The sequence below is a fragment of the Nelumbo nucifera genome, chromosome 6 (assembly GCF_055504915.1).
Source record: "Nelumbo nucifera cultivar China Antique chromosome 6, China Antique-T2T, whole genome shotgun sequence".
Classification (NCBI taxonomy): domain Eukaryota; kingdom Viridiplantae; phylum Streptophyta; class Magnoliopsida; order Proteales; family Nelumbonaceae; genus Nelumbo; species Nelumbo nucifera.
The window spans coordinates 12327953-12388900 of record NC_142654.1 but is presented as its reverse complement, the minus strand read 5'-3'; the positions used below and the strand labels follow the sequence as shown (position 1 = coordinate 12388900).

Genomic DNA, 60948 nt, shown 5'->3' with positions numbered 1-60948 from the left:
TGCTGCAAGCTGATTCAGCCGTGAGACTTGTCAACCAGACCTTGTCACTTTGGGAATCAGCTTCCTTTAGGGCAAAGCCCATTCAAGCAGCTTTTACTGTCTTATATTGAGAATATTTCTGTACTTATATGCTTTATTTTATAAGAAGATATTCCTAATGCAAGGTATCAAAAGACTATAAGAATGGTGTGGGCATAGGTTTGCCCTCATGGAAGCCAATCTCATCACTTCGAACTGCTTCATCATCGTCATTCCTATGCCAACTCTACAATGCATGAGTAGAGTTTACCACCTGTACCCAAATTCATAGAGAATAGAAAAAAGAATCTCACATTTTTATTGTTGCCCTCCTCGAGAATCTATATATATCTATATATAATAAAATTGGATGGTTCATGTGAACATGTCTCTCATTTGAGAGAAACTATTTATTTATTTTCTCAATTTTTTGTATTTTTTCTTATTTTCTTTTGTTTTAAAAATATAAAACAGTAATCATTGCTTATAAAGACATTTAAGAGAGAGAGAGAGATAGGCCTTTGGGTTTTCCAAGACCTCTTATTTTAGTGCATGCTATTATTACATTTAAGAGAGAGAGAGAGAGTAATAATAATATAAATCAAATAATATAAATAGGTTGAGGTTAAACATTCAAAAATTATTAATTTAAAAATCCACTAAACTTTTACTAAAAATAAATATTAATAAAACTTAGTAAATATTAAAAATGTGTTTCAATTCCACTTAAAAATCAAACTTAATAAATACTAATAAAAATAAGAGATTTAAATATAAAAATATTAATTGATAGTTTTAATAATATTATTAGATAACTTATGAGTTGAGACCTTTATTGTGCATAATGAACTCATTACAAATGATAAAAATTAATGAAAATTTAAAATGCAGAACCTAATTTATTAACAATATTTTATTGCAAAAATTACTCATATGCAAAAATTATTGAATAATAGTGAAAAAACACCAACAATTTATTAAAAATCTAGAAAATTCTGAAACACCTAAACATAATTAAAATACTAAAAATAATTAAAAAATATTAAAAATTAACAACATTTTATATTAATAAGGGTATTTAATGAAAACAATTAAAAAGTACAATTAATAGTATTTTATTATTAAAAATACCAAAAATTATTAAAAAATACCCAAGCCAAAAATTATTGAAAATTAGTTGTATTTTTTATTAACTGTGGTATTTATTTAGCTATTTAAAGCTCAAAGCCCGATCTATACACAAAATGTCTTATTTTCAATATACTTTTATAAACTAATATTATATTAATTTAGTAATAATTTAATAAATTAATAAACTAATTTATATTTCCTAATCTTAAATTGATATTTATTAATAATTTAAGAAGTATATATATATATATATATATATATATATATATATATATTATAACATAAGTACTTTTTTTTTATATATGTAATAGTATTGGGCCGAGCTTATTTGAGAAAGCTCGAGCTCGAGTCCATGGGCCTGAAATTTTGTTAAAGCCTGAAAAATAACATGTTAGATCGGGCTAGGCTGTCGGGCTACCCGGTCTATGAATATGCCTAATTGTATATATAAACAATTGTATACATAAAAAATCATATGAAATAAAAATTTAAACATCTTTTTCATTTTTTTTTTAAATTGACCTCTCATAGCTTGGCTTGGCCCGTAGACCAGCCCAACCCATGAAACGACACGGGCCCGTGCGGGCTTGGGCTGTGGGCCATGCCGAACCAACCCCCCAAATTATCCCAGGGCAGGGAGGCATGGCCTAACGCCTGGTGGACCAGCACGGCATGACCCACACTTTGCGTAGGCTGCATGCAGGTCATGTCGTGTCAGCCTAGCACGACCCGATTTACACCTCTACTTGAACCCGCCCAATATTGAGGACGAGACGAGGAAATTCGAGGATTTCCCATCCTTAATGAGGAGTGGGATACCTTGCCCCTGAACTCACCCGACATTGAAGAGTAATTGCCTTACCCAGAATCCACCTAACACCCGTAAGGCCTGAAAGGAAATTCACATCTATGCCCTACATCACATTCCAACCATGTATTGAAAACAACTCTCAATAACAAATACGGAATATGTTCACAATACACACTGAGATGTGATGTGTATGTAGAACTCAGATGTGAACTCCAACGAAAGCTGCAATTTGGAAGGCTAAGTTGGGCTTAGGGCGAACCTTGAAGACCTAGGGTTTAGGGTTGGGCTAAATGCATAACATACATTAAAAAATATTTGTATTATACATACAAATACGAAATTAAGTTGGGCTTGGTATGGTTGGCCAATGCCTCAATCCTAACCCAACCCAAATTATTGAGTTCATACTTTTCAGCCGTAACCTTAACTCGAATTCAACCCAATCTAATCCAAATCGAATTGGGTCCAGGCTAACTCGGTCCAAGTTGCAGTTCTAGTGAGCCTGGGCCAGGCTGCACGTGAAATACACTTGGGCTCGCTTAGGCCGTCGACTGATGGTTAGGCCGGTTCGTCCTACAGTCCTACTGCAAGTTGGGTATGTCCGTATGTGCTCTCAGACTCAGCATTCCCATCTAAACCCTAGGCCTCAAACGATAAGAAAAACCATTCGATAGCCAACTCCTTTCTTCTCGCGTTCGACGTCTAGAATCAAAGGTTCGTCTTCCCCCAGACTGTAAATTCGCTTTTCTATTTTCTTGAATATCTCTTTTGAATCGATGGAGAAATGTTTTGAAATTCCAGTTGATTCTTTCGAGCTAAAACAAATCCTCGTTGTTCGATGTTTTTTCTTTGCCTTTTCAGTTAGTCGAAAGCCTCAATTCATTGCTGCTGATCTGGTTGGATCCAGTAAACGATAAAGAGCTGGGCCTCGCTTCTTTCCTTTGATTTGTTAGTATATAAAGTGATTCTATTAATTTCTATTTTCTTCTTTTCCCTTTTTCTTTTTAGTATTTGCTGTAGTGATTTTGTTGCTGTATTGAAGAAGCTGTGAATTTCCGGGCCCTGATTCTTTTGGAAACATTCCACAAAAATCTATCTTGTACCTGTTTATCTCACTTTTTGGATTTTAAATGTTTGGTAACCCATGGTTTTTATTTACTGGATGGAATTTCTGCCTATGTTTTTGGGTTGGCAAACGTTTTGTCTACTGTTAAATATTTGCGCTTTGAATTGTTGAGTTATTTACGCTTTGTACCGTGATGTTATTCATTTAATTGGTTGTTGTGAAATTTGAATATAATTCTTTAGTTCTTCCCGCTTTTGTGCATGTTGGATATGGAATCTACACTTAAAAAAATGGTCAATCATAAACGTAGTGCAAGCTTAGGTAATGCTATAGTATATTGGCCAGTCTGGATTGCAATAAGATTTAGGTCCACAAATCTCTTTGATGGAAACTCATATTGAGCTAAGTAATTCACCATCAATTCCAACCATGCTCCATCTCCTCATGGTATTATGAAGATTAACTCAACACAAAGGGTTTCTCTCCAATTAATTGTTTGGTCTAGTTGGGCGACCTGAGTATGGTTTGAGCATATATTTTAAATGCCATCATTGAGACAATAACCATTTGCTTTCTCCTATCATAACAAAAGAGTGTTCAAGACTAATGAAAGATGGGAAGTTCTGCAACAAGGGTCACCACATCATGGTGGCAATGAGATGGTCTGTGGTAGCTATTTCCAGGAATCTCATTTATAGGGGATTTGGACCAGCCAAAAATGGGGGCCTGGTGACTGCTGGCCACCTTCCTATGTATTCTCTTTTTTTATTTTTTTAATAAAACTTTATTTTGTTATAATAAATAAATAAATAAATAGGGACCAATTGATTATATACACCACAAACAACATGACAGAATAATCTTAGCGCACTTACATTATATGCTTGCCTGCTTGGTCATCCTTTTCAAAAGAAGTCAGGAAGGCAATCACCCTGCCTGCCCCACCCCCAATTCTACCAGAAAATGGAAGACATCGTAGTATTTTTTTACTTCCAAGATCCATGATTGAAACACTATCTTGTACCTTTATCCTTTTTTTTTTTTGATAAGTAATAAGATTTTTGTTAGAGAATGGAGCAAAAATGTTACAAGTGATCAGGGAGAGGCACGAGCTGCAACCTCTCCTAACAGACAAAAAAGAAACAAATTACAATTGTGCCCAATACAATTGTTTCCTATTTGCTCCTTGCTTGGCTAAGCTATCAGCCGTAGCATTAGCTGATCTCCCCACCCATTGTATCCTTACACTCATATTCCTTGTCAGCCACTTGATTTTTTTTTTTTTCAGTTATTTTTTGTAGCACCAGACCACATTCTCTGGGTTCTGCAGCCACCCCACCACCACCTTGGAGTCACCCTCTATTAGTAGCTGTTGCACTCCTAGCTGTATTGCTAACTGTACCCCTTTGAGGGTAGTTAGTAATTCTGCCCTAGAGGAGTCCCCCACACCTAGAGGACTGGAGTACAAGAGAGCCACATTACCACTTTCATTCTTTATAACCCCTCCCATCCCAGAGAGACCTGGGTTACCTTGACTACTGCAGTACTGCCATCAAAATTTAATTTCATAAATCCTTTAGGAGGGGGTGCTGAACTCATATACACCTTATTCTTCTATGAGGAGCTACTTGCCACTTCTGCCCAATGCCTCCAAAGATCATTAAAAGAGAATTGGTGAAATAATTCCAAGGATTTCAGCCACAAGATAGCCTTATGTAAGATGCACTCCTTAATTCTTGTATGTTTCTTTCTTTCTCCTGAAAAATTTTGGCATTCCTTTCTTCCCACACTGTCCAAAGCAAAGCTTCTCTTGCACACCTCCACATTAACCTTCCTCTTCGATGGCGCCAAGGAAAGGTAGACAGATCAAAAAGCAAACTTACATATGCTAGCCTATTCCACCTGAAACCAAAGACCAAGGAGAGGCAATCCCATAAATCTGCATTAACCTTACAGGAAATTAGTAAATGGTAATAGTCCTCACCATGAGACCTACAAAGAGTACACCAGTTAGATGAAAGACAAGATAAGGTCTTCTCTTTTGTAGATTATCTAGGGTGTTTAGCTTCCCATAGAATACTTCCCAATAGAAAGCCAAGACCTTAGGGGGAATAGGCCTGCACTAAACCTCCTTATAAGGGAATACTTATTGGACTTCAGAGCAGCAAATGGCCTTGAAGAAGGAAGCACAAGAGAACTGGCCCAAGAGCCCAAATTCTTTTGTCTGGTTTAGAGGGGCACAAACAAATTTTTTCAAGAAGGCTCAAAAGGCCAGTTAGACTCTCAATCTCTTCATCCCTTGGACCTCTACAAAACCCAAAGTTCCAAACTAGTGCCAAAGGAGATGATTCCAAGGAGGAAAAGAATTTTGACACAGGCTCTTTTTTATATTGAGGTAAATTGAATAATGATTGGAAGAGGTCTTGGATTTCTACTGGGAAGTGTTCTATGGGAAGGTAAACACCCTAGATAATCTACAAACCTCTCTAACCCATGTATCTTCCCAAAAAAAAAATTGAATTACCAGAGCACACATCATACCTGATCAAATTGTGAAGTTGGGGGAGAATACTGTGAATTGCCTTCCAAGATGTTGCCAAAGTTGTCTACTGAGATACCCCAACATCCCACCCGTTCTCTGAATGACCATGGATACCTCCTACTCCTCATGCCATAATCTCTCTCTCTCTCTCTCTCTAAAGTCCACCTTCACAACCACTTCCCCAAAATTGCCATCTTCTTTTTCTTAATATTCCCTGTTCCCAAACCTCCCTCCTCTTTACTTTTGCACACCACCTCCCACTTTAATAGATGATCCTTTCTTCCTTCCCCTGGTTCCCAAATGAAATTCCTCATTAACTTCTCTAGTTTATTAGCTTCCCTAGTTGGAATCCTAAAGACAGACAAAAAATAGGTTGGAAGGTTAGCAAGGGTGGCTCTAATCAATGTGATTCTACCTCCCAAAGAAATATAATTCTTCTTCCATGAGGCCAATCTTGTTTCAAACTTTTCTACAATCGGGCACCAAAAGCTACTCTCCCTAGGGTTTTCCCCTAAAGGGAGTCCCAATTAGGTCAAAGGCCAATTAGAGATAGAGCATTCTAAACAACTGACAATAGCTTCAATCTCTCTATTTTCCAGGTTCACCCCTGCTACAATACTCTTTTTCAAGGTTGACTCTTAAATTGGAGGCCCTTTCAATTATTTTCACCAACAGCTTCAGATTCCTCACCTCCTTAATATCTCCCCCTTCACAAAAAAAATAGAAGTATCATATGCAAATTGAAGATGAGTAGCTGACTTTCCATCCTTGCCTATTTTCCACCCATTTATGATCTCTCTATCGGCCTTTGAGATCATTTGACTGAGGACATCTGCTAATAAGGTAAAAAGGAAAGGTGATAGAGGATCCCCTTGCCTTACACCTCTACAAGCTGGAAAGAAATCCTTTACCACCCCATTAACCAATGTAGAAAAGTGACTTGAACTGACACAACCATGAATCCACTTACACCACCTTTCTTTGAAGTCACATTTTGCTCAAAACTTGTGACAGGAATTGCCAATCAACCAAATCATAGCTTTTTCCAAATCTAGCTTACAAATGAAACCTTTCTTCTTATATCTTCTCATGTTCTCTAGGCACTCATTAGCTGCCAGAACTGATATGTGATTTGTCTCCCTTTCACTAAGGCCCCCTTAGGATTTGCTGATTAAGGAAGGGAAACTTCTCTGATCCTCAAAGGCAATACTTTAGCTAGAATCTCGTAGATACTAGTCACCAAACTGATTGGTCTATAGTCCTTAGGGAGAACTTCTTTATACTTGTCCCTTGTCTTTGAATGAATAGGCAAAACCGCAAAAACTTAGTATCTTCTTTTGTTCCTTATTTTTGGCATTTATTGACAATATTTTTCACCTTGAAATCGATTTTATTTATTTTTTTGATAATATCAACATTTCATCAATTAAAAAATAAGCTACCCCAGATGAAGTAGCAAGTCAGTAAGTACAGAGCCAGGAAAAGGCACAAAATTTCTTTTTATTGGTTGTAAACAAAGATGCTTCTATAATTTAAAGAAAACTTAACCTTTTAAGTTACTCTAATCATGCTAATTGCAAATGGAATTTATATAGGATGATATGATGCCACAGAGAAAAGTTACAAAATGATTTTTTATAGCATTTGCTTATAATTAATTATATATAATAACTAATAAAATTTATTTATTTTTGATGAATATAACTAATAAAATTCATTTCTACCATGATTTTTTGTTATTAAAGGACTAGCCATATGAATAAAAGTGAAGTGATTATCTTCTGAGCACTTATTTAATGGAAATAGTATCGTGAATCACACTATGCAACTGAAGCTAGAAAACTGCCCTTAAATGAAATGATGTGATTTTAGTTGGCAATTTTAAATTTTATGTTGAAAGGGTCATGTTTGGTGTGCTTGAATTCTTGTTTAAAGTAAATTTTTCTTTCTTTCTTTCTTTTTTTTGTTTTTTGTTTTCAGGATTGCAGAGGCCCCCAGCAACTGTCAAAATGTCTCGGAAAGGGTTGATGGAACAAGATTTGAGCAAGCTTGATGTGACTAAGCTACATCCACTCTCTCCTGAAGTAATTTCTCGTCAAGCTACAATAAATATTGGTAATCTCATCCATTGCAAAGCTTCAATTCAACTTTTCATTTCAATATAAGGTTCATGCCTTTTGATTTTATCTTCTTGCAACTTTATGGGTATATGTGAAGATGATTTCTTGAGCAAGATCCCTCATTCTAGGATTGGAATTGATGCATCTGCTTTAAATGTATTTTCTCAGGCACCATTGGCCATGTGGCCCATGGAAAGTCAACAGTTGTAAAAGCAATATCTGGTGTCCAGGTGAGTCTTTTGTTTATTTATTTCCTTCTTTTTGTATGCTTTTGTACTTATGTGTTTTGTTTTTTTAATACTGAATGATTGCCTTATTAAGTGGGGAAGATAAGGTATGGAAATGTATAATGAAATCGTCTGCATAGTCTCATCAAGAGACCAAATGCAAATTGAAGTGCATAAGGGTTCTATATTTTTTTATGGGCAATGATTCATTACCAAAAAATAAATGTGGAAGAAATGCTTATGCTGAGATGGATGAGTGGGAAAGACTCTTTGAGGCTGCAACTCGCGCCTCTGTGGTTGTAGTGTCCATCTTGTACCTTTCTTTTTCTTCTCTTTAATTTCAATAAAATCCTTATCAAAAAAGAAAAGAAAAGATGGATGAGTGGGAAAAAGTAGAAAGGATTGGGTTAGAAATGAAGCTGTTCAAAGGAACCTGGGAGTAACTCCAATAGGTGATAAAATGATAGAAAGTAGACTAAGATGGCTTGGTCACATGCATAGAAGACCATTGAGACATTGAAAGCATCCTAAGAAGAAATCTTTTGCAAGTTGAAGGGGCTTGAAGGGTTAGGGGTAAGACTAAAAAGGCCATTGGTAGTAGTAGTAAGAAGTGATTTAAGCGCTCACATGTTAACAATGATATTACATTAAACAAAACAAGAATGACGAAACAGGAATTCATGTAGCACACCCCATGTAGTTAGAACAAGGCTTGGATGATGGTGATGGACAATGATTCATTAAATACTAAAGACGCTCCTATCCATTTTAGACTTTTTTATGTAGTCTTAAATTTTGGTTAGAAACTATGTCCTATACTTAATCTTAGAAAAGAATGGTTTATGGAAAGTGAAGGATTCTTCTAGAAACATGATTGTCAATGCCTCGCTAGCATCCTTTTGAGGAAAAACCATGGTTTTATTTCTCAAAGCTACTTTTTCTAGTTTTGAGAAGAAAAAAAGGTATTTCTTTTTCTTGAAAAAAGGTTGCCTAATGCCTATATGTGTGGATATATAAACGAAATTATGAGTTAGTTAACAACTTTATCTTTTTTCTCTTCTGAAAACTGCATGAAAAGAAATCAAACTCATCGTTCCGAGGTTCAGAATAAATAGAACAGAGTTTTTGGCTGATTCAAATGGGAGATAAATTTCTCACTTCGAGCTGGTTAATATGGAAAGACCATCTATTGTATTATAAAAGTCTAATATTCACCTATTTAAGCTGGGACGGATCTGTGCAAGAGAAAAACCAGAAATAAATAGTTGGTGAAAGACAATAATACCCCTTTTTACTCGCCACATACCATTTATGCACAAAATAAGTAAATATGGGCACTTGTTTGGTTGGAAAGCTTGTTTCTCAAATTGGTGAATCTGGTAATCTAAGGTTTAACAAATAAAAATCATCAATGCAGGTTATGCCACAATGGCAGTATTTGACAAATCCCAGAGAGGAAAAGAGTACCCCCTTTTACTAGCCACTTAACACTCATGTACCAAGTACCCCTTATACAGTAGATATGGACACTTTTTGGTTTGAATATTTGTCAAATTTGCGAGTCTAGTAATCCAAGGTTTATCAAAGTATCGGGTGTATCACATTTTTTTTGAAGAATCAATAAGAAATTTCATTAAAAGAGAAAAAGGGTTACATCCTAACACCATTGGTTGTCTTGATGACACACCAGATACATTCTCAAAACTTCAAATTGAAAAAGATTCTTCTTTACAAGGCTGTAAGGCAAAGGTATTCCAAAAGTTTTCCAGAAAATTGGCTTCCGAGACTTGATCAAAATCTGGGAGTCTGAGGACCCATTCTGATATCAGATTGCTTACTGCAGCTACCATATATTCTATACTTTTTGACCTGTTCTCAAAAACTCTTCTGTTTCTCTCCCTCCAAATAGACCGACATACTGCAAATGGGACACAACAACATGTAATCCTGGCTTTCTTACTGCCTCTGAGCTTTGGCCACAAAGTATCGGGTGTATCACATTTGTATCATGCATCCAGATACACATCAATACCTGATTTACACATGTTTTTTAAATGTTTTAAAACTTTGGGATAATAGATCTCATCCCTCTAATACTTATAAAATAAAACAAGTAAAAAAATAAAAAAAATATGGAGTTATGGTCATATCGATACACACTGATAAGTGATACCCAACTTTGGGTATCAGGCATATCGCTATTTTGATCCTTATCCAATACAATGGAAGATATGAATTGGACAAATTTTTTTTTTGATCAGCATGAATTGGACAATCTGTTTGATAATTGTAGAGCAATAGAGTTAAATGGGTTTTGCTTGCGTTGATAACTTGGATGCTAATGGATTGGATTTCCCTTCTACTTAAATTAATTTTCTCTTTTTGCTAAAAGGATTGAAGGATGAGATATCTTACAGCATGTATCATAAATGTAGGGAACTTTAATCAATTTAATGTGATAATGTTTAGTAGGGAAAATTAGATCTTGTATTCAGTTATAGACACTATAATATATTGTACAATTAAGAAAAAAAGAGGAAATAACAATTTTGCAAAGTTTGGTGAATTGGAGTTTAACTGGTACTGAGATGGTCTTCTACTGAACCTCGTTGATTCTCTAGCAAGGGCAGGGGTAGCAAGAACATACCTGGTTTTTGGGGGCCCCAGGCCTGGGGAAGAAATGTAACAAAGGAAAATGTAAGCATCTAATTATTCAAGATCTGGCCAGCTGTGGGCTGTGTTGTACTTCTCTGGAAACCTATTTTGGATTGAGGTGCTTCATATTTTCAATAAAATTTCAAACATTGCTACCAATCCAAAAAAAAAAAACTTGCTAGTTACCATTTCCCCTTAACCCTTGTCATCCCAAACTCGTCACCAGGTAGACTTCAGAGTTCATATAAGACAAAACATGGTGGTGACTAGCAGACTAGGGTTTTCTATTTTCAGGCAAATGCTTCTCAAGAAATGATATGCCATTGGGGTTTATATGTTAACATGATATTTGCACTTGCTTACAGTATTATGATATTAAGTTTCTGTTTTCTAGGAAAATTACTTTTCTAGTCCTCAGTTTTATTGATGACCTTTTCTTTTGTGTGAAATTGATGACTATTTTTTTGATAGATTTTATTGATGAATATTTTATTAGAAGGGTATTTAAATTTCTTATAATATAACATATGTATGTATTATTTAGAAAGATAACTAGACTTGTGGATAGATAGAGGTATGTCCATATTCAAACTGCATATTAAATGAATCAAACTTCTTTGGTCAAGTATGCATATGGATCATCTGGTCCAATGTAATTGGACCAAACCTTGAACCAGATCCCAACCATTTGCATTGTGCAACTGCATGATGATTTAAGGGAGTGCTGTTTAAGTAATACATCTTCTGTTGCAGTAACTGTATTTATAAAAGAGCATTTATATGGCTTAATTGCTTGTTTGCTACTTTGCTTGGTCATAGAAAGATATAGGAACCTAGAATTCAATCCTGATGACATTACAATCATTTTTCTTTAAAAAGTTATATATGTAAATCTGAATACAAGCTTTTATGGTTTATTTTTCTTGCAGACTGTCCGTTTTAAAAATGAGTTGGAGCGTAACATTACAATCAAGCTTGGATATGCTAATGCTAAGATATATAAGTGCGAAGATGAAAGATGCCCTCGACCTATGTGCTACAAGTATGTTATCCAAGAAAGTTTCTCTGTACTTTGGTACTAGACAGGACCTTTCATGATTTCTATGCAAAATACTTCTGCAGGGCCTATGGAAGTGGAAAAGAAGATAACCCTCTGTGTGATGTACCAGGCTTTGAAAATGCACGGATGAAATTATTGAGACATGTTTCATTTGTAGACTGCCCGGTAAGGATAGTCATTTAGGTGTCTTATATGTGTGGTATTATTTTTTAGGAGAATAATTTTGTGAACTCTGTGTTTGTATATTTAGTTATCTTTTGCGGAAGGGTTCAACCATAATACCAGAAAGATTTCCCTTTGAGGAAATGACTCTTTTTACTTCATTAATGTGGATTTCCTAGCTTTAATTAAGTTGTCTCCTTGATAAACTATAGTATATTGTAAACCTTCTTTTAGTGGGCATGCTGGATTATTTTAGAACAGAATGTGAAACATGAATCATGTAGCCCACCCCACATAGTTGGGATAAGGTATGGGTGATGGTGATGATTATGATTTCATCAAAAAATCTACTGTTGGTAGGTATAGACCCTTTGGGGCCCAAAGCTGTAAGGTTAGGTAATTAGTACAAAGATTTTTCCTTTGATAATATAAAAAAAATCAGAATTTAAATTTTTGAAGGTTGGAAGAACGGAAAGGCTCCCCTCTTTCTGACATTTGCTAGGGAAGGGTAGGTATGTTAGATCTTGTATGGGAGGTTACTGCTCAGGGAATATTGTATTAGTATAGCTTTTTCTGTTTATTGTTCATTAGTTGTTTCTTAACTTTTTGTGTTGTCAGTTGGCTATAATTTTATCACCCTTTTTCTATCATTTAGAGGGATGAGGCTTATATAGTCCTTGATAAAATTCACTGATCTTACATCAGTTACTATTGAGTTTATTAAAGGCATTTTACCGATTTGATGGCATTTTGATGGATTCTGTTATGATTATGTTGATCTTATGTGTTATATTATTTTCTTTAGTTTTGATCTATGTTAAATTTGTGATTCTCCTATAGGGTCATGATATTCTTATGGCTACAATGCTTAATGGAGCAGCAATTATGGATGGGGCATTACTTTTGATAGCTGCCAATGAAAGCTGTCCCCAACCTCAGACTTCTGAGCATTTGGCTGCTGTTGAAATTATGCGCCTCCAACATATAATTATTCTTCAAAATAAAGTTGATCTCATCCAAGAAAATGTAGCCATCAATCAACATGAAGCCATCCAGAAGTTTATTCAGGTCTATTTGCTGGTTACCTGGATCATTTTCTAATGGAAGGATATTTATTGGTTTACCATCATTTTCTGTTTAAACTGAATTGCTTTTTTTTTTTTTTTCAGAAAACAGTTGCTGATGGTGCACCAGTCATTCCAATTTCTGCTCAGTTAAAATACAACATTGACGTTGTTTGTGAGTACATTGTGAAAAAGATTCCCATCCCAGAAAGGAACTTTATTTCGCCACCAAACATGATAGTAATTCGATCATTCGATGTCAATAAGCCTGGATCTGAGGTTGATGAGATTAAGGGTGGAGTTGCTGGTGGAAGCATTCTCCGGGTGCGTTTCTTTCTTTTTTTCCTAGAGTGAAAAAAAGTCGATTTAGACTTTCTGGAAAGCCTACCTGTTGCATTCTTGTATATATTGTGCATATGCAAGCACTTCCATGGTAGTAGCTTTGCCATACCAACAAATTTACCTATTGGTTCAACATTTCAGAAAAACAGAGAACCTATTGCTTTTACTTGAGTCTTGTCAACATTTTACATGAGGGCTTCAACTACTAATTCTATCTAGAAAAAAAGTGTAATGAATTATTGTGCCCGGTTTTTTGTGGTATGGGATCTGTTTGAAACCCTCAAAACATGAATCTGACTTGCTTGTGTATGCTGTGCTCAGTTATCAGGTTCTACTACAGGGTTGACCACATTTGAGCAAATCTACTTCTGAAAGATAATGTTTTTCAGGGATCTTAATGTTGATTGAAGGCCAAAATTGAGCAAATTTTACATGTGCAGGGTGTTCTAAAGGTGAACCAATTCATTGAGGTCCGGCCTGGAATTGTTGTAAAAGACGAGAATGGAAACATAAAGTGCACTCCGATATATTCAAGAATAGTTTCATTATATGCTGAACAAAATGAGTTGCAGTTTGCGGTGCCCGGAGGACTTATTGGGGTTGGTACCACGATGGACCCTACTTTGACACGTGCTGATAGGCTGGTGGGTCAGGTTCTTGGGGAGGTTGGGTCACTCCCAGAAGTTTTTGTTGAACTTGAGGTAAGTCCTACCTGTAAGGTGTCTTGTGCTATATAATTCAAATGGCGTCCAGCCTTTTTATCATTCTTGTGCAAGTACACTGTTGTTAACAATGAACACAGAGAGCATTAAAGCATTTTATTGCTTATCGTTAGTTAGTGCCCTGTCAAATTTGTATTACTGAATGATTTTTTTGTCCTGAACTTTTCAGGTAAACTTTTTCCTGCTTCGCCGTCTTCTAGGTGTTAGAACGAAGGGAACGGAAAGACAGGGAAAAGTGTCAAAGCTGGCAAAGGGAGAGATTCTGATGTTGAATATAGGGTCCATGTCAACAGGAGCCCGTGTAATTGCTGTGAAGAATGACTTGGCTAAGCTACAACTCACCTCTCCAGTGTGCACCAGCAAAGGGGAGAAGGTGGCACTCAGCCGCCGAGTAGAGAAACACTGGCGGCTCATTGGGTGGGGCCAAATTCAAGCGGGAACCACCCTTGATGTTCCACCATCTCCCATCTGAGTTAACCTTGTTAACACAAAGTAGAGGAACAACCAAGAAGCAAATCAAAACTCGGGAAGATGTGGGAGGGGAGAGAGCTGCTAGGAACAGTTTTTGTTAGATGGAGAAGGAAACGGTACTGGTTCTTATTTATTTTCATTTGTTGCTGTCATTTTTCTAACCCTTAATTTCGTTGACAAAAACAAGCAAAGTTTTATAGTGGTTTGCTCCAAGATATGAAAATTCATTTTACTTATTGTGCAAAATATATGGTTATGGAAGCATTCAACCAGTACCGGTTTGGAAACATTATTGATTCTTAGTAAGGCAAACAGGCATGTTGGAAGAAAAGAAATAAAGGGTGCTTGAATTGAGTGCACTAGTTTCCAAATGTAATCAGGGACGAATTGAGTGCACTCAGGAAAGATCATTGAACGGTTGGATAAATCATAACTACTGGGAGCCTGAAGTCATTTTCAAATCAGGCCATCTTAACTGTTCAAGATTCGGAAATAATAATATACGTGCTTTGCGTCATTGGTTATGTTTCTTTAAATTTAATTGCATCTAACATGAGAGTTACTAGTCCTAACTGTCCTAGATAGGTATATCAATCGGTTGGGGTTAAATGGTAAATTCGGCTTGACCTGGCCTAATGGGGTCTGATCTATTCAATTCAGGCATAGGGTTGGGTTAGGATTTTGATTCTTTAATCAAGTCTGTTTGGTCAAGTTTGCGTTTTGGATGATACACTCCATTGTTTTACGATACCCTCTCTCTCTCTATATATATAATTTTTGTAATTTGTCGACTACTTACTCCATATCTTAAGGGTTAGGATTCCTATTCATGTTTTTTTTCTTTTCTTTTTTTTTTTTTTTCATTCGCTAATGGACAAAGTGATACCTGAATACTTGTAAACCAAATCTAATTTAAATAAATGGCTTTTAGACCTTTAAAATGGGTTAGGGATTGGGCAAACCCAACTTATTCACATCCCTCCTAGACCAGCATTTTGGGGTTTGTTCTGTTTTGTGGTTGGAAAATGTGTGGTTCATAAGGTTTTTAAAACCAGACCAGACAGGGAACCGTTTTGGAGTCTGGTTCCCGGGTCGAATGCTCCAAACGGATGATCCACTTTGACAAAAATAAAAAACAAAAAAAGACAAAAAAGCCATTGTTTGGGTTGATGGTTCAACCTCCCGAGTCAATGATTCGTTGACCCAATCAACAGTTTTTGGCCAAAAACCAGTTTTGGGGTGAAACAGAACCCGGTCAGGTGACCAGTTTCTAATTTTTCCAATCTTCAGTCTGGTCCGATTTTGAAAACACTGGTGGCTTATCTTTGAACACACCATATGTGTCCTAGAACCATAGTTCTAGAACACACCATGTGTCCTCTATGGTGTAGTGTGGTGTGTTTTAGGATGAGACAGAACAAATGATTTGTTTTGCATTGTGGTGTACTTTTAATAGAATATGTTAATGTGTGACACACGCACAACATAAACTTATACCAATATCATTGATATGTTATCAATAGATAAATTTTCAACAATATGTTATACATGAGTCACATTTTACAAGTAATTAAAAGAAATTTTAAAATTAAATTATACAAATAATGCATCATAAAATAAATAAACATAATGAAAAATAATATAAATAAAAGTAATAAAAAGACTGATTAAAAATTATTAAAGACAATAAAAAATGATTTAAGTAAATCTAATAAAAATCAACTGAACATAATACAATATAACTTAATAATTAATTAAATATAATAAAGGTAATGAATAATTATTAAAAATAAAAGATCAGAGCTAAAAGAATTATAGATCTAAAAAAACAGAGAGAGAGAGAGAGAGATGAGAGAGAAAAGGTAAAACGATCAACTGGGTGTGGTTCATTTCAAAACATGAGAAATTGGCGTGTCTAAAACCAGCCATAACTTGCTTTGGAATATGCATGCCATAGGCTTAAACGAAGATTATTTTATGTTCTATTCTAGGACGGGCTAGGATGAGCATCTACCACAATTACGATTCCAGATCTCCTCTCCACGAGAATTCTGCCAACGCCTACCCACAATACACTACCCCTGTAAATTGGGAACATCTCCCCTTACATAATATTATACAGAGGATGAGATGTTCTCCCTGTATGACTGAGATAAACATGGACAGAATTCTCGTGGGCAGGAGATCCGGATTCCCACGTTACCCCGCCTTGGTCTTCCAATTCTCGCGTTTAGGTTTGACATGGATTGGAGGAGTGAATACAAGGACAATTCAAGGGATCCAAAGTTTGATTGATGGTCTGGATAATTGCCGAGATCAACCTTTATCCAACTCAAAGCGACTGCACTACGTACCTCCTCCTTCAATTTATAATAAATGCAAATGGATTTGTGGATGACAATGTCAGGTGGATCCGTGGATATTAGAAGGATGCCGGTTCATTATTGAATTTGATCTACGTACTACCCGTTTGGCAGTACATCGAGAGCCCACTTTAATTCAATCTTCTAAGAAAATCATTGGTTCTATTATTTGCGACGGTGTTTGGTTTTATTGCTGTTTATAAAAAAGAAATAGTGTTAGTTTTACACCAAATAGGTGTTTCCCTTGTAGATTTTGAAATTTTGTTTGATAAGCTGTTTATCAATAAAACACATTTCTCGAGTTATGTGAAAGTCACTGTGAGAGGGGATGTCAATGAGGTTTTCTCAAATGGTAATTGTTTTTTGGGAGAATGACAGTTCAGCCCAGGATAAGAATTTTTAGGCTTAAAGTACAGTTGGGGTAGGTGCTAGTTCGAAATTGATGTTAATTTACGGGCAGGCAGTGGTGCATAGAGTGGAGATATTTGACATTTTGAATGTTTGTAAGTCTGCCGTAGGATTCAGAAATCTGCACTGGACCTAACTGTACTCTGATTTTTATTATTTTTTTTCTGTACTTTTTATCTTATGTAAGGCCTAATGGCATTAGTGGTGCCTAGCTTTCATAAAGTAAAAAAAAAAAGGCTTTTTGTCCAAAATTTCGAAGGAAAATTCACACAACATTTTTTATGAAAAACGACAAGGACTAAACAGCCCCAATGTGGCCTATAAAATCAACATTGACAAGGAATTTGTGTTGTGGTGGTAGAAGCTTGGTCATTTGTGTCTCCGCTAGGATTGGTTACAGTTTTGAAGCTTGATAAAGATTTGCTTTGCCATCCTAATTGCTGTTAATGGACAGCGATTGATAATGTGATCAGGTTATTAGAATTTGCAATCTGATTCGACTCCCAATCCAATCAATATCAACTCGCTTTGACTCCGAAGCCAATTATTTTAGATTTAGATATTAGCACTTGCATCTGATCGAACAAATGCGAATTTATCTCATTTAATTCAAATAAAATCCAAGTTTTATGAAAAAATATTTATTTTACATATGTTTGTTATATAATTATGTATATATGCAAATATTATATACAATCATATAAAACTTATAACTAATAAATTTAATATTTTATATTTATACATTTCATATATATGTATAGGTTAAAACATTTTTTTTTTAATTTTTGCATCATTTTAAACACAATAAGATGGATGAGAATTAAATCCAAATCTGATCCTGATGTGTTGAATTGGGAACCAAAGTTTGATAGGCATAGTTTAAAAGAAATATAAATATAAATATGTACAATACAAATATATATGAAATAATACAAAATACAAGATTTTACACTACACACATTTAGATTTGTACTCCTTCTAAACTGAGCCATAAATGTTGATGTGGGTATAGCTGGATCGGATCTGATTTCAATTTCCGTAGGGCTGCAAGGCTGGAGTAAGCGCTAATTAGAGAGTAATTCACATGACAGCTTTTGGATTTGTGAAGTGAATCTGACTCAAAACAGCCCATCATAAGCAATATTTGTTGAAAACATGAAAGTCCAATAAATTAACTGTTTCAGCCATTAGAAAAAGGTGAACTTCCCATGAAACTTTTAACACATAAGAATCACCAGACACCACATAAAACAGCAGAACTGGAAATGCCACCTCCCCCAAAAACCCCCAGGCACATAACTCTATGCAAAGGGTGGTACAAAGCTTTGAAGTTCGAATATGTCCAATCAAACATGATTTTGATAGGATAGTCAAAATGTCTACATGAAAATAATAGTTAAACCATGGTTCCAAACACCGCCTGCCTCACAAATGAAAAACCATCGGTTTGCTTTCAAGTTAAGCATTCATGATAAGCTGTAAGATAGTTGCTGTCTGCCCTGATTGGTCCCTGGAAAGCAGCTTGGAAGACAAAGTGCTGAGGTCGGCAAACTGAATCTGTGAAACAATAAGTGATCAAAGTTTCTGAGGTGGTTGATTCGGGTTGGATATTCTGATGATTAAGTTAATGGAGCTGAGTGAGGGAGAAAGTTGATGGAGGGAGAAAGTTAATGGAGCTGAATTTTTCGTCAGACCCACCACCATGAATGAAAACATAGAAGTAAAGATATTTCCAATGTATGCCTGCAACATGCTGTGAGGAGGAAATCTGAACTTGTTAGTTATGTATTTGATTTCTTGGTTCCTCTTATCTTTCTACAATTTAAAGCCTTCACTTTTATTGGAAAAGGACGATTAGGATATAAAAAAAAAAAGTAAAAGATCCAATTGATCAGGTAGTCAAAATCATTCATTGGACTGATCTTCAACCCACCATTCTTTCATTAGACTATTAGAGCCATATTTGATATTTCATTGGTAATTTGCTTTGAAAAAAGAAATAGCATTATCCCCATAATCAAACTTCTTATCCAATTCATGACTCTATTAGCCCAGCTTCACCATGTTTTAAAGGTCTGTTAATGTTGATTCACACGCTTAAAGGGTTGAGGGTTCAACATAAGAGATCGGTTTCGGTATAAGACCCGTTCGAATAGCTTTTACAGCCTTGTATTGAAAATATTTCCCTACTTCTATGTTTTATTTAATTGGGAGATATTTCCTGCAAGACTATAAAGATTGCTGAAATGGACCTTGCACCGACTGAATCCGGTTTTTCAACATAAGATCTTCAAACTTTACCTTCACAATAGATCATATAACTGTCATGGTCATTGGTGGATTGTGATGTAAGTTGCAGCATGAGACGTCTCGACCATGAATAGGGCTTGGCAATAGTATTGTACATTAATTCCTAAGGTAGATTAATTCTAAATAATACAATCTTCCACAGTTTTGATTTGTGAATTGTGACTCACCACCTAAACTAGCATCTATAACTTAAATTCAGGGCCCCACTCATCAGACTATCCATTGCCACGTCATCTTGTCTTCCTCCTACTCCTACTGTCCTACATGAGTCGGCTTCAACATGTCTGCCTCGGAGAAAGCCGGGAGCCGGTAATCTCTGGCTTTTTTTGTCCATTAGTCCATTGCCTTTTCTTGCAAGGGACAAATTGGCCACCCTTCTATTCTATCATGGTTATGTTTGGTTAAAAACTTGAAATACACCATTCTTTGAAGCTTTATCTGAATATTTTTTTAAGGATTTTTGGACTGCAATCCCCTTCGAAAATCTGAATTACAGTCTCTTCCTAGTCCATCACTAGCCCCTCCCCCTCCTATAAATCGTATCCTGTTTATAGATTTGGCATTAATTCACAGTCAGGATTCAATCCACCCTAAGAGTGGAGCGATCTCAGGCTCAAACCTTAAATCCAATTCTTAAAGTTGGACTTGGGTTAAGCTAAAACCCCGCTTAACCCGCCCAACTTTCACCACAAAACACTTGGACCCATAACAAAAGTAAACCCTTAGGTAAACTTTTGGCACCTGGCAAGAATGTGGGTCCCAATTAGATAAGAGGACCCCTACATCTCTACGACTCTACCCTCTAAAAATAAGAAACGTGTACGCAGTAACGCAGGTAGCCTTATCAATTATCATCTCTCCACGTTTAATAGCGAGTTAATGACAATAGCATGTATTATAACTTGCATCCAAACAAGCCAGGTACCTGCTTCGATATATACAGATATTAGATTGATTGGTTGCATAATGGACCATTGAGGAGGAATAGAGTCCCCAGCCACGGGAGGTTATCTTAGCCCGGCCAGACATACAGCTTGGCTCTGGCGGCCGCAGGAATGAGTGAGATCAGCTTCAGTCAGTGCAACGTCCGTTCGAACAACTTTTACAGTCTTGCATCGGGAACATCTTCTTGCCTTACCTGGTTCCGCACTGATTGAATCCGGTTTCGGAGTGAGGAGTCACAATACATCCACACTTACGACATGCGCGAGCGTGTGCCAACGGAGGATTCGTCACGTGGGAGTTCGGATGGCATGAGAACTGGCGCCTTCATTTACGGTTATATAATAAGCAAGTACTCAGCCATCAACGCTTCCAATACAATGTTTTTGTCGTCATCGTTGTTAACGGGAATTTTATCTCTTTCTTGTTCCTCTCTGTACCCGTTATCGAATTGACTCAGAGCATTTGGGAGAAGCCAAAATGAACTGGCGGGGTTTCAGGGAACTGAGGCCTCTGTTTCACCTCCTCGTGCCTCTGTGCGTCCATTGGATCGCTGAAGAGATGACGGTCTCGGTTCTCGTCGACGTCACCACCGGTGCTTTGTGTCCTGGTCAGATGACCTGCCCTGAAGCAATCTATCTCACTGGCCTCCAGCAAACGGTGATGCACCATCCCAACTTTGCTTCTCTTATTCTTCTTTTGGGTCAATATGAACCGGGTTGCAACATTGAAGCTTCACAATTTAGATTTCTCAAGGATATTTCTAAGTTTGATTCTCCTACTCTTCATTTTTCTTGTCAAATTGGTGGAAATGAGGGTTTGGTGATAACTCTAGTCTACCAACTAATTATAATAATAACGATAATGTTAGTCTGGTCAAGAGGGTCATTTTCTTTTATTTTTAACTTTTTTTTTTTGTATTTAAGTTTGATTGGTCTTGGTTTCTTCTTCGTAATTTTAAACTCTGAGTCTTATGTGCAAGTTCTTAATGAAAAATTGTTCTGAGTCGAGTCATACCGATTGCAAATTTCGTTCATTTGATGATTGTTTCAACTTTTTGAGGGGTGTGAACCTCCTATAACTTTCGGGTTCATTTGGCAAAGTTGAACTTCTTCATGACTGTATTAGCTGCGGTATTAAACTTAACAGTCATTGGTATTTGCCGAAGATTCCTGTAATTGAAAAGTTGGGATCAAACTCAGCTCACTGGAGTTTAGAATTGTGGGTTCTGTGTTACGATCCATCTGTCCTATGTTGGTAGTGTGGGATGCTAATGTGAGGTATCCACATCAGTAGTATGGGATGCTATTGTGGGGTATATATATGTTTGGGTTCCCTCCCTCTAACAGCTAGCTTTTAGGGGTGAGTTCTCTAAGGCACATAACATTCTGCGAATAAACTGGACGATTTAAATGGAAGTATGTTACTCTCCAGTTCATAGTGAATTTGGAATTCTTCGTGCATACATGTATTGGAACTTCGTATCTAGGACATTCAAACTCCTGGTGGAAAGTGCAAGGAATTAATAGCAATTGCTCATATCGTTCAATTTCCACCTTTTGTTTAGATGTCAACTTGTCAAGCATTGACCAGTAGTGCCACTTCTAGGATTAGTTTCTCAAGTCTTAGCATCAGTTGTTCTATCTAGATGAAAAGTAAGTTGCAGTAAGGTATAAGACACATGAAAGAGCATTCATGTATCATTTATACCCAACTGAAGCCAAATATAATGCATGGTCTCTCCCGTTAGTTTCCTAAAAATGTTTTTCAATTTACAGATGTTGCACCACAAGTGATATTTAATCATCTTTTACTCTATATGCATTTTGGATCTCATTCTGCCATAACCTTTTTATTTCACTGCTTCCAATTTTCTTACCATTTTTAAGATTTATAAGTCATTCTCCACTCGTAGTTAAGAATAATCTCTTTTTATCTATTTCTTTTTACACTGAGTCTTAAGCATATTGGGACTTGTAGGTTGTGGGAATTTTCAAGATGTTTGTGCTTCCTCTCTTGGGTCAGCTTGCAGATGATTATGGGCGTAAACCAGTGCTGCTTCTTACTATTTCTACAACTATAATCCCTTTTGGTATGATTCTTACTTTGCAAAAGCTTTCTGTAACCAATTTTTACAAACACTCTAGATATTTTTTTTAATGAATTTTACCTAGGAGGCCCATGAGCATATGTAAAACACAATATTGAATCTTCTTGAAGAACTGATAAATATGCTAAGACGCATGCCAATTATACATGTGAGATCACCCAAAGGAAAACTATACATGTGAGATTAAGACAGTTTTGTTCCAATGTCCCTGCTATGAAACCTCCACTAAGCATCTTCTAGATGAGTGGTGCTGGAAGTGGGAGGCTAGAAGCTTATTCTCAGTCAGCTCCTTCACCAGGAACCTGAGAACCCCGGGAGAGTCATGTTTCCCTAGTAGATTGGTATGGAAATCTCTTATCCCATCAAAATCTTGTTTTCATCTGTGGCTGGAATCCCTAGGTAAATGCTTAACCAGGGGCAGTTTGATAAGAAGAGATATGAAAGTCCAAGATCAGAGCTGTGTTTTCTGTAGGGAGAAGTTGGAAACCATTGAACATTTGTTCCTTCACTGCACAACAGCCAAGGTAATGTGGATGAAGTTTCTGAAATCAGCAAATTTGAGTTGGGTCATGCCTCCATCTCTTAAAGAGTTGTTGTGGGTGTGGTCCCTTCCTAGAAAAATCCTATTTTGGGCGTATCGTATCCATATCAGTGCACCCAAATACACATAGATACACTGATACAAGCATATTTTTAAACTTTTAAAACCTTGGGATGATAGAAGGCTTTCCTCTAATCGTTATAAAATAAAATTAAAAAATAATAAAAAATATAATAGGTCATATTGATATGCACCAATACCCAACTTTGAGTGTCCAGTTTATTAATATTTTGATCCTTGCCTGGACTTAGCAAAAGAGGTGAGGCTGTTTGGGAGTTGATCCCAGCTGCAATTGTTTGGATAATTGGAAATTGGAATGAAAGGAATAAGATCTTTTAGCAGCAAGTTTAAAGAGGAAGAGATTTTGCAGCAGGTGGTGGGGAGAATTGGTTCTTGGGTTTCAGCTATGAAAGAGTTCCAGTTGGCTTCTGCTGCAGTCTAAGAGTGTTGGGAGATTTGATTGTATGTGTGATGTAGGGTGGCCTGGCTGTGGGGCCCTTTGGTAGGTTGTGTTGTGTTGTATTGTATTGTGCTGTATCTTCTTCTGAGCTTTAATAAAATTTACTTATCCTTTTCTAAAAAAAAGGTTAGCATCTTCTAGATGGTGCTCTATTTAGAATAGAAGTGATGCAATTTTATTTAATGCTTGTAATATACTATTCAATGTTTTAAAAGGTGCACCTAGGCACACAGATGAGGCGCATTTCAAGGCATGCACCTCGCCTGAATCCGAGCGCAACCCCTCTGAAAAGGTGCATGCCCAGTGCGCCTCAGCTCAATCACATTTACTCTAACAAAACCCCACCTTTTGCCAGTGTTGTTTCTCATCCTTCTTAATGTGGGACATTCATCTTCAAATAATATATGATTCCTAATCTTAAAATAACATGAACCACAGATAAAATCACAAAACCAGTCCCTTTATATGTTTGGGTGAATATTTTAGGTTTTTGTTTATATTGAATGGGATGCTGCGCCCAGCACTGATATAAACTGTCCTGACCCATACCCAGCCCTGGGCGAATATTTTAGGTTGTGGGCATAACCTAACATTGAATTGTTTGGCCTTGCCTCAAGGGACCCTGACAGAGGTGGGTGGACAATCTCCTAGAATTTATAATGGAAAATACTTAACATCACACTAATTACTTGAAATTATGCAACTAGGAGACAGATAAATAGATTGGAAGTTTCACATGCTTGAATTGTTGAGTAATCGAAGCACTTTAATACAATCCACATATGTTTGCTTTTATTTCTACGATTTCACTTTGAACATGTTTTATATGTCATGTTTATGTATTTTAATTTGAACCAATAGGCTTTTTTTTAAATTTATTTCTTTTAAAATTCAAGTTTGCATTTTTCTATATTTTTATTTTTATTATTTTTTGAATTTTTCAAAAATTTGCCCCTTGCTCTCACTAGAAGGCCCTTGCGATTTTCTTGCAACATGCATTTTTAAAACATTGATACTATCCATAAGCTCTAGCATGTGACTATTGACCCTAGAAGCATTTATTAATCATTTGTAGGTGAGTGATCCAAGTCTTCCCACTGACGTGCAATGCTTAATTTGTTTATTATGGTTGACATTTAAATTGCATTGGAAACCAGAACTTGTCAAAAACATCATAAATGTCAAATTCATCTTCAAAATCATGGCAGCATAGGGAGAATTATGAAGTTTGTCAAAGTATTTGATGACATATGAAGAAAATATAAACAAAGAAAATAGTTTAGTTATATTACTTATTGTATAAATAACTATATAATGTTAGCATAATAGGATATATGGCAAAAAATGCTTGTTGTTGGGCTGAGGAACAGATCATTGTCATGCATATTTGTATAAATGCATAACCAATTGTATATTTACAACTATTACCTCACTATGCATCATCATAGATAACACAGAGGATGTTAGAACCCAGATTCAGTCATCTCAGATTCAGGGTGTATAACGCAGAGGATGTTAGAACCCAGATTCAGCCATCTCAGATTCAGGGTGTTCAGCCAAGTAGCCTACTGAAAATATCTCGTGTAAGACCCTCTATTACCAGAATTCTCTCCTTCTTTGTCTTCTATCTTTGGAGGAAGAGCTCCCTTGAAGAAGCTCAGTTTTGCATTGCAGTCTATCAGAGGAAGTCCAAGTACAAATATCAACAACTACAAAATTAGACAGGATATCTTCTGGATTGTCTTCTTTACATTTATATGTTTACAGTTGTCAAATAATCTACTCAACTTCATATTCAATGTCACACCCTAGGATTTCAAGTTCTGACAAATCAGTTTCTTTATATTATTTTAGGAGTTCGTTGAGTATATAGTTTCTTCCCTTGTATATTGTAGAAGCAAAAACTTCAGAGAATAAAGATATCTTAGGTCAAAATAATTGATAAGTTTGCTTGCTTATCCTCAACCAAAGCAAACCATTTCATGGCCTAATATATTCTACAGTAGAGGATTAGGAAAGAAGTTATCTGTAGGAACCTAGGAGTATCTCCAATAGGTGATAAAATGACAGAGAGTAGACTAAGATGGTTTGGGCATGTATAGAAGACCACCAACTGTGCCAGTTAGAAGAAGTGATTTGTTACACATTGAAGGGACTAGAAGAGCTTGGGGTAGATGAAAAAGGACATGGATAGAAGTAGTAAGAAATGGTTTAATAGTGGATATGGCTTTAAATAGAACAGATTGGTGAAACAGGATTCATATAGCCGACCCCATATAGTTGGGATAAGGCATGGATGATGATGATGATAACCAAAGCTCCAAAAGCTTGAACTAGGGTGGAAGCACTGTTTAATTCACCCAAAAAACTATACCCTAATTAATTTAAATAGTATTTATAGGTCTTAATATCAAATATTCTGTCCTAATAACTTTATTATAAATATATTTTAGTCTTATATACTTCTAATTGAGATTTAATTAGAATAATCATATGATAAATATTTTTCTTGGAAACAGCCTCTCTGTATGTGCATGGGTAAGTCTGTGCACATCTATTCCTCCCCAGACCCCACATTGGCGGGAGCCTTGTTCACTGGACTGCCCTTTTATATAATAAATATTTCTAACGAAAGCATGTTGAGCCCATCACATGCCTATAGCTTGCAAATTAATAATTCTTATGTTTTTACTGTTTTTATTTAAATTTGAAAAGAAATATTCAAAACAAATTGTAACAAAATTATAGATAATCCACTTTTGTTACAATTCTATTAAAATTGGATATTCCTTTCAATACATCACACATAAATATGTGATCTGATCCATGACAGAGGTTGAATTCTATGTAACCCACATGTTATTCAGTTGAATATTTTGCTCTTGCTCATATGCATGATTTGCCTACATGCTTTACCTTAATGATGAGACTTGATTAAAGACCTTATTCTAGTAGGACCAATAAAATTACAAATCTATCCCAAAAAGAAAGGTGAGATTCCTCTGTTTTCCTTCTAAATATCTTCAGCTTTCTACTTTATAGTAATAAACTGTAGTTCTTCTCTTTTAGCTGCAAAAAAAGTATTGTTCTTTCATTTCTCTAAGTTCCTAATTGTATGATTTCTTGTTTTTGTTTTATTGTATTGAAACCTTTCTTGGAATATGTCTTATCAAAAGCATGGTCTTGATCAATGGGTCATCTCAGTTGATTGTGGACAAAAGTATTAACACAAATGTTCTCAATATTAGTTTATGGGTTTGTATTTTATGCATTTATATGTTCCTTTTTCTTCTAGTTTTCATGCTATGTTTTCATTTCAGCTTTGCTTGCTTGGAATGAGTCAAAGGAATTTGTGTATGCTTACTATGTACTTCGAACAATCTCATATATCATTAGCCAAGGGAGTATTTTCTGTATTTCTGTTGCATATGCGGTAAGAATATTTTCTTGATTCTGCTCATTGAAGAAGTTATCGATGTAATATAGATAATACTTCCATTTCTTTAGTAGGCAGATTTTGTGGAAGGCAGTAAGAGGGTAGCAGCATTTGGATGGATTACAGGTCTCTTCTCTTTTTCACATGTCCTGGGAAATGTGCTAGCTCGTTTTGTTCCTGAAGACTACATTTTTGAGGCATGTTGTCCTAAAATCCTGTTTATGTTAGAAAACAGAAAATAATTGCCTCTATCATTTTGTGCATTGTTTATCATATTGATGAAACTGTAATTTCAGGTGTCAATACTTCTGTTGATATTTTGTCCAGTTTATATGCAACTGTTTCTTGTTGAGACAGTCAAAAGAATTCCAAGGAATGAGCAACATTCATCTTGTTCAACTGTGATATCCAATGTCTTCCGAGAACGATTCAAATCCATGAGAAATTCTGTAAATGTTGTTTTGAGAAGGTACTTTTGTAAGCTATGACATGGCTATTCAATTATGTTCGTGCCTTGGTAACACTACTCTTTCTTTGACTGCATTTGCATATGACATGTGCACACACTTCTGCATGCAAACTGACACTCATGACTCAACCTGTGCCAACTAAGGTAGTTGGCAACTTTTTTATTTGGAAAAGTTTATATAAGCTGATAAGCATATCATGCATATGGCTGAAGTGCTGCATTTTACTCCTGTAGTGAAACGCTCAAAGGAATTGCTCTTGTTTCCTTCTTCTATGAGCTGGGAATGTCTGGAATCAGCAGTGTCTTACTGGTACATTCCTTTTCAGTTAGACAACAATCTATTCCAGTAAACCTTATCTGTGTTACTTAGATGGTGTCAATCAAACTTGATCATATTTAGAGATCATTACCATAGAGATGACTAAATAGTAATGCCACCTGAAATCCAAAATAGTTATAGAATGTTACCTTTGCAGTGCTATAATTTGATGTTTAGATAACTTCCTTTGCAGTACTATCTGAAGTCAGTTTTTGGTTTCAGTAAGAACCAGTTTTCAGAAATCCTGATGATGGTTGGAATAGGTTCCATTGTTTCACAGGTAATATTCTGAGACATACCAAGTTGCATATTTTTTCTTTAATTGATAATTTGACTCCTAAAATTGTGTAGCATTTCTCTTTTCAGTCCATTCTGATCAGTATCTTGTTGTCTTCCCTTTCCAAGTCCTTTAATCTCCAAGATCCAATTCATTCTTAGAAAGATAGGATAGTTATCCATGTACATCTTTTTTTTTTCAATTCACTATATTTTGTCAATATGCTATTATTTTTAAGGTTTTTGAAGTTGAATTAATTTCCGATTTGTATTCAGTTTAATTGTGCAAGGGTTTTGGTACAATGGTAAAATTCTGAGCTGACAAGTGTTTCCATGGACTTGTCTCCGAGTCCATGTTTTCTCATCTTGTTCATGTCCATGCAACATTTAACACCTATTTTTCTTTTTCTTATTTTGAAATGTTTGTTGTACCAATTGGTGCTTTACATGATCTAGCTTTTCCATATTTGATGCTTTCATCTTCAACTTCAGTATTTTAACCTTCCTTTTGTCAGTTTCAGTACAGCTAGACTGTCTTAAAATGGAATAATAAGCCTTTGCGTATGAGATTGACATCTTCAAATACCTTGAATGATGGCACTGAAAATTTGTAGTTGGCCTCCAGATTTTTGTGCTTCCACTTGCCAATCCTGTGCTGGGAGAGAGAAAGATATTGTGCATTGCCTTACTTGCATCAATCGCTTATGTAAGTTGCTCTGAAATTTTGTTTTAAATATTTTTTATGCATATCTTCAGTTCAAATGTTTAAACGGATTTTTCATAGATGTATATATTTTCCTCTGCAGGCATTGCTCTATGGTTTGGCATGGGCACCTTGGGTATGTTCTATCTGCTTGCTAAGCACATGATTCTATTGCTTCCCATTTCTTTTGTGAGTTAAAGCCAGCCTTCTTAGGAGTCAAAGAAGTATATTTACCACCAAAATCCCAAACCCTTGTTGAGGGTATCATGTCCAGGCTGTTCAATCTCATATACAGGGTGTAATTGTACAGTATTTACCAAGAATAACTTATGTACTGCTGGAAACCATTTGGCCAGTACAGTAATGACCCATCTCCACAAAGCTGACCAGATCAGGGGGTGAGACTGAGACTCCTAACCTTGTTTTCTACCCTAGTGGCAGTTCTGTCCATTATTGGCTGACCTCAAGCAATAGAACAGTTAAAATGCCTGGTGCTAGAGGCTAAACGAACAGGTGACTGTTCAATGGGTGTGCTTATTATTTAAAACACATTATGACATTAATTAATTTTATATATAAATTACTGATATTAGGGCCACCTAGGAAGTCATTTATCTAATCCTAATGTAATGCCTAGGAAAAAAAATTAAAAAACTGCCAATGGTGGTATATGCTTATGTATCAGTCACCTAGGAAAACATCCTTGACATCTGCCTTTATCAGTCACCTTGAAGGATACCTTATGTTTGGTTTGAAGGAAAAAGTAGGGAAAGGTAGGGAAACCTTTACAAACCTTGTATAGGTTTCCCTACCTTTCCCTACTTTTTTCCTTCAAACCAAACATAGCCTAAGGGTAGCCTTTTTTGTTCATTTGTTGAATCATAGAAGTCATCCCAATGCTTTCATGTGTTGACAAAGATTTACCCCTATCATGTTATCTAATCGTTAAATACATTGGTAAAAGTTTGAAACAGAAGCCAGTGTTCAACAACCATCATTTTGTTTTATCATACTAATGTGGTCCTTACAAGTTACAACCCCAACGTTCTAACCACAGGTACCGTACCTCAGTGCCTCATTTGGAGTCATTTATGTCCTTGTGAAACCTTCTGTAAGTATCTCTTATCTTGGAAACTCATTTGCCTCTTTTCCATAACTGCATTGAATAATATGCAACTATGGTTATCTCTTGTTTTAATTTTTGGATTTAATATCCACTATTGAATCTGTTTAATGTATTTTTTTACTTGACAGACTTATGCTGTTATCTCAAAAGCAACAAGCTCAGTTGATCAGGTTTGATTAATCCGTCTATCTAATAACCATCCAGTAGTCTCTGTTTGATAAGTCCCATAATAGGCAAAGATAACATCCTAATTTTCATACTTCTCATTTTTTGTCATTTAGACTAATTGATGGCTCTGTAGGAATATTTGTCTGTAGTTTTGGCAAGAAATAGATGTCCAGAAGTTTCATGCAGTTGATTTTGTTTTGAAAAACAGAATAATACGTATTGGTGAACACCCCCCCCCCCCCCCCCCCCCCCCCCCCGCCACCGAAAAAAAGAGAAAAGGAGGCAGTAGGTTTAGCTTCTCTCATTGTTGGGTTTCCTTTCCATTACCAAGTTTAAGCCTTACTCTTGTTCCAGGCAAAAGCACAAGGATTCATAGCTGGTGTTCAATCAATTGCTAGTTTAATATCACCAATCATAATGAGCCCATTGACTTGTGAGTAAACTATTTTTTTTTTAATATCTTCCTCGTTACTGGCTAATACAAGTGAAAGTCACCTTTTTCTGGTAAAAGGAATGAGGAGCTCATGTCTGTTGCTTACCCATCCTATCTGTTTCCAGCATGGTTCCTGTCAAGCAAGGCTCCATTCAATTGCAAAGGTTTTAGCCTCATATTTGCATCAGTATCCATGGTACTCTCTCTCTCTCTCTCTCTCCCTGTATTGTTACATATCCATGCACATTATGTATGTGTTTGGAACTGCGAGTGTTGTACTTTATTTGTTTGCAAAACTGAGAAAAGCAATAATGAACCCGCTTATTGACACTTAGGCACCACATCAGCAAAATAGTGAACCTGTTAGGGGAAGCGCTAAAATGAAGCTTCCCTCAATGGTAGGCGTACACATAAATCAATGCCTTCTTTTTCGAATCTCTATGTGTACGGATCTGCATAATGAGGGAATGCTGAAGTGGTGCTTATGTGGCAATGTTTATTCAGTAAATGCCCACGGTTCCAAACACATGCTATACAATATGTATCGGTTTTTGAACCCACTGATATGCTAAATAGGAGTTAGGACATGTTGCCACTTTTAAGTTTTGAAGGTTAATAATATGAGATCACATTGGCGCCCCACATGCACATCTCACCGCACATTGGCAACATCTCCCGTACTTATCATAGGGAGATGCTCCCAATACACAGGTGGGAGGAGTTCAGATCTGCACCCCACGTCCCACAGCACATCCCCGCTGCGTATTGGGAACATCTTCTAATGATGGCATCATCAGTTCTGATACCATCATCGAGAGATGTTCCCAATACACGACAGGGATGTGCTGTGGGACGTTGTGGGGCACAGATGTGAACTCAGGGGAGAGGTGCTGTGGGGCGCCAACCTAATCTCTAATAATACCCTTGCTAGAGATGTCCTTTCTCAATTCTTTAAACTTCAAAAACATTTTAACCTAAGATATCATTGCTTTGAATGGCAATGATGTGTACTTTTGAACCCCCTACCCCCCCCCCCCCCCCCCCTCTCTCTCACTCTCACACGGGGACTGACTAACTGGAAACTGGTAATTGTTGAGGTGATTGCACTGTGTTACGCGTGGCTGTTTAAAGAAGATGCTGCCAGGCCATCCAATTGCGAAGCAGAGGACAACAGTGAGACAATTGAAGCACCACTCCTCTCTTGAGCCCTGACCTGAAAAGAATCATGATAGCTCAACAACTACTGACCATGGAGCTACCCGTCTCTCAACATCAAAATGCCTTGGTTGCTCCTAATTGTATAAATGTATTGTTCAAGTTGTTGTGTTCTCTGCACTCTCAAGCCTCAACTTCATTTCATCTAATTAATTAATTATTTATTTTATCTTACACCATCCCTTCAGATCCCATTTTGCGCAGCTTGGATTCATTGACATGACCTCACCTAAGCCATATTGATATTCCTTTCACCAATTGACTTTTTGCAGAGCAAATACTGTTTGCCTTGTTCCTCCATATCCATATATACTCGTAGCCATAACGTTGTTTATTGAAAGTTTGAAACTTAAAAAGGGTGGTCCCATCTACCTCCTCCACCCACGAAACGACACCGGGGCTCCCTGGGCGTGGCCGTGGCGCCTAGCGGTAGGCCCTCTCAGTCAATTGACGAGAATTTCCTAACAGCTCTGCATGAACAGTTCTACACGTCTACAAATTTGTGGACCCACCCCATCACATTGAGAGAGGCCTACTGGCGTGCCCCAACGACAGTATGTGTTAGTCATTAGTGACAGTGTTCGGTGTATTAGTCGCTATCCCAATTCCCAACTCTATAAGCGCGTGGCTCATTACGCCGACGAATGTTTCGGCCTCTTCCAGGTGTTGACGTGGCCCCTCCTCCGTCGCCCGTAAAAGACCGTGTATTTTTCGAGCGTCCATTTTTGTGAACAAATGACTCGCGTACGGCCCACGCCGGCACCAACAACCGCGTATTATTAATTAACTCATGCGAAAACAATCCGGAAAATAAAATATAATAAAAAATTCCACGCTCGAGGAAGCTTCCACCAAACAACCACAGAAATTATCATTAACAGAAAGATTTATAAAACATTAATCTCTCGGCTTTTTTCGCATTTTTTTTTTATTTTTTACAGGCATGCCTCAAATTCAACCATCGCTACACGCCGGCGGCATCACACGACCGACTGCCAGACGCCGACAATCGCACCCACCCTTAGCGGTACCTCCGCTTCACAAACAAGCCCTGACCCCTGACCCTCCCCATTCACGACCGATCGAACAGATCCACGGTCCAGATCAAACCATATCGTATCAAGATCAAATCTTATCCAGCTTCTCGGCTTTGACGACGGGGTTCGCTTTAGCGATGGCCTCCCTCCCTAACGCCTTGAAATCGAAGGTACAGCCATGCTGCTCCGGGTACCGGTGCGAACCACATAACGTGATCCCGCATCGGCACTTGAACCCGGTCAGTCCGACACGCTTCCGACACGTTGCGCATCGGTTCGGCTGCGGAGCCGCCGAAGGTGACCCAACGGATGCCGGCACGGTGAGCGGATGATCCGCAGGGGTTTCGTTCGGAAGTTTTACAAGCGGGTGAGAAACGGGATCGGTTGACAGGGCAGCGGAGGAGGAAGAGGACGAGGAGGCAGCAAGGGATTTCTCGACGGCGATCTTGGCGGAGGATGCTTGTTCCTCCTTGAGGCGAAGGTCCCTGTAACATTTCGAACATAGATTTAGCGTAGCAGGGCTACCGAAGAATCCGCAGTTGTTGGCACAGAGACGGTGGCCCTCAGGAGCTTGGCATCTATGTTCTTCCGCCATATTAGGTTTTCTCTCCTTTGAACTCCCGTGCGAGGATTTTCGTTCTTCAGATCGACCGATCGATCGTTAAAAATCTCAGCTTTGTGACCAAATCCCAAACTGCACCCATCGAATTCATATTTGAAACAGAAATACATACACTGATTGAGACAGATTCAACAACAGATGGAAGAACAATCAAGGAATAAAAATAAATGCTTAAAATAACGAAAGAAAAAAGTACGGGATTAAAAATCGTTAAAACTGAAAAAGGAATAGGGAAGTGCTTTCAACCTGAACAACGAAAACCTGAAAATTTTCTTGTCTTCTGCGATTGGAAGGGGAGGAGGAAGAAATATAGGATGCGACGACGGGAAGATAGAAGCGGAAAACGCCTCTTCTCTTTCTCTGTGTCTCGAATCTATCTATTTTCTCCTCCTCTGAACCTCTCCCTCGCTTTATATATGCCTGGAGATAATAAACGAGTTAATAAAGAAAAGAAAGGGAAAGATGAAAAGGAGAGAGAGATAGAGAGAGAAAAGGGGAGAGAGAAAGGGGGTTTGGGTTAGGAGCGACGAATAAAGCAGAAAGATATTAACCCCGCATTTTCTTAATTTTAAATAAAATAAATAATTAAATATCCAGCCTGGATTATTTTAGTAAAATAAGAAAAAAGAAATTTACCATTGCAAATTACAAATTTACCACCCAGTTTGCTAAAATGCGGATTTGACACCACGTCCGTCCTCTTGTAGAAGTATAAGACGGCTGCGGGTCCCAGTGAAACGTACACGTGTCCAAATCATGTTGTTTGATGCTTTTGCGTCACCCTACTCCTACTGCTTTCGGCTCTAAGTATTATTTGGTTATTTATTAATAAAATAATAATTTTGGAGAGAGAAGAAGTGATCGGATACGAGTTGGCCTATCGAATATCGTGGTTGTGGCCTTGTGGGTACTGATTTGGAAATCGAAAATTCGAAATCCAAAAATCTTTTCCTGGAAGCAAACCCCAGCGGTATCTTTGAGCGAGGAAAACCCCCTCTGTTAGTTTTCTGATTCCCAGTTTTGCCCCCAAGATTCCCCGATTCGACGATTCCATTTCTTCCTTCGTTGATTCAATCAAATCCCTATCTCTCCCCGCAGCTTATTCGCGTTTATAATTCTAACTCCACGTCGATTAGGACACGTATTTAGTCAATTATGTTTCTAGCTGACGTGGCCTTCTCATAATGCATGTCTATTAGACCTATTCATGGGCTGAGTAATCCAACGGCCCGGCCCGGCTACAGTCGGGTTTGGACAATATTATTAAACCCGTAGGCCCAAGCCCTATTATCTAAGGCCGACTCAATTTCGGGCCAAGCTCGGGAATTCACATAAAAGCCCAGCCCGACAATATTATATATATATATAATAATTAATAATATATATTATCAAAAATATAATAATATACATATTATTTCTTAATCCTAATTCTTCTCCTTCGATAGTCTCCCTCTTTCAACCTGTTCGCAAGGTTCAAAGTATCGACACATATCAGTCCGTATCGATTGATACATATTGTTCTAGGACCTTTCCAATACACCCCTATGGTGGGTGTATCGGAGTTCTGACCGATTCAAGGGGTAGAGGAGCTCTAAACCGCCCCCTCGATCAATTTTGAAAAAAAAAAAAAGAAAAAAAAAACAATATCAATATCGCCTGATACACCTTTACTGACGTATCGAGTGTATCGATATTTTGAACCTTGCATGTTCGAACTTGCAAGAACTTGGAAGTTTCTTCTCTCCCACATTAGTGTCCGCGGTATCTGTTGGATCATCTCCTTCCACAAGGGGCGATCGACAACTGGTGACTAGTGAGCGGTGAGGTCTCATTCTCTATCTCTTTGATTCTCCCTGATCTCTATCTATTCAGACCCCAGAGGCAACATCCCTAATCCCCATTCCACAACAACTTCGGGAGCATCTACAGTGGCACTCTAGCAACCACAAACAACTCCAGGTTTCTCCCTTGAAATAGCTCTGTTAGCATCTACAACGGCACTCCAGCAACCACAAACAACTACAGGTTTCTCCCTGGCAACAACCCTGATAGCATCTACAGCGGCACTCCGACAACCACAAACAACTCCCGCTCTCTCTCTCTCTCTGGCAGCCAAAGCGACACTCTGATGTCCCCATTCTTAATTGATGTCAGGTTTTGAACTTGGGCTCGAGCCTCAGGCTTTTATGAGGGCCGGGTTTAGGCCTAAGTTTTGGGTCCGATGGTCGGGCTGAGTTAGGTTTGAGCCTTAATATATTATGTTGATAACAAGTGAAAGCCCAACCCAGTCCGGCCCGTCTAATAACTACTATCACGGTTCAGGATCAGGGCTCCTCACGGGTCACGGCATTGGCCTAACTCGGAGCCCTGGTTGGATGGGCCAGTCCGTAATATGCAGAAATTGCCGATTGAACCGGGATCGACTTGATCGGGTCCTTTCCGTAATGATTAATACGGTTATTCTGCACCAATATCAGAAATGTGCTCTTCATGTGCATGGGCCCACATTGAATCAAAATCGTTAATAAAATCAACGAATCATGTTAATGTTGAGCTTAGGATTTAGATCCTTTATTCGAGGTAGTTGAGACATGTGGGCCTCATCAATGAATCGTTGTGGCCCAATATATAAGATCCTCGATGATGGATGAATAAAAAAGATAAAGAAGTATTAAATTGGAATTCCAAGAGGTAGGTTAATGGGTGGGCCAAGCCCATTTTAGATGAACCCACCTGACGATGCCACAAAAGATGGATTATGTGGACAAGACAAACCGTCCATTTAGTCATTTGCCAAGTGGCGGCCCAACTTGTAGCGGAATAGTATGAGCTGTCCACTTTCGTTTCTCTTGTGATTAATAGAAGTACAGAACCCACAAAATGGGGCATATTTTGAACAGATTTTGGGCTGAATTTTGCTCTATTAACAGAGGAGTGTGGGGAGCACGTTGGGCCAATGTTGTCAGACTCGAACCCTATAAAAAAAAAACGGAATGCTGATTATCCTGTTCAAACCATCAAGCCGTTATTTAACCGGGACCAAAAAATGGTTAATGGGTCACCGGGGCAGTTCAACTATTTAGGCCGGTCCGAGTCTGACAACACTGTATTGGGTATCTTCTATTTTCGATAAACCGGTCACATCCATAGTGAAATGACAAATAAGCCCTAAGGGAAATTGGCTTCCGTCGGGACGAACCCGTTCCCACAACGTTTCAATTGCTTTTTGCAACCTTACATTAGGAATATCTTTTCATGAAATAAAGCACATAAACAAGCTGGAAGATATTCTCAATGCAAGGCCGTAAAAGTTGTTCGAAGGAATCGACGTTCTGTGCACCCATGGCTGCACTGGATGCGTAAACCCGCCAAACGAACACATCGTCTGGGTGAAAATAGGCTAACATTAACGGGCCTTTGGCCGTTAACTGGAGTGCATGATTAGAGGCCAGAAGATTTGTCCCTCGCCGTCGGTGGCTTCGTTGTTTATGGGGTTCCGGTGTGGAGTGAAGGTGCCGATGAGCTTCTCACTGTTGGAGGTGCTAGGGTTCAAAATGAGTATAGGGAGGGGGAGTTGGAACTCATGTGAAGAGAAAATGAAAAATTTTGTCTCTTTGTGTTCGGTTCAACATGATGGAATCAGTTGACGGCCAAACCCACATTACCGTTACACATTCTGCACTCATTCGATGTGGCCGAACGTGATTGGTGGGTGCACTTGTGCCTTGACCGAAGCCAAATTCATTGTTTATAACCAGATAAAAACGTTTTTATCTTTTTTTTTTTTTTTTTTGTCTTCCCTTCCTTTGTTAAAACTCAAAAATGGAACGTGCTCAAATAACCATTCTACAGAAAAAGATAGATCTTTTCGTCCGAATTTGGCTTGATTAATAATTGATAGGCCAAAACCCAAAACCGACCACTAATCAAAAGTTTACATGCAACAAAAAAATTAGAGACAAAGTGGTTAATTGACCTCACGTCACTTTAGGAAGCCGAACCAACCTAAGAGTAGGTAATGGCCAAGCTAACTAACCTAGCTAAACCAACTTGACCAAGTTCATTTAAGCCTGACTGACCTGGCCCAACCAACCTAAATAAGCTCACCTAAGCCCAATTGGCTTGGCCGAACCAATTTCACCTGACCAAGTCAACTCGAAACACACATTTGGTAAACCACCGAGGAAGCAATATGTAGACATCTATCAAAGCATCAACACCATCGCATTCAAAGTGGGCACACTGCTTACCACATGCACAAGTGAACCGAGCTATGATCACATATGAATGGCATGCCCATTCTTGGATGAACCTCCTCTTCTATAAATAGGTGAAGCCCTTATTTTGTTTCAATACATTGCATTAAATACTATTACATACAGATACAACAAACATCTCAGCACTCCCTCATATCATGTCTCACTGAGTTCTTTAATTCATTTTTGTTATTTTTAACGTTACTGACTTGACTGTTGGAGCCCATGCCCTTTAAAGATCATGTGGGACCTTTGACATTCCTTTAACCCTAGGTCTCTCGAGAAGAGGTAACACTCTCTGAGTCTAGTTGACATTCCAACTAAATGGAAATCTTCATCAACTTTCCAATTTCTCTTTTGTTGCAACATTAATTACCCTTTTTGGTCTTGAACAACTTGATCAGGTTCTTTGCTTTTCAAGAATCAAAATATCAATATCAGTGTACTAATAGTAATAACATACCGATACTCGGCTCTTTGACCGAGAGGGCTCATGACAACCTTCCTAAACTTTGAAAACCCATTTTGTATCCATGCGTTTCTATAGTCAGCAATAAAAATACGATTTTTTTTTTTAGGAGGTGCTTTGAGGGGAAGCTGACAGGGCTCTTGTTTCTTTTATATTCCGTCTCTCAACATCAATGATGTGGAAAATTCTTTGGATCGTTTAGTCTTTAGGATTTATATTCCGACTCAAACTCTACAAGTCGCTGTGCTAGCTAGGGAGAGAAATATTGATTTTTTTTTTCAAGCAAAAAATAATAATACATTATATCAAAGAGAAAGTTGTACAAGTAGTAGAGTGCCTTTGATATTTACTAAGCATGATAAGCCAAAAGATGAGCTTGTATGGTTTTAGTTCTGGGTATATAGATGAATTTTTTGTCTCTGAACTGGCTTTGGAGATGTGATATCCGCTCAAAATGCACTTGATCAATCCATATTCGATCCATTACTTGAAGATTTAATTTCTTAACTATCACTTCGGCGTCCAAGTAAACTTCCACCGATTGGCATTATAACTCTATATTGCACGGGCTTCTGCATCATAGCTGTGAACGGCTCTACAAAGTGACCCTTGGCCAGCAATAACCTGCATCAGGTTGTTTGATGACAAAAACGGATGCCTACATTGTTTGTGCATTGACCATAAGATCCATTTGATGAATCATTTTTTGACTAAGTACCTCATCATTTGGTCTGTTTCTAAGTGGCCGATGACTCAGAGGCCGAAGTGGAGAACTTTTGCTGGATGAGGGCCTGGATGCCAAGCTAACCAGGCTGAGATGGGGGCAGATTAGGTGCTGAGCTGACTGAGCCGAGCTGGGCAGGTTAGGTGCCGAACTGACTGGGCCGAGCTGGGCAGGTTAGGTGCCGAACTATCTGGGCTGAGCTGGGCAGGTTAGGTGTCGAACTGACTGGGCCGAGCTGGGCAAGTTAGGTGACGAACTGTCTAGGCCGAGCTGGGCAAGTTAGGTGCCGGACTGACTGGGCCGAGCTGGACAGGTTAGGTGCCGAACTGACTGGGCGGCAGATCAGGTGCCGAGTTGGAGGCAAATTATGTGGCGAGATGACTAGGCCGAGCTGGGGGCAGGCTAGGTGTCAAGCTGAACAGACCGCCGAGCTGGATTGATTGTTGAGCTTCATAATTCTTTAGAGACCTGCAATGAATCAATGTCAAATGACTCAGGGTGGCTAACTCGACGATGTCGCTCCGATGCTTAAGTCAGTACTCTCATAGTAGACTACGAGCTAAAAATCATAAAGTATGAGAGCTAGATTATGCTTACTCCCCCCCCCCCCCCCTCCATGCCATTGGGGTTGGTGCCTTTATATAGGCATTGTCTGGCGTGGTTTTCACACACAGTATCCGAGATTTCCGAGAGGTCGCCTAAGTGGTCTGTGATTCTCGAAGGCAACCGCCATGCACGTTGACCACCCTCCGGATCGTTCGGTACGTGGGCCAACTTCCAAGGATCGTGGGAGTGTTGGGATACGCATGCCGAATTTGTCGGCGAGCATGTCTCGCAGGTCGCCAGGTCAGCGCCTGTGCCAGGTTGCCAGGTTGGTGCCTGTACCAGGTCCACAGGCCAACGCCTTTGCCAGGCCGCCAGTTCGGCGCCTGTGCTAGGTCACCAGGTCGGCACAACTGCTTAGTCTGTTGGCCATCAACTTCCTGCTTAGTCTTTGAGTTCATAAAAAATAAAAATTAGAAAGTGAGAGCTTTAGTTTCTAAAAGCTAAGTTCTCATCTTCTGAAAAGCTAAGTCCTCTTCTTCCAGAAAGCTAAGTTCTCACCTTGTAGAAACTAAAGCTCTCACTTTCTAATTTCCATTTTTTATGAACTCAAAGACTAAGAAGGAAGTTGATGGCTAACAGACTAAGCAGCTCTGCCGACATTATTTCAACTCGGATAAAGCCTCATCAATCCTCTTCACGAGGTACCCTCTACAAGATGAGTTCTTTGTGGCTCCCATGAGAGTTGGTAGCCAACGGACTGCATGGACGCCCTTGCCAGTCGAGCCTTCGAGGGCTCCCGCGCGAGGTGGTGACCTAAAGTCAGTAGTGTTGCCCCCGTAGGTCGAGCTCCCAATAGTTGTTTTTTAGGAGTAGGTGACCGGCGTCACTAACGAGGCTGATGCAGCGCAGCCGTAACTCTAAAGTGTCAAACTGATAAAAGGCCTCGACACCACATAAGACCCAGTCGCCTCTTCGGCATGGGCAAAATCAAGGGTAAGGAGAGTGGATTGCGAGTCGCTCTCAGAGCCCAAGGGCTAAAGTACCGAGCTGATAAAAGATCTTGGCACCACATAAGACATAGTCGCCTCTTTGGCATGGGCAAAATCAAGGGTAAGGAGAGTGGACTGCAAGTCGCTCCCAGAGCCCAAGGCTGCAAACACTTGGACTCTTCCGACCTGAGAAGAAAATTGGATCGACGCTTACGAGCTCATCGGATTAGTCAATCCAGGCCAAAAGGAGTAATATATTCCCTTCGCCGAGTTACTTTCAGCTCGGAAGTGGGGGGCAAATGATGAGGGCAGATTTGGCCCTCCAATGACATTGTGACACATGGCATCTCGGAACAACTAGGTGACATCCGGAACCACTTAGGCAACAATTTGCCTTAGCCAAGATGATGGTGTCCCAGCTGGCGACCTGGCATAGGCACCGAACTGGCAGCCTGGCACAGGCATCGACCTGGCGGCCTAGCACAGGCGCTGAACTGGCAGCCTTGCACAGGCACCGACCTGGCGGCCTGGCACAGGCGTTGAATTGGCAACCTAGCATAGGCGCCAAATTGGCGACCTGGCACAGGCGCCGACCTGGCGACCTGCGAGACGTGCTCGCCGACAAATTCGGCATGCATATCCCAACACTCCCACGATCCTTGGAAGTTGGCCTACGTACTGAACGATCCGGAGGGTGGTCAACGTGCATGGCGGTTGCCTCCGGGAATCTCGGACCACTTAAGTGACTTCTCGAAAATCTTGGATATTGTTCGTGAAGCCCACGCCAGACAATGCTTATATAAAGGCACCAACCCCAATGGCATGGAGGGGGGGGCAAGGAAGCATATTCTAGCTCTCGTACTTTATGATTTTTAGTTCGCAGTCTACTATGAGAGTACTGACTTAAGCATCGGAGCGACCTCGCCGAGTTATCCACCTCGGGTCCTTTGACATTGATTCCTTGCAAGTCTCTAAAGAATTATGAATCTCAACAATCAATCCAGCTCGGCGGTCTGGTCAGCTCGGCATCCAAGTCCTCATCCAGCAAAAGTTCTCCACTTCGGTCTCTGAGCCATCAACCACTTGGAAGCAGACCAAATGACGAGGTACTTAGCCAAAAATTGATTCATCACCATTGATGAATAAAAGATAATAGTTTTCAACTGTTGGGCATAGAGATAATGCATTTAATTTATCACAACAAAGGGTGAGACTTGAGAGTCAACAATTATGTCATTTGCTTTGTCCACCAAGGAGACAAGATCCACATCCCGATTTAGGTGAAACTTCTTGTTCTGCGCCTCCCAAATCATATATAAGAGTATTTGGAATTTGGAGAGAAAGCATAACCTGAGTTGTGCATTAAGAAGCCATTCCAAAATGAGTTGTTGTAGATGTTCACCATTCACTATACTAGGATTTATACCAAGTTGAGTTTGACTCCAAATAGCTCTTGCAAAGTGGCATTTAAAAAATAGATGTGAAAAAGTCTCCACTTCCTGATTGCAAAAACTACAAGATAATTCTGCATTTCTATTCCATGATCTCAATTTGCTTTTGGTGGGAAGTCCTCCCCATAGAGCCTTCCATGTGAAAACTTGATATCTAAAAGGCACTTTAGTTTGCTATATTGAAATTCAGTTAAAAGAGGATGTAGAGGAACATGGCTTTTGGTTGAGAAAGGTGTGATATACCAATCTCACAATATAAGTGCTCGTGTTATTTCTCTTCCAAATAAGCTTGGCAATACTTGAAGATGGTGTTATTTGTATAATATGCTCAATTGATTCTTTTGTAAATGAATTTTGAAGTAAAGAAGGACTTCATGTTCCATTGGGGTAAAGAGAATGACTTAATTTGATATTGCTTGGAATTTGTGAATGCAAAAGTGGAAGGAATACCTCCTCTAATGGTCGGAAATTTCCGGTGTTGTTTGTGGACATTTTTACTGAAAGCAATGTTTGACGTGGTAAAATTTAACCTTTCTCAATAGCTACTTCTTTATTCAACAATTGTGTAAGGAGATAGTGGATCTCCTTGCCTTGCCTTGAACCTCTTTTAAGTTTGAAGTGACCCATAGCTTCTCCTCCCAGTTTAATTGAAAATGTTGGAGATTCTATACATTGAGCCACCCTAGTAATCCACTTATTAGGGAAATTCATTATTTTCAACACTTCTTTAATGAATTTTCATCTCACGCGATCCAACGCCTTAGTCATGTCTAACTTCAAACCTATTTTTAAGAAAGCTTGCCTAATTCTAAGATATAACATTCTGAAGTAGTGGTTGCATTCTTTGAACCATCCATTTCGTAATGATATCCAACGTCTCAGATCTTGAGCCTGAATTTCTTATAAAGACCTAAACGAATCTTAAGCTTTGACAAAATCTGTGTGCCTCGTCTCAATACAATTACATCATGCCCATATACTTAAGCCTTTTAAAACCATACATTACTAGAAAATCTTTTCTTATTGTCAAATAGAGGCGATTGCTCTGTTAGTGAGAAATACTCACATCACATGTTTCATATTTGCAGACTCTGTTGGGAGTGATTTCTAAGTAGTTTCATAATCTAACTGATCATAGAAAATAATTAAAAGAAAGGCAACGTTGATGATGCAAGACAAGCCAAGCTGTAGATGACATGGATTTATTCGTTTTGACCAGTTGATTGCGAATGAAAATTAATTCTAATGAAGAAGGTCTGAACTAATATTTTACTTAATTTTGAACACTGTATTTGCTTTAATGGGCAACCCACCTTATCCATTAGCAGTTGAGATTTGTTCCATGTTCATCTGTTGCTCCCCATTTTAGAAATTAGAATAGAAGCCCACAATTCTGAAAGGGAATCCCAGAGCTAAAGCAGACCGATATGGACAAGAAGAGGTGGAAAAGGGGGGAAATATATCAAAGGCGCCCATGGTTTTTCTCTTGAATCCTTCTTTGGTTTCAGCTGTGGTTTGTGGCAAGTGTTTATCTAACAACCAAATGGGTCTCAATCACAACCAGTAACTAGCTTGAGTTCGATACATTAACTATAGAATAAATGTTTGTTGACAAAGGAGGCCCACCCATTTCAAGGCCCACCCTCTCCACTCTAGTCAACTTGTGTGAAATTCTGAACAGATAAAATCAAGCAAGATTTGAAAGACTAGGCTGAGGATTTTGGTTGAAGGAGTCTGTGGTTTATGGGAATCCACACGTACAAAGAAATCTACTTTCAGCACCAACTTGGCATACCCAGACGGCTACTCTCTCTCTCTCTCTGGGGTTGGGGTCTGAGAAGGGGGCACGCAACTTGACCTCATCACAGAGGGCCTGCAGTTACCTGAATTTGATCCTTCACCATTACATGTACATATGGAGGGATGCTGAGTCACCATCTGCTCATCTCAGCTACTGAGTCATCAGGAGAAAATAATAAAGTCCTTAGAAATTATAAGTTAGAACTGACCCTGTAACATGAAAAAATATATCTTTGTGGCCCTAGCTCAATATATATGAAATGTCATTTTTTTAGACCTCAGACCTTCATTCAGTGCACACAAATAAGTCATAAAGATTTGTACCTTGATGAACGTCGTCTAAGAAAAAACTAAAAATTAATAAGGCTCAGTTTGGAAGGAGTAAAAATATAAATATATACAGTACAAAATATATATATAACATATAAGGTTTTACATTTTACGTATTTGTATTTATACAGTATAGATACATACAAAATAATACAAAATACAAGGTCTGCACTCTACAAATTTATATTTATATTCTTTTCAAACTGAGCCTAAAAATATTATAATATAAAACCAAAACATTTTTAAGCCCTGAAGCACATTGGGGCTTTGTGCTTTATCCAAACGCAACCTTTTTTTTTTTTCTTTTACCTCGTTTCTAACTTATTTAAACATGAATAGCCCGGAATATGTCAAAAAATCGTTGACTTTGATCCATTAATCTATTTAACTGGTTTTCAATTTTCTTTTGCCATGTTTTATTTTTTTAATTTAATTTTCGATTTATTTATATCATACTGACGTCACAGTCAGACTAAAAATAAATAAAAAAAGAAAAAACAGTCGAAGTTGTTGACTCAAGAACGGAGAGTTGGGGTTCTATTTTGGTGGGCCCAACCCTATCCAACCCAGCTTGGTCTAGACTGAACAAATGGGTTCAACTATGATATCCGAAAAACATCTCACCAATCAATTGGAATTATATACTTGATAGCGAATCAGGTGTTATTTATCAAAATTCATGGGTGGATTTTGATTAGTCAAAACTCTTCCCATACCATACTTTTTTCATATCATAGATTACATACATAAATGCATACCTACATACATACATCTGTATATGGCTATAAATATAAGGCCCCATTTCGTTTGCAGATCTGGAATCAGAATCGGAATGGGTTATTCCGATTCCAACTGTTTGATTGGGTGGAATCGGAATCCCATTCCCATTTCTGCTGGAATGGCATTCCCCCAGGGAATGGCCATTCCCTGCCCCTCCTTTGGGAATAAAATCTCATTCCTGCTGATTTTAATTCCCATTCCCATTCCTGTTTGAACCAAACAGATTATGGGAATTGATCATTCCGATTCCGATTCTGGATGATTTTGATTTCAATTTCAACTGTGAATCAAACGGATCCTAAAATATTTATATGTACAGTTGTAAACTTAAATTATACATATTTTCAATCAATTCTATTCTTAAATTGGGCAATAAAACCCAATAAAAGATGACTATATAAAGCTATATACATAAATTCTTTTAAAACCAACTAATAAATCCAAGCTCAACTAACCTAGCCCGACCCAAGCACAACCTGAGTTGTCTTGGGTTGGGCTTGGGTTGATAAACTTAGACTTAACCTATTGGGTACAAATGCATGGGAGTGCAAATGAAAAGAATGCAAATTCTGGTTTAATTTTGTTTTGGATTTTATACTTTATTTTGCTTCAGGTCTTATTTTATATTTCATTCATACTGCAATCAATAAAATCTATACTAGATAAAGCAGATACTTGTCTTGGCTTTGGCGCAGTTCATAAAAAAAAAAATTTGATTATATAATCCTAACTTATATTTTTACCCTTTAGGCTCCATTTGGGACGAGTACAAATAGAGTGCAAATATAAATATGTAGAGTGCATTCTAGTCCATACAAATGCAAAGTTGGCTTAGTTTTGCATTGATAAATTTACTTTCTTGCCAAATGATTTTTAGTTGCAATGGATGCAATCATGAATCCCGAGTTTGAAGTATTTAACATTGATCAGCTTTCAGTGCAAATGTTTACATCATTTTTTATGTAAACTTTGTTCTCATTTTGGGTGCAAACATGCCTTGGAATCTGTGTTTTTGCTCATTGAGCCATTGCCAATGCACAAATTTATTCTGGCCAAATACTAGCAAAATTGAACCAAAATGCATATACGCAATTATGCATTGAACCAACATTTGCCCTATTCACAAATGGAGCCTTACATACATAAGTGCATAACACGTGTTGTTGCACTAGTAAGATAAAATTTAAAACAAAAATAAATTGGAATTTGCACTATCATAGTTTTGCATCAATGCATTATTTACACTATAACCAAATACAGCCTTTAGGGTTGGTTTCAGGTTGACCTTCAACCCGATCCAACCTGCCCAAATCGTATCCCTAATGGATAGTCTTCCGGTTAGACTTATCCACAGGCCGTGCTTTGCGCATTTATTAACAAAAAAAAATGTCAATGTCCAGGCCCAAACCCGAAACCTAATATGAACAGAAAAAAAAATGTCCTACATAGTACCTAAAATGTAATTCAATAAATTAATTACTAATTCCTAAATTTTAAATTGACTTTTTTACTCTAACCAGGCAAATTAAATTAAGTGCTGGATGAAATGTTCTTTACAACAAGAGATTAAGAAATCGGTCATTCTAGCACAGGTTTGAACATTAACAATGGTAAGAGCATGGCGAACCAAATGATGAGATGCCTCGTATGCTGATCAGGGCACGTAAACAGGGGAAGGAAAATAGCAACTATGCGTTAGTAATGAATTGTAAATTGGTATTTGATAATAATTTGATAAATTAATATTATATAGGAAAATTTTCCATTAGTACCATGTATTTTGGGTGTAGTGTCACTTTGGTTTCCGAACTTTAAAATGCAACAATTTAATATCCAAACTTTCTACTGTTAACTAGATGTTAACTAGCAGTTAAATGGCCTTTGAAAAAGACACAAATGCTCTTTGAGTGTCATCTAATTTTTTTATCAACCATTCAAATATTGACAAAAAAGTTAATAGTCCTTGATGGTGCGCGGTCTGGTGCTCCCTACTGAAGGACAGCTCGAATGTCGGGATAGCGAGGTTGCCTAATCGAGCTCCAAGACAAGTATGCCAGAGTGTCTGGGGTGCTTTACCTAGTGTGGGCACTTTGATACTTAAATTAGCGATTTGGAGGTTTTAAGAGATCCGAAAGTTAAATTGTAAGAGAATTCAGAGAGTTAAAAGTTAAATTATAAGAGAATTCAGAGAGCTGAGTTATGCATACCTTATGAGACTAGAGGCAAGGCCTTTATATAAGCGAGCTGTTGTGGGCCTCACAATGCATGTCCGAGATCGTCGGTATGTCTAGTCTAGTTGGTTTCACACCCGAAGATAAGACTCCACATAAGCTGATAAGGCTTATCCAAATACGTCTAAATCAGATTGGGAGAATATGAACTCCATTGACGTGGTGCCATGATCCCAAGGAGATTGGAGACAACTGACTTACTTTTAGATAGAGGTTACGTGGCACCTCAGCAGATCGGTGCATATAATTGAGCTACTCAAGCTTTGGTCTAACCGGGTGACCTGAGGTGCACAGGGTGACTGGGATTGCTAAGGTCACCGAAGTTGTTGAGGTGTCACCACATCGTTTTGTCACTCCATGTGTCATCACATCATTCGATGGGCCAAATTATCCCTCATCAATCCTAAATTCTTGGCTCTTTTATTTGAGAAAGTTGGGGGTCCAAAATGCCCACTAGGATGTGACCCCAACTTTCTTGAATAGAAAAAACAAGGATTTAGGATTGTTAATTTTTTATTGACATTTGGACGGTTGATAAAGAAAATTAGATGATACTTGAATGGCATTTGTGTCTTTTTCAAAGGCCACTTAATAGTTGGTTAAAAGTGGTTGAAGGTAGATATGGACTAACACATTTTGAAAGTTCAAGTACTGAATTATCGCATTTTGAAAGTTCAGTAACCAAAGTAGCACTAAGCCCAAAGTACAAGATACTAATCAGAAAATAGTTGGTGCTGAAAGACTGAACTTAAGCCTGCGGACCTGAAACTATGTCCAACCTGATAAAGAACGGGCCGGGTTTCTATTTCCGGTCAGTACTTGGCTCAGTTTTCACAACGTTTGCGTTATGCTTTTGCTTTATCTTTGAATTAAATTGCAAATGAGTAAACAAAAGGAGTAAAACTCTTTTCTTAGAACATAACAACATACCAAAACACCTAGATACAAATGCCAATATGTAGAATGAAAAACTTATATTTTACATTATTCTGTATGTATTTGCACAGTATATATTTGCATTTGTATTCTTTTCAAACTCAGCCCAAGGGTTTTATTAATAGAAAAATTTTGCAACCTAAAACTGTAAATTAGCACTTAAAATTTGCTATCTAATCTAACTAGTAAGTACACGTTTGATTCTTTTCACGACTGCAAATGTCAATCAATATACTCAACAACAACAAAGACCATGGATGCCTTGCGTGGCGTATTTTGATTTCAGGGGCGGTGGATGGATGATTGAAAAGGAAAATTGACAGAGAAAAGAACAATACAAAAGCAACTTTTCAGCTTTAAACTATCTAATGTCTGGGTGGGCATTACATAAAAATAAAATAAAATAAATATAAAAACAAAAGCCTTGGCTTTAGGGACCCAATTCAATAGTCATGTTTCCCCCCCCCTAATGTCTGCGTATAGACTATTCATATAGGATCCACCTTGAGCCTGAAACCACTGTAGATCTGCACTTCAGCCCTCCCAAACGGGTAGCATATGTTAATACTTAATAGCATGCCCAATGCTAGAACCATTTTCTTCAATTCAGGAGGAGCGGGTTGATAATGAATGTCTGGAGTGGCTTAACTGAATGGCTTATTGCTTTATCTTCCTGTGTATAAGGCATTAAGTATACATAATTTAATAATTAAGCTCTTTAATGGCTGAATGACATGTTTGGATTGATTATTTTATACCTTCAAATACCCAATACATGTATGTAAGGTCTTAAGCACTCCAGAGTTTGAGCTTAATTGACTACTTTCCCAAGGGCTACATGAGTATAAAGCTCGCCCTCGAGAGAACTCAACAATTGGTTGTTTAAGGGAGGTTAGCTTATTTCAGCCTCCCCTTTCTGGATAATTTCTCAACCAATTAATAACATAATACAAAATTGCAGCAGTTGTCTAAATATCTAATTAGCCTAACTGGTGGAGTTGAAGGACATTTTATCTTGAAACCCAGTAGGAAAACCAGTTGTTGAAAGACAACATGTGCAAAATTGTGTTCAACAGGAGGGAAATCTGACGTTTTACATCATAACTTTTCCACCATTTGATATGCTTTTGAGTAGTTTTCTTAGTAATGGGAAAAGGACCACAAAGTAGGGATGCTAAGTGAGGCGGGATGGGTTGGGTTGGGTTTAAGGTTTAAGATAGGCCCAACCTTAAAAATTGGGTTTAAGGCCCAAGCCCGAGGTCAAATCTGAATTATCCAATTTGGGCCTAACTTGAACCGAAATTTGATACATTCAACTTGAGCTCAGGCCGAGGCTGGGTTAGGTTAGTCAATCAGTCCACACTAAAATTCAATATAAATTTATGCATATATGTATAATTTACCAAAAAATGGTACATAGTTAGGCCGGGCTTGAATTAGGACAATGTAGGATTGGGCTTTTTTCTACCTAAAGGCTAGCTTAGGGCCAGCTTGAAAAATAAAAAAGCACAAAATTTTGGGCCCAGTTCCAGCCTGAGGACAAAAAATTCCAAGCCCCATATTTGATTTGGGCTCGGATTGGGCCTGCCAAGTAGGACCCCTACATAGAGAGGCAAAATTGAGGTTAAAAAAATGTAATGGCATGTAAAGTACGATACAAACGGATTTTGACGAGTGAGTAACAGAGGGGGGGCCTTTATCTGGTTATGTCATCCATACTCAACTTACTCAGGGATCAAGTTGTTGGAATGACATGACCCGATATCTTCTTGGAGTGATGTCATTGCCGATGATCTCTCTTGGAAGAGATGGTGACCTACTGCCTCCCTGAATCAAATGATGCCTTGCCTACAATGTCCAACACTCATTATATCGAGATAGGATCACCTAAAAGCTTTAGCTGTTCAGTAGGCTGTGGAACCAATTATAAGACTATACCAGTTTTAAAATACATAGGACTCACAGTCATTCAATCTCTCAGTGTACACTCCTTTTTTTCAGACTTTACTCAAGATGGAGGGGCACCCACCTAAAATTTTATTAAATAATAGCAAAATTCTCATAAAACAGGGAGGACATAGCCCGCTTTGCCCCAAACCCAGATACAACAATCTTACCCTGACTCTCTCTTACCCCACTACACAAATAAAATTCAATAATCAATGCGTGGAACAGGAAGCTTGATAATATCTTCATGAATAGATGCCAAAAGGTCTTGGGGAAGCTGAAAACCAGTTGTAAAAAAACCGTAAGAGCCTTCATTTATCCCTCTATTAACCAATATATCAGCACAACAGTTGCCCTCCCTCAAGGTGTGAAAGAAATCTCCATCTGGTTAATCAAGCATGGAATCCTCTTTAAAATATAATAAACAGACCAAAGGGAGTGATCAAAGCAAAGCTTAATGCCATCTGATAAAGCCATGAACTCAGCTTGAAAAGAAATAGTAACCCCATAGTAATTGTAGGAAGCTAGACAGAAGGAACCCACTGCACTTCTCACAATACCACCTCCACCACTCTCTCCCGGGTTGCCACGGCTAGCTCCGTCAATATTTAAATTGAAAAGGTGGGCATTTGGAAATTTCCAAGATACCCAATGAACATGCCTCACTTTTGGAGTTTTTATTTGAACCTTAAGAACCTCAAGAGGTAGGATGTTGGAGACTTGGAGCTGATGTTCTTTGGATGTTCCATGAGGTTATTAATCTCCACTAACCACCTCTTGACTTTACTAATAAGCATTCGAAACAAGACCCAGTACCTTCATAAATGTGAGAACATCTCTCTTTCCAAAGAACCCATAAAATTATGGGGGGAAATATACTCATTATAAAATAAACTTGGGAGTCAAGTTTGCAGACATTCCACCACCTCCTGATTCTATCAATCACTGGGTGAGAAAAAATGAGAGGTATATCAAAAAGATTTGCAAGATATTTCCAGACTTTTCTAGCCATCACACCCCCACCAAATAAATGATTAAACGATTCTACTTTATGCCTCCCACAACAACAATATTTCGACACCATAGACACCGGTGTAAGCTCCTTGTATTTTATCACTGGTTTGGAGTCTTATTATTGGTTCCACAGCCGACTAAACAGCTAAAGCGTCCAGCTAATTTAGGGAGTCTTATTATTATCAAGCACTCCCTAAATTATAGATATCTCTTACTATATAAATCGAATAGCTTACTTATGTTGGGCTTTTGGATATAGGGATTGGCTACCCCTGTTATGTAGCCCCAACTCCAGAAAAGAGCACACAAGTACCAAAGAAAAGCCCGGGCTTTTGGGCTGCGCCCATTCAAATTTAAAATGTAGAGTCATGGCTAGTACCACTATTAGAGATGAGGGTGGTGGCTTTCTCTTTGTTCGGGCCATTGCTTTTGATGCATGGCCAGCCAATATAGCTGTAGCATGAACTTTCTTGAGAGCCTGAAAAGTATATTCACACACAATTGTTGAAGGTGATGCAAAAGTCCTTGTTGATCTTCTGTTGATGGATACCGAGAAACCACTTTGAAGCATTGATTGTGGATGCTTAAGACTCATTCATCAATTAACAATTGTATTGCTTGTTACAGTCCAAGAAGTTGTAATTCAGTGGCTCATAAATTAGCAAAATTTGCCACCTCCTCTTCTACTATAATTTCTTGGTCTCCCCCTTCATTTATTGAAAATCTTTTAGGGAGTGACTTAAACCTTTTTTTTATTTTTTTTTGGTTGGATAGAAAATCAACTTTAGGGCTTCAAAATATGCAGGAATCGATCCGAAATCTCCCTATAAATACATATGATGTTTTCTGCCTAATTTTTTATATGAATAGAAAGTGAAGTGAGGAACTTGGAGAATCTTTATTCACCATATAATACAAACACACGTAGGCAAGTATACAGGGCTACAACTTGGATGGGCCCAACCCAAACCCAATCTGATGCAACCCAATCATCTGTACAAGTTGGTTTTGTATTTTTGGATTCTGTTGGGCCTAGGCTTGGAAGTTCATCATTGGCCCGAAATGGGCTGTGCTTCGGTTGAGGTACCAATGGCTTTCATGCTAAGTGCTCATCTATTGCTTGTTGCTGTGTTTTGTCACTTAGAACTATGATCAGTTCATTCCCAAGCCCATCCAAGGACTGATTTGTAGCAAGGTTTTTCTCTTGCTATGATTGGGCTGACCACCCTGACTTTTGGTTGAACTACCCTTGAGTCTATGATTTAGGTCTTAGTGTTTCGACTTATGGGACCATAAACTGTGCCCAACCTGCCTAATGTCTTAAAATACCCCTAGCTTATCCTTGAAAAAAGATTAATACCCACATTTGACAGTTGTTAAAATATTTATCAAGTGTTCATTTAACATACTTACTTTGTTGTGTCTACTAGATCCAGTCCCATAGAAAACTATCTAAACCCACAACCCCCGAACCTGGGTGCAGGTAGTACTCAATCCCATGTCTCTGCTACAACCAGCGGGAGACCTTATCAATTAGTCATTTGACTCTTTGCGAAAACTGTCAAACTTGCCACATACTCATGAGGAAGTGTTAAGGAACACCCACTAACCAACCACCTTGGTTCTCAAATAAAGTGACTATCGTCCCCACGCCTTTTCTTGTTCATCATTATGTTCTGTTTGGTGTCATATCCATAATTGAATTAGGAGCCCTTAAATCATTTTTCTCTACTTCAACCCATGTCTTTTCTTTTTTTATCTACCTCTTATTCTTCTAACCCCTTGAACTTGTGATATATCACTTCTTACCAATGCTTTGGATGACTTTCTCTAATTAGATTCGTAATCCCAATTTTTAAAAGGTCCACAACCTGCTCTCAAACTCAAAGGGATTTGTTGCAAACACAAGTGTATGAACTAGTTATGTATCTAGTCATGAGTGGTGAACATTAAGGCTATGTTTGATTTGAAGGAAAAGGAAGGGAAAAGAAGGGAAAGGTAAGACATTCTATACAAGGTTTGTAAAGGTTTCCCTACCTTTTCCTTCTTTTCCCTACTTTTTCCTTCAAACCAAATACAACCTAAAAATCATCTTTTAAGTGGGGAATTTTGATGCCTATGCTTGAATGTCGTTAGTTAGAGTCTAACTACAATGTGATGAAGGAAGATTTGGCCCGACCTCGCAATCACTCAATGTGACAAAAACAAATAGCTCGGCACTTAAAGCAGCGTACCTAGGGCGCAAGCACCAAAGGGAAGAAACCAGTAGTTCGAACTCCCTTCCAGTAGTCCGAACTCCCTTCGAGGAGTCCGAACTCCCTTCAAGGAGCCCGAACTCCCTACGAGGAGCCCGAACTCCCTACGAGGAGCCCGAACTCCCTACGAGGAGCCCAAACTCTCCCTTAGGCCCCGAGCCACACAAAGCAGTGACCCGAACTGACCCACCTCATGGCAGTTCGGGATACTCCCCTATTCGAACTCAAGACTTCACCTCGCACACCACTCCAGCACTTCACCTCCAGGACGCTGAACTACACAAACCACACCGTACCTGACACCGAAGGAGTCTGTATCCAGGGGCAGCGCACCTGACTGACTCGGGATCTGACGCTTGACAGCCGCACTTCAATGGCCACCTGCCACCGCCATCTCCAGTTACGGAGACGGCTCCGACAAAAAGAGCAGTGGCGGTTCTGCCCCAGTAGAGGTGATGACACCCGAACTGGCAGAAGCACGGAAGTAATCATACCCGACCTGACAGAAGCTTAGGAGTGAGTGCGCGAGGTGGTTATAAAAGGCTATCTACCCCCCAAGAACAAGGTATGCAAACTTTGCGCTATCTGGTTTTATCTTGCCTTTGAAGGATTCTAACTTGAGCTTCGGAGCTTTTACACCGGGTTCCCCTCGGAGCTTCCTCATCTTCTCCGTTTCAGGTTCCCTGCAATTCAGTTCAGAGGCAAGGTCGTTGACAGCTAAGACCGGCCGGATTGCGCACCATCAATTGGCGCTGTCTGTGGGAACTCGCTTCAAAAAGCCTCCCTCCAAACTCTCATAACCTCTTTTCTTCAAAAAACCCAACACTCATGGCTTCTTCCAGCAACACCGGACGTGGCACGGAGACAAACACCACCGGGGAACAACTTCAAGTCCTCATGGTGTGCGTTGGACAGTTCACCATCCCCCTTTCGGTGGATGGGATCCCCAGCTTGAATGTGCCACAAGCAGTGGCGCCCGTAAACCTTCCTGCCATGAGCATCCCCTTTCCACCCCCTATTGAGACAACCTTTACTGAACCAACTGCCGTCCCCCTGGCAGCCAGCCAAAACCGGTTGGACGACCTGATGCAGTGCATGCGGGCAATGCAAGCCCAAATGCAACAGTTCCAGCAACACCAGCTTCATTAGCACCAAGTACTGCACAACATCTCCCATTATCACTATCAACAGCAGTTCCCCCAACTGCCGCAGAACCAACCACTACTTCCACCTCGGCACCCTGCTCCGAGGCCGGTTAAGGCCTCCCCACAGGATGGACGCCCCCACCAGGGAAAGGCCTCCCGGCCCCAGAACCCCCCTAACAGTCAGGCCTCGTCCCCAGGCCGAAGAGAGAGAAAAATCATCCCCGCCTCGCAGCTCGCAGGCAAGTCAGGAACCTCGCCTGCAAGGTCGGCACCTCGGCGCTCCAAGCCCGAGTTCCCGCTCACGGAAAACCGATTCGGCGCCCTGGCAGCAGACTACCAGCATTCCGGGCCCATCGAACTCGACAACACAGAGGCCAGCAGCGCCAGTACCAGGCCCACTCAACAATGAAGACGCCGGCGAAGTCGCCGAACTGCCACCCATGTCCTATCGAAGCTCAGATGCAAGGAAGAGACGAGCTCGGACGAGGTAGGAGCTGCCCCGATTCTCTCAGTTCCTTCCCCCCTCGCATCCGAACTCCTGGCGGTCCCCTTGCCCAGAGATTTCAAGCTCTCACCTTTGGACAAGTATGATGGGTCCTTCGACCCCAACGACCACATTGACGCTTTTCAGTCCCAAATGCACCTCGCCAGGGTCAGTGAATCGTGCATGTGCGTGGCCTTCACCACCACCTTCAGGGGGATAGCCCGCACTTGGTACAGGAACCTGGCCCCCGAGCCGATAAAATGCTAGGCCCAATTCGTGCAGGTCTTCACCGCACACTTTGTCACTAGCAAGCGGTGCCCCAGAACAGAGGAAAGCATCTTCGGAGTAGTCCAGAGGGAAGGAGAATCCATCCAGGGCTACATCAAGGGGTTCAATGAAGCTTGCTTACAGATACCACGGTTAGACCCCGCGGTGTAGCTCGTGGCGGCCAAGAGAGGAGTAACGCACAAAGAGTTTAAATGGCACATGGTAGCTAACCAGCCCGCAACCGTGGCCGAATTCCTCAAGCTCGCGGATAAGTTCATGAGAACAGAGGAAGAAATCAACCAACGAACCGAAAGTGGGAATGAGAAAAGAAAGAGGGAAGGCGAGCCCTCCAACCCAGTCGATAGAAAAAACCCGGCCCGAGAGCCGAAGCCGAACCAGTCGTTCCGAGCTCCCCTAGCAGTTCGGACGGATTACATGCCGTTAAACACGAGGCGGACCGAGATCTTAATGACGATCAAGGACGCCCCATACATAAAGTGGCCACCTCGTCTAAAGGGAAATCCGAACGAGAGAAATAAGAATTTGTATTGTAGTTTCCATAGAGACCACGGTCATAGTACCGAACAGTGTAATAATCTCTGGGACGAGATAGAGGGACTCATCCGTCGCGGATACTTAAGAAATTTTGTACAGCATGACAATAATAACAATAAGGCAGGTCGGCAAGGGGAGCATGGAAAGGATGCCCCCGAATCTAGCAGCAAACCAGCCGAACCGTTGCAACGATAGCCTCCGGAAGAGAGGCCAGTTCGAGGAACCATCCATGTAATTGTGGGAGGTTCGGTGGTAGCAGGGTGTACCTCGGCAACAGCCCGGATGTCAGTTCGCGAAGCGACCCTCGAGGAACGGAACCTCCCAAAAAGACCAAAGACTGAAGAACCAATCTTCTTCACGGAAGACGACGCGCGAGGGGTCCACTACCCCCACGATGACATGCTTGTCATTAAACTAAGGATCAGCAACTTCGAGGTCAGACGCGTACTCGTAGATTCGGGCAGCTCAGCGGACATCCTCTTCAAATCAGCATTTGACCAGCTACAGTTACAGAGGAGCGAGCTAAAGCCCGCGAACACTCCTCTGGTGGGTTTCAGCGGAGAGGAAGTCAGGCCCCTCGGAAAAATAAAAGTACCTGTGGAAGTCGGCACATGGCCTTGTGCGGTCAGATTCAACCATGATTTCCTGGTGGTCGCGACCCCCTCCCCATACAATGCCATAATAGGGCGGCCAATCACGCATATCCTGCGAGCAGTGGTCTCCACCTACTATTTGGCCATGAAGTTCCCTACAAACTTCGGTGTGGGGGTAGCGCGGGGCGACCAACTCGAGTCCCGCAAGTGTTATGTTGCCGCCCTGAAGGGAAAAACCAAGGTGGCCGACGACCTTGAACTAGAGCGGCCTGCGGAGCAAGGCGAGGAACGAGCTTCGCCCATAGAGGAAACGGTCGCAGTCCCGACTTCGGCTACAGACCCAGCTCGCACACTACAGATCGGTGCTTCCATCGATGCCACTACGAACCGAACTGGTGAGTTTTTTACTTCAAAATTTAGATATTTTTGCCTGGTCCGCGGCCGACATGCCCGGTATTAGCCCCAGCCTGATAACTCACAAACTTAATACTGACCCTGTAGTCAGACCCGTTAGACAGAAGAAACGCAACTTAGCCCCAGAGCGCTGGAGGGCGGTCGACGAGGAGGTCAAGAAGCTCCTCGCAGCAGACTTCATAAGGGAAGTCCATTACCCGAGTTGGGTGGCCAACCCAATGCTGGTGAAAAAGGCAAACAGCAACTGGCGCATGTGCGTCGACTACACCGACCTGAACCGAGCTTGCCCGAAAGATTGCTTCCCCCTCCCCAGAATTGACCGCCTAGTGGACGCAACCTCGGGACATGAGTTGCTAAGCTTCCTGGATGCCTACTCGGGCTACAACCAAATCAGGATGGACCAGTCCGATGAGGAAAAAACCAGCTTCATAACCGAGTTCGGCCTGTACTGCTACAAGGTCATGCCCTTTGGATTAAAAAATGCCGGGGCAACCTTCCAAAGACTTATAAATAGGCTATTTCGGCCCTTGATTGGCACGAAGATAGAATGTTATGTAGATGACATGGTCGTCAAGACACAGTTTTCACAAGAATTAATACAAGACTTAGATTCTGTCTTCTAAATCTTGCGTCAATTTAGCATGAAGCTGAACCCTAACAAATGTGTCTTCAGTGTCACATCGGGTAAGTTCCTAGGGTACATTGTCAACCGACGCGGTATTGAGGCCAACCTGGACAAGATAAAAGCCATCCTAGATATGAGACCACCCCGGAAAGTAAAAGAAGTTCAGAGGCTAAACGACCGCATAGCCGCTCTAAGCCGCTTCATGTCCAAATCAGCAGACCGCTGCCTGCCCTTCTTCAAAGCAATCGAAGGCTAAGGGTTCGAATGGACCCAAGGCTGCCAGCTCGCGTTTGACGAGCTAAAAAGTTACCTCGCTAGTGTGCCAACCTTAGCCCGGCCCGAGGAGGGCGAAGTCTTAGAACTGTACCTCTCGACAAGTGACAAGGTGGTCAGTTCGGTACTAATAAAAGAAGTTGACCGGGTCCAGTGACCCATCTATTATGTTAGTAAAATTTTGTAGGGAGCAGAGACAAGGTACCCGCAGATAGAAAAGCTAGCATACGCACTGGTGATAGCAGCTCGAAAACTCTGCCCGTACTTCTAGGCTCACACCGTCATCGTCCTGACTGACAAACCTCTGAGGCAAGTTTTACTCAAGCCCGAGGTTTCCGGTCGACTGACGAAATGGGCCATCGAACTCAGCGAGTATGACCTCCAGTACAAGCCAAGAACTGCTATTAAGGCCCAAGCCTTGGCAGATTTTATCGCCGAGTGCACGTTTAGCCTCGAAGCCCCTGAGCCGGTCGAGCTTGAGATCCCCAGTTTGGGCGAGCTCGGAGCTCCTAGGCCAATAGAGTCCGAACCCCGTGAAGTAGCAGTCAGTGTAGCATCTCTCCTAGTTAGGCCAAACGCGAACTAGGACGAGGAGCCTTGGATCCTTCACGTAGATGACTCCTCGAACCAGCAGGGCAGCGGGGCTGGGATAGTGCTACGCGGCCCGAGCGGAACAAAATTGGAATACACACTATGCTTTGAGTTCGCGGCATCCAACAACGAGGCGGAGTACGAGGCACTGATAGACGGGCTGTACCTAGCGCACAAGGTTGGAGCAAAGCACGTAGTTATCTGCAGTGATTCCTAGCTCATGGCCAACCAAGTTATAGGCGAGTACGAAGCACGCGAGCTCACTATGATTGCGTACTTGACAAAAGTAAAGGAGGCTCTGCTCAACTTCCAGTCACACTTCATCAGGCAAATCCTGAGGTCAGAGAACACTGAGGCCGACGCCCTGTCCCGGTTAGCCAGCACGAGTCACAATGCCATGAGAACTGTGTACATAGATGACTTACCTCGGCCCAACATTCTCGATGGGGCAGAACAGGTCGCTCCCGTTCTTGAAGCAGAGCCAAGCTGGATCGACCCACTCGTGAACTTCCTACTAGATGAAACCCTCCCAGTGGACCGCAATACAGCCAAGAGGGTGCAGCGCCATGCAGCCAAATACGTCATAATAGACGAACGGTTGTACCGACGATCTTACACGCTCCCCTACCTGCGTTGCTTGCGACCTGCCGAAGCCGAGCTCGTACTCCGCGACACTCATGAAGGTCTGTGCGGCGAACACCTGGGGGGCAGAGCCCTCGCTCAAAAGGCACTTCGACAAGGATACTACTGGCCAACGATGAAGGCAGAAGCCGTCGAGCTCGTCAGAAAATGGGACAAGTGTCAGAAGCATGCCAATATCCACCATCAGCCTATTGCCGACCTCAAGTACCTCACCAATCCATGGCCCTTTGCACAATGGGGCATCGACCTTCTGGGGCCATTCCCGCCAGCAACAGGTGGGAGAAAGTTCCTAGTGGTAGCAGTAGATTACTTCACAAAGTGGATAGAAGTTGAACCTCTGGCAACAGTTATAGCCCGAAACATACAAAACTTCTTTTGGAAGAACATAGTATGTCGCTTCGGGCTACCTCGGGTACTGATCTCCGACAACGGCAAACAGTTTGAGGATATCAAGTTCCAAGAATGGTGCCAAAATATGGGAATTCGTTAGAACTTCACATCGGTCGCACACCCGCAGGCAAACGGTCAGACAGAAGTAATGAACAGAGCCATCCTCCGCGGACTTAAAGCACGACTAGACCAAGCTAAAGGGTTGTGGGCGGACGAGCTACCAAGTGTCCTGTGGGCTCACCGAACCACGGAAAAAACCGCTATGGGAGAGACCCCCTTTAACCTCACCTATGGCACTGAAGCAGTAATCCCGACGGAAATCGAAGTACCTACACTACAACTAGAAGCATACGACGAGCAGACAAACGGAGACGAGTTACGCACCAACCTCGACCTACTGGATGAGGTAAGAGACCTCGCGCACATCCGAACTGTGGCCTACCAGCAAAAGGTAGCTCGGTACTATAATGCCAAAGTAAAGAAGAGGAGCTTCCGCGTCGGTGACCTGGTTCTCCGTAAGATCACGGTACCCGAACCCGGCGTGGGCAAACTCGAACCAAATTGGGAAGGACCCTACAGAGTAAAGAAAGCACTCGGGGGGGCATTCGAGCTCGAAACCTTAGAGGGTAAGCAAGTACCTCGAGCATGGAACATCGTCAACCTAAGGCGATACTACCTATAGACCGCCAAGCAAAGTGGATAAAATCACCACCAAAACAGGCCGCGCAAGTGCGGTAGCTCGGGCAGGAAACAGATCGGACGTATGATTAGTTCGGCAAATATGCTCAGTTCGGGAGAAAGAACAACCAACACTTAACCAAAAGAGTCATTTCATTTCAAAAGTAAGGTAGTACATTTAAAAAAAAATTTACAAGCCCAGAGCTATTTCTTCATTATCAAAAGGCACGTCAACAATACCTGAAGGCGCCGCCTCGCCCTCGGAGTCTAGCTCACCATCAGCAGCATTGGTCATCTCCTGAGTTATGTGCGAAGTGGATATGGCGCTAATATCGAGCTCGGGGTACGTATTCCGGATCATCCACCGGCTTAGTTTAAAACCCCTCCTGTATGAATCCACCATCAGATCATCAAAGCCCGGCGAAGCGTTGTACTCATCGACAGCCTTCTTCTTGGCATCTTCGATACCTTGAGAAAAGATCTGCATCCTCTCCCTGATGTCCTCCTGAAGGTACTCAACCTGATGCTGCAGATCCAGCCTCAAGTCCGCCATGTGCTTCACCACCACTCCCATGGCCTCGGCATCTCTCTGAGACCTCGCCTGCCTGATCCGTGAAAAACGAGCAGCCTCCTCGGCAGCACGAGCAGCCGCTTCAGCAGCTCGCGAAGTCGTCTCAGCAGCGCGAAGAGCCTCTTCGGTAGCTCGCGCCTGCCTCGAGCTCCTCTCCACCTGAGCCGCCAAGGCGTGAATAGAAGAATTCACCTACCAAAAAGAACCGAGTGATCAAAAGAACCAACAAAACGAAAGCCAAAGAGCTCTAAAAAAGAACACTTACCACCATGGCATGGGTAACGGCATGACAGGCCACTTGATGCAGAGGGAGATCAGTCCACCCCGCGACCTCCTCGGGGAAAATGGCCTCCTTACTCTTTTGAAGAGCATGGGTCGGCGACAACACACTCCTGAAATCCCCCGAGGCCCTCGAGCCTGAGGGCCCAGCTCGCGTATGTGCAGACCCGGAGCTAGCAAGAGCATCGGAGTATGTAGGAGCCCCTGTGTAAGTAGTCTCAGCATAAGTGACCCCTACCAGCTCCTGCATTGGAGGAACCATCTCGGGCTCCCTGGGCAGATCTTCTGACGGATAGTCCGGCACCTCGGGCTCTGCATCCCGGG

At 40.1% G+C, this 60948-nt stretch overlaps 3 protein-coding genes across 4 annotated transcripts; 2 read left to right on the top strand and 1 right to left on the bottom strand.

The window, feature by feature from the left end:
- The first annotated feature begins 2516 nt into the window (after positions 1-2516).
- On the top strand, positions 2517-14637 carry LOC104588303 (eukaryotic translation initiation factor 2 subunit gamma-like). Its single transcript, XM_010246179.2, has 10 exons — positions 2517-2674; positions 2822-2908; positions 7549-7683; positions 7857-7918; positions 11500-11612; positions 11693-11795; positions 12633-12860; positions 12962-13180; positions 13639-13899; positions 14090-14637. The coding sequence occupies exons 3-10, from the start codon at positions 7578-7580 to the stop codon at positions 14390-14392; spliced, it is 1395 nt and encodes a 464-aa protein (XP_010244481.1). The 5' UTR covers positions 2517-2674; positions 2822-2908; positions 7549-7577; the 3' UTR covers positions 14393-14637.
- A 5899-nt stretch (positions 14638-20536) lies between these two features.
- LOC104588294 (uncharacterized) lies at positions 20537-31904 on the top strand. Of its 2 annotated transcripts, none has more exons than XM_088889370.1 (15): positions 20537-20762; positions 20875-21074; positions 22395-22506; positions 26906-27018; positions 27096-27218; positions 27318-27490; positions 27725-27800; positions 28003-28089; positions 28711-28791; positions 28892-28924; positions 29846-29899; positions 30043-30084; positions 30437-30515; positions 30641-30711; positions 31613-31904. In XM_088889370.1, the coding sequence occupies exons 1-15, from the start codon at positions 20675-20677 to the stop codon at positions 31718-31720; spliced, it is 1440 nt and encodes a 479-aa protein (XP_088745496.1). In that variant the 5' UTR covers positions 20537-20674; the 3' UTR covers positions 31721-31904. The 2 variants fall into 2 exon arrangements, with proteins under 2 accessions (XP_088745496.1, XP_088745497.1); XM_088889371.1 differs by having other exon boundaries at positions 20626-20766.
- Positions 31905-32576: 672 nt separating this feature from the next.
- Positions 32577-33777, bottom strand: LOC104588284 (zinc finger A20 and AN1 domain-containing stress-associated protein 4-like). The gene is made up of 2 exons (XM_010246153.3): positions 33636-33777; positions 32577-33461 (listed from the first exon to the last, which is right to left on the bottom strand). Exon 2 carries the CDS (start codon positions 33360-33362, stop codon positions 32856-32858), a length of 507 nt encoding a protein of 168 aa, XP_010244455.1. The 5' UTR covers positions 33363-33461; positions 33636-33777; the 3' UTR covers positions 32577-32855.
- Between the last annotated feature and the right edge of the window lie 27171 nt (positions 33778-60948).

Excerpts from the sequence above, each read along its gene's own strand:
- LOC104588303 (XM_010246179.2), top strand. The coding sequence starts at position 7,578 with ATGTCTCGGAAAGGGTTGATGGAACAAGATTTGAGCAAGCTTGATGTG. Across the intron at positions 11,796-12,632 it reads TTTCATTTGTAGACTGCCCG|GGTCATGATATTCTTATGGC; the intron begins GTAAGGATAGTC and ends ATTCTCCTATAG. Across the intron at positions 12,861-12,961 it reads CCATCCAGAAGTTTATTCAG|AAAACAGTTGCTGATGGTGC; the intron begins GTCTATTTGCTG and ends TTTTTTTTTCAG.
- LOC104588294 (XM_088889370.1), top strand. The coding sequence starts at position 20,675 with ATGCGCGAGCGTGTGCCAACGGAGGATTCGTCACGTGGGAGTTCGGAT. Across the intron at positions 30,085-30,436 it reads CAACAAGCTCAGTTGATCAG|GCAAAAGCACAAGGATTCAT; the intron begins GTTTGATTAATC and ends CTCTTGTTCCAG. Across the intron at positions 30,712-31,612 it reads TATTTGCATCAGTATCCATG|GTGATTGCACTGTGTTACGC; the intron begins GTACTCTCTCTC and ends GTAATTGTTGAG.
- LOC104588284 (XM_010246153.3), bottom strand. The coding sequence starts at position 33,362 with ATGGCGGAAGAACATAGATGCCAAGCTCCTGAGGGCCACCGTCTCTGT.